The following is a 51018-nucleotide window of genomic DNA, read 5'->3' on the forward strand; positions in this document are numbered from 1 at the left end:
TTTCCCTTCTGTCTTTTCCAGCCACGCCACGCCACCGAGGATACCTGTGACCAAGCGACTTTAAAACGATGGGGGAGTACCCCCCACATAGGTCCTTCGGCGCAGCGGGTTAGACCGCGTCGCGACACTTAACGCGTTACGTCCTTATTCGGCAACGGTTTAGTCCCCGGGGCGGGGAAAGGGGCAGACAACAGGATTTTGCGGGCTTTATTTCGGTTGCGAGTTAATTGCGATGTACCTGCGCGCAGGCATCGGAATACAAAAAACAGAGCGCGGCGTGCTAGCGCCGGGGCTGGGAAGAAATTAAGTGGATTAGTACCTTAATGGCGAGACGGCGGTAAACTGAAATAAATATGGTGCTCACCGGGGACTGGCTGAATGTAATTATGCGGCTAAGCACTTAGTAATTTCCAACGGGAGAAAAAGGACGTGCGGACGGTTGCGTGTCCGTGTGCATGTGTGCATATGTTCCTCGGCTAACCTCGTGGAGATATATCTTGGCGGTTGTAAATCAAATTCGATTTTGTAATAATCGATATCTTACGCAGTTTGGAGCTAATTCGAGAATAAGCCAATTCGCGAGTATAATGAAAAGTAATTTCATTATTTTCGTCACTGGCATCTATATTTTCATTTTGGAAAATATTTTTTAAGTAGAATAGGACAATCACTGGGCTAAAATGTTCGAAAGCTCACATTCGACAAAGTGGTCGGACATAATTTAACACGTTGGCTGCCGTGGGGGTCACCGGTGACCGGCGACGCGACCAATAGCTAAAATACATAATTAGGGTAAACATCGATACTTATAAATTTCTAAATAATACCATCGTTTCTGCAATGCTTTGAAGAAATTAATGCCACGAAGAATGCATAGAACGAGTTTATACAACTAAACTTATCTGCTGTAAATAATATTTCAACATAATATGTATCGCATAATGAGAAATTCATGTTGGCGCCTTGGACAAGTCACGTGAAATTCGCGCGGCAGTCAACGTGTTAAGTATTATAAGTCCGCGTTTACAATTAGTCGGGCAAGTAGTACATGTGCGGAATTGGGCGGACAGTGGTACAAATCTAGCGTTGGTCAGACAGTAATATACAATAAATCTGCTGCTGATTAGACACGGTTTGTAAGGGAGGTTCACTAATCTAAGGACATAACAGTCCAAACTCGCCGAATATTCTCTAACGTAAAACTCTTTAGACTCTCTCTAATGACTCTGTCCTAACGGAACTCTCTTACAGGAACTGCCTTGCCCACGCCCTTGTACCCCTATTTAACTCATTCATTCTATCCTCATCTATGCTCTCTTTCCCACGCATTCTTCGTAGCCCAAACACTCAGTGGGTCACGTACCCCAAACATTTAGACGCATACCTAACTCTCTTCACTCGTAACTGATACTTCCATAAGCATCCCATTCACCCGATTCTTGCGCATGGTCGCTCATCCATCAGCACGCACTCCAGATACTACTCCTATATACATTCTTACAGTTTCACTGGAATAAATTCTCCACTGGTCACAAACGTTTAAGTAGGATAAGTCCACCACTAGACAGGCATATGTGATTACTATATTAACACTAGAATTACCAACCCAGTCAAAATGACTGTTCTCAGAATTTTTCTTTCTGCAACTACTAAAAGCATAATATTTATTTTTCAACTGTAATTCATACCGCTGAAATTACTATTATCCATGCCTGCTATGTTTAGCTATGCTTAAACCCATTAAAGATCGGTAATTCTAGTGTTAATGTGCTATCATTTCAAGGCGTCCAATCCGAAAAGAGATATAACCTACGTCCATTCCTCTTCCAAATTACCAAGAAAGGAAATACCTATGTAATATCTATGTAAAATTCGCATTAGTCGCGTTGATTAATCGGATTAACTCGCAACAGCACGAAATCCGCTATCGTTCCTTCATACACTAGACTACACTGATACACGTGCAGAAAACGAATAGATAGGAAGCAGGAGGGAAAAGTTAAAAGTTATCGAGTATCTGAATCTCGTTACAAGCCAATACGGATACTCCTAGGCAATTATTTTTTATCCCCCTTCTGGCCGATTCCCTTTCCGAATACAATTGAATACGTTCGCCGGGAGAAATAAATTCGCAATCGGGAAGGGAAATGAGCAGCAGAAGGGGCTCTGCACAGCCGAATGGACGAGGAAGCAGAAGACGGGGACAAAAGAAACGGGGGCGAGCCGTTAAAAGTTGAAGACGCGTTTGCGCGGAACTGTTTCATTGTAATGGCCGAAGTTCCCGGCCGCTTCGTTCGCTCTGCCCTTTATTATTTTATATTTCGTGGCAGCGCGGAGATAACAGAAATTATGCGCACGTTCCCAAAGTGAAACAACCGTTAAGCGGCACGACGCGAAACTTTAATTCCGACCACCGATCTCATCTTCGAGAATATCCTGCCGGGTTGGCCGGAGCCTAATTCCGTAGGGATTCGCGTCCCGTCACTAATTTCTTCGACAGGTCAAAGACACGGTGCCGTGGCTGTAACCCCGGCTGGCATCGGGACGTTTCGAAAATTTCGCGGAAGGTACGCTGGAACGAACTCGCAGGAAATTAAGCCGCTAATGAGACCGGTCACAAATGAATCGACGTTAAGACTTCCTTTCCCTCTGTAATTACTTCTTCGTCCCGCTGCCATCGTTTTTTTTTCCACAACTTCGGACTCGTTAAGGTAATACGACGGCAAATTGTTATCGGAGACCAGCTCCTGCCCACGAACGTTTATTTATGCTACCGTCAAGATAAGGAGATTAATATCGACTCGATCCGTGGCTATCGGAATTAGCTTGAATATCGAGCAACGAATTACATCGGTGGACTAAGTGTCCTTTCTTGCATTACATCCCTTTCTTGTCCATTTGGATCGCTTATCTCCTCGGTTATTGGCCCATGAAGAACGTGACTTTCCACTTTTTGTGGAAGACTTGTAACGTATCTGAAATAATTTCGTTTGTCATTAGTATTATATATGACCATTTTTTATTCAGTGACGAGTATATTCGTCCTGAAGAAAGAGTAATTTACTTACAGATGAAATTGAAACATACTAATCTTGGTACAGTTTAGAGTAATAACACTAAGTGTATTTTTAATTGCAGATATTGTTTTCTTTGCGTATCAGTCGAATTTTGAATTCAGTAAATAACACCTATGAGCGAACCTATGAGCAATGGAAGTAAAAATTTTTCGAAAAGATAACTAATATTTTTTCCTTTATGCAGCATAATGCACTTGCTCGGTTTTCGTTGAGTATACTCGACGTGAATTATACGTAATTAAGCAGACGGGTGTAGAAGTTCAAAACTTCTGCGATGAATGTTAAGATACAAAAGACAAACGAGGTTTCCCATTCTTCATTCCCCAAATGGATTTACAAAACTGGATCGTGTTCTTCTACGAGAGAATTGAAAAAGTCAACCGTGGCTGAAGGATTAACCGTGTTACGGAAATTTACATAGCCATTACATTAACCATTTGGTGAACATAAATTAAAAGTGCGCTATCTATATGGAATATCTAACCATTTGAAGTGATTTATTATTTTTTAGAATTTTTCGTCCACTATAGGTAATACAAATAATACATCTGAACGTTGATTAAAATTCTATTATCGGTATGGGACATCTGACAACGGTGATTTATTATTTTCGAAAATTCTAAGATAAGTGATAAACAATAAAAATTAGGTTCATTGGATGACAAAGATTAAAGTTCGAACTAGGTACAAATCAGGTAAAAATTAGATGATACTTTTAGGTATATACTCGGTAAATATCAGAAAATAAAAATTAGATAAGTAACAAACTAGTATAGTAACATACTAATACTATAGTAAATTAGTATAGTAACACATTAATATTATACTAAACTAATATAGTAACATACTAATACTATACTAAACTAATATAGTAACATAGTGACAAGTAATATTGGTTCTGTGTAAACGATACAAAATTCCAAATTAGCAGTGTCGCCGAATGTCATATCGGCGCGTTTCTACGACGCGACCAGTTAGTTAGAGAGGCGGATACGCTGGTACTCCTCCGACATCCGCCTAACACGCACAAGTGCGTTCGACGCACGTGTTACGGACCGGTCGCGAGATACACGCATGCACGATCGTATATAATATAGTGGATCTGCGTCCTCTGTAATGTAATCATGGCTGACACAATTAATCACTGGACCATCCAACCCTGCCGAACCATTAGCGATCGGGACACTTGGTTTCACAGGGGGTTGCGTTTCGCGTCTCCACGCCTCGAAAATGCATTGTATTCGTGCGCAAAATACAGTCACGCAGAGGCACAAACGACACACGAATGCACTTACGCTAACGTTAAACCGTAAAAAGGGAAGAAAAGTGAAAGGCGGAATAACCAGGAAAACGCGACGAGCCTCTCCAGCTGGAATTAATGAGTTGAAAACTGGATGAAGGTCGAAAATAACGAAATGCGCTCCACCTGCTGATTTATTAATATTACTTTACTCGTGTACGTTATAAACTCGTTAAAGAATTTTACTTTCATATACGGTAATAAAAATATAGCGATATATAATAATAAAACTGTAGCAATTTGTACCAGCATGTAGTAATGAAATTATAATACTAACCTAACCACTTGAGCAATTACGTCGTCCAGATACATACGCACACGTCATGATCAAAATCAGTTCACGACGAAAATAACTGAAAATAATAATAAATCTTTTGTATATCTTAATATTTATCTCATATATCCAGATTTGTATTCCATGTTAAATCTGGAGTTGATCCATCACATTATATAGTAATAAAACTGTAGCAATTTGAACTAGTATGTAATAATAAAATTATAATAATAATCTAACCTCTTAAGCAGTTACGTCGTCCTTGTACATACACACGGCATGATCAAAATCAGTTCACAGCGGAAATGACTGAAAATAGTAATAAATCTCTTATATATCTCAATATTTATCTCATATATATAGATTTGTATACCATGTTAAATCTGGAGTTGATTCGTCTCATTAGTCGACTTTTGCTTTATGTATATTCATATCCCAGCCTGTTCTAAACTAAATTCTTTAATACATCCTACTATTTACACGTGTATCGTATCTTACGAAATTAGCGCCACCGTGGAGCAGACTTTTAATTATGAACCACAAGCTCAAATGGTTAATACAGTTTTACTCTCGTGTTACCTTACGAGCAAATGGTAAGTTTTAATGGGAGTAAAGAGATGGTGTATGAAAAATGGTCACATTGTCCATTCGACTCGTCCAACTTTCTCGTTTACAATTTACGTCCGCCTAGCTCAAAATTTCGTAATATCGATCAACTCCCCGTTCGAAAAGTTGATGCTCGTTAGACCGTTTTCGTTGAATTTCAACGCGCAATGCAGCCCCGTGATTAATTGGCGGCGTTGTTTTTCGTTAGTCTATTATATTATGAAGCGATTCATCTACCGACCTTTATCGACGGCTGATTGGCGCGCATATCGCGCAAATCTAGTTCGGAGACGCGTCGCTGCGCTCACGGATCATATTAAACAGAACACAGGGCACGATGCTGAAAGCACGGTCGATCGATGAGCAAAAGGGGAATCGCAGACATCGCGGCAGCGAGCAGCAGGTTTGATTAACTTCACTCGGTCGTGCAAGTTGAAAAACCTTCGATACGATCTTTATCGTGTACCGTAAAGAACTACTACCGCCGGTAATTAATTATACAGAAGAGGAAGTTCACCGAAGTTTTCTCATTTTTCCCATGAAAAGATCCCCTTCTCCCTCCTTCTCTACTTATCTTTCTCTCTTCCCTCTACGAAGTTGAAGCACGATCGTTACTTTTAATAGAGCTTCCAGGGACCAACAACTAAATCTCGACGCGAACTGATCACGACGCACGCGCGCAATCTCTGTTCCAGTATCGAAACTAATTTTCCAACGCAACTACCGGAAGCTAATTTCGTTCTCTTCTTTATATCCTTTTCCATTTTTTTTTTTTTTTTTTTAATCTTGTCACCAGAAGGAGAAGTTTCGAGGGAAGAAATTATATAAACTAACCTCTATCTATCACTTATAACGCACTGTATTACGACAAATATGAACTATCAAAAATTACGTTACCTTCTTTTCCCTCGCTCCGTTTTCGTCGACGTTAATTACGAAGTAATGCACGCAAAGCTGTATACGAGCACGAAAATGGCAAGAGTTAAGTACCGGCATAGACGAGACGTACTCTGCTAGTAGAAACGGGGAACAGGATATGGCCCATTGGCTATGTAGCGAGAAAAGACTGGATGGTAAGGAAGAGGGGGACAATAATACGGGGATCCTTGGAAAACGGCCAAAGTGTCAGCCATAATATCATAGTCGTTATGCAGAACATCCCAGACGTACGTTGTGCGAATGAGCATTTTATTCTCTGACCCTGTGCACGTGTGTGCACACCTCTCTTTTACACAATCAAACACGCCGCGAGCTATCGCTTCTCACGAAGCGATGGAGCTGGATCGTGCGCCACCATCTTCGATTCCCTCTTCATCGACCGCTGCCTACTTCACCCATGAGCGTCTCTCCTTACCCTCCGTGTAAAGTTGATATGAACAATATCGTGTCGCCGGAGTTTATTCTGTAATTGCCCTCGCCCTGGAAATTTTGGTAAGATCACTGTTATCAGCGTGGCACTTTTTGTTGTATGAATAAACAAAACATGTAACAAAGCGATAAAAATGGAACGTCGAAAGCACGACATACATGCAAGTACTGTGAGAATGGAGTGAAAAGAAGAAAGGACAAGGAGTCGTGGTATGGTCGAAGCATACGAAGCTTCAAGAAAGTCGGTATTATCATAATAATGGCTGAAGCCATCATCCTTTCCACGTCTACTCCCCAGCTCCCCCATAGCTGGCACAGCCCGTTTCTCCAGGATCCTTTCTCTCCTCGAGAGTGCTTCAGGAAGCGGAGTCTAATAGCGGCCGCGTTTTGTACATTTACAAATTTAAAATGATAATTTTCCCGTGGGTGTGGCAAGCCTTCAGATCATTTGCGCCCTTTCACCGTCGGATCTCTTATTTTCCTTCTTTAAGCTGTACTACAAACTAACCACACAATAGGTCGATTACGCGACTGGCAAAAAAGCCACGACGGGATACTTTCACTGGACGTTTGTCAGATGTCGCTCACAAATGCGTGTTTCTCCCACCCCGATTACGATCAACGCGTTACTGCTCCACAGGGATAATGCGAATCGCATGCTTTTTATACGTTCTCGTAGATAAGAGGAAAATGAAAGAAGGGAAATTGAAAATTTATCGCATGCAGTCATACTAAATAACAAGGAAATATTCAGGTATATAACGCAGTACTAATTAATTTAATATATCACTGCAGGTAAAGTAAATAATTTTATATTTACCAGCAATTCCCAGTCAGTATCATTCACGAGAACTAGAATTCCTGGTCGCCTATGTGCATAAAATATATATTCAATGAAACTGTATATGTACTATGTTCATATATATGTAATTATATAAACAATGCAATTTAATGAATGAATTTTCTAAATTATGTAAACATATTACAATAATCAAATAAATTTTACATATCGATAAAAGTAATTAATACCATTTTTAAATAACCAAAAAGAGTATTTTAATAAAATTAAACTAATACATAAATTTTTAACATTAACCCCTTACCTTACGATTGAAGTTCCAATGATGCGTGCCATAATCAACAACACAGTCGGTCATACGTTGAGCCATTCTTGCCAAGAATAACTCGTAACCGAGATAGAAAGACATCGACGAAAATTAACCACGAACCTGACCCATTTTGTTTATGTTGATCCTACTTACAGACCACGGCACTCGCTCGTCACATTCTTGCTTGGCTTTATTTTTCCTTACCACGAATCTCACACGATATTATAGGTGAAGAGGTTAACGTATATTTCTTTAACTATTAAGAATCATTCGGTAAATCAAACCAACTTTGAACATTAAATAAATCTAATAGAATACGAAAATGAATAGTGTAATTAAATTAAATCTACAATCATTCACAAGAAAATGAAAAAATCTATACTTTTGGTAAGTAAAAATGGTATATATGCATATGTAAATACACGTCAGGATTACATCGTAATTCGTCCATTCTTTCAATAAACTGAATTGTGCTGCCCTCTCGCGTAGAACTACAGAAGTCACACGTCGCCATCTTAGTTTTACATACCAGTAGAATTGGCAAGTGCGATTAACACAATAATACCGTATTGTGTTTGTAGTGCGACACGCGTGTCACAGAGAAACTGCACGTGCCGAACAGAGGATCAAGTCGGGCAATATTCTGAATTATTGTTTGGAATGTTTATAGAACTGATATACAATTATGATATGATTTCATAACTTACACGGTGTCTTTTTGTATAAAAAGTTCCGGTCGTTCTTTTAAGAGGTTATCCCTTATCCAGAAAAGTAGCTTTTCTATAGTCCCTAGAAGATTTCACGAAACAAATAAAGATTTCATACGAAGGGAAATTTATAAAACTTACAATCATCTCCAGGTAAGCTCACTTCGTGCTTTTTTTTCTTGTCAAAGAGTAATTCTGCCCCACCTCTGAAATCATTTAACGAATAATTTAGTATACCTATACTGTTATCACCACAGGAAGAGTTAGGTTAGATTTTGTATTACCCAAATTCAATGGTCACAGAAATTCTACTACTTTCAGTAGACATACTTTTCTAATTTTTTTTTAAATTATATCACTTTACAATATTGTTAGCTAGTGTCATTTAATTATAAAGAAATATCGTTCACTGCGCATAGAAACAACGTAAATGACATTACAGTTCGATTCCACGTTCCTTCGATTTAACTGGCCAGTAGTGTATATGCGACATGTGACAAACACTAGTTTTCAAATTTTAATTTTATTTGAAGCATGCTTCGAAATATTCTGATTTTTATTTTTATTTTTTTCTAATTTACAAAAGCATACAAAGCTTTGCAGTTGATAAAGTTATATTATTATATATTAAGAAATTAAATGGAATAATTATTTTGATCAATGGAAAAATTGTCATGGGTACATTAAAATTAATATTATTAATAATCCGTATTAATGATTAGTACGACCTAACAATAAGTTAGATTTGATGTAAAAAAGAAATGTAGAACAAGTACCCTATAGATGCAATGCAAGATACATCCCTGTGTATTTGCGGGTCATTAGTCTCACAATAATTATGTTTAATTGCGATGCAAAGGTTGTGTTATATATGATTAACTAGTTTATAGAAAGATAAAGTTTTTCTAATAAGAGTAGTATTAAAAAATGTAATTGTTGCAAAACTAATATACAATAAAAGAAGTTTATCTGATAAAAATGTAAAATTCACGAATGGAGTGAAATGCAGGTGCTATCAGCGGCAGCTGTAATGGCGGTCATTGGAAAAGTGCGATCGCAGACGTTAAATGTCTAAAAAACAAAGTAGCATATATTCAGTACGTGTTCGCGTTGTTTTAAACTCTTTATGCTCGTATAATCCTACATAATCGTAATAGATTTTTCGTGTTTAGTCTCAACTTCCAAAATGTCGGAAGAAAACGAACATACTTCGGAAGAAACCGAAGCAGAAATGAATGCGGAAAATCATAATAAAGAACAATCGAAAAGTGACACAAGCATGTTAAACAATGAAACGGAACAACCTATGTTGGAAGACGAAGAAATGCCAACATATATCAGTGTATCTAGTCCATCAAGGCGCGAAAATCCAGATGTCAATAATACAAAACAAGATAGAGCCCCCCCAATAGAAGAAGATCACAGTCGAAGTCCTTATTCTAGCGACGATCAAGGAGGATATAGTATCTATGTATTGTCTTCTGGTGAAGAGAGTAATCATCCATACAATGATGAGGAAGATGAATATCCAGATAGCGATGGTAAGTAAACAACATATAAATATCATTTAATAACGAATCAATACTTGACATATTCATTTGCATTGCAATCTATGTATGTAGATATGGATGAAATGGATCTTGAAAATGAACATGAAAATGCAATGGTAGAGGATGAGGAAGACGAAGATGATGATGATGATGATGATGGAAATCCTTTGAAACTGCATAATGATGATGATGAGGATAATGACACAGAATATGACCAAGAATGTTTTGATAGAGCATCAGACGATTTTGTTTTAAACAACAGATTAAAACAACATCATAAAGAAAGAAGTTTATCGTTACAAGATTTAAACATTTCAAACAATAGTGCTCACTCACCATATAATAAGAAAAGGCATAGGTTAAATATTTTTAGACATAATTATTTTGGTATTCAACAAAATGCAATGTTATATCCTGTTACACAAAAAAAGCAAACGATACCATTTAAGTATCAACACGTGGAAAGCAAAGTAAAACAGTACATAAGAGGTATAAAGGAACAAACCAGAAAATCAATGGAAAAGCGTATTAAAGAGCAAGGGTTTATATTGAATAAAAATCAGGAAGAGAATAAAAGTAAGAAATATTTTTGTTAAATTATAATTTGAATATTCACATTTGCAAGATATGTCGTAATTTTGATTATAGTTGTCAGAAATGAAATAAACAATAGGATATTTTTCCATGTAAAAGTATATATTTTTCTATGACAATATATGCGTAACCAAGAATTTTTTTGCTTATAGGCAGTGACACAGGGAAATTAAAAACGAGAGTTGCAAATAAAACCATTAAAGATTATGCAGAGAAAGCTATTCAGGATTTACAACGAGAAGAAACTGAAGGTGAAAATTTAGTTTATAATACAGGAAATTTAATAGAAAATGGAGAAAATAATAAAACTTCTAACAGAGTAAGTGAAAACCAATATAAACATGTTCGAAAGGATACAGAATATAATGATGTACAAAATGAAAAATGTGTGCAAAATTCTGAGGATAAATTGGAAAAACGAAATGGTTCTGTAGATGTTAGTACACATCATATCGAATATCAAAATGCTTTAGATAGAAATATAAGATTTTCTAGTATAAATCAATCTTCTCTAGTTAATGGTCATCAGTCAACACCCACATTTATTAATTTGCGTACATTGAGCTATGATGAATACATACATGGTACTTCTAATACAGGACAAAGAGAAGAATTACCTGAACAAAGACAAGAAAAAACGAACGAAAGTGAAGCATATAATGATACAGAAATGATTAGTGCACAAGAAATTGATAACAGCAACACTAGCTGCCCTTTGAAAATTGCAAGTGTTAAAAGTATCCGTGTAATGCAAGATGAATCAGAGAATTTGAATTTTGCAAAGATTAATGCAACTGAAAAAGTGACTGCCGATAATACTGAAGTAATTGAACTGAAGACACAACTTAACCAAAAAGATGCACAATTCCATAACTTACGAGATGCCTATCAGAAAGTATTATCAGAAAATATAAAAATGAAACAAGAATTAGATGTTTTAAGAAAATCTTTAGCAAACTATGAAAATAAAAGCAAACCGAGTGAAACGAAAATTGCAGCTGTACAAACTGATGTGGTTATTGAATCTTCTTCTTCTAATCAAGATACAGCAACTTCAGGAGAAATAAATAAAATATCCACTAGTAGTATTGTATCTACAGCAAGTTCTAGTGATAAATGGGTAGACAGTGCTTATAGTCCAGCTATATCTCTTAAACCACCCGATTTGACACCAATTCTTAGTTCGGATGATAGCATTGTACTCACCAATAGTACTACACCAAGAAAAATAGCACATCCGTTATCTCGAACATTTATTACTTCATCTCGAATTTTGCAAACACTTTCGAACATAACACGAGGTAAAGCCAAAATTGAAAGTCCTTTAGCAAGAAATAGCAAAAAACGAACAAATGAAAATTCCACAGATCAGTTACAAAATTTAGAATGCAATTCTTCAAACCATGCATCAAGTTCCAAAAAAAGAAAAGCAACAGAAATGCTTGGTGCTCCTACTTTTATTCAACCTTTTAAAATACCTCACACAATTGTAGAATCTGAAAGAAAAAATAATAGTGATGCAACTGATGTAGAATTTAGATATTCTGAGGAACAAACAATGTCAAAACCAGAAGAAGAGGGAAATATGTCAGCTAATAAAGATATTAATGATACTACGTCTGTGGAAAATAAAATTGAAGAAATAGATGATCAAGAAGACAGTGTAAAATGTTTCATATACAGAGAAGATGAAAAAAGTAAAAACAGAAGTTTTTTAATTCAAGCAGAAGAACCAACAAAGGATAAATTAGATAATGACAAAAATGATATTCAAGAATGTGGCCCATATTTGTTGGGTAATCTTGAAGTAAGGATGTCTGAAATAAATGGAACAATTAGTGTTTGGGGTAAAGAAATAGACCACGAATTAACCAGCGATAATGAAGACGATATGGAAATATCTGTAAAATCATCTGAAAAAAATATGTCTCAGTTTTGGCAAAATACATCGCAAACCAGATTTAACGGAAGTCCACTTATATGTTCAACTAACAAAAAGCAAAAAATTCCATCCCGATTGAACAGATCTAGCATTTCTCAATGTTGTCATTCTTTATCATTGAATTCAATAAAATCACCTTGTTTGGTAGATGATGCAAGTAATAAAAGACGTATGAGTAATGTTTTCAGTCCAAATACTGGTATTCCTTCTTGTGAAAACTGTGATTCTTCAAAATGTTATAAGGAATGGTCAAAATGTAAAGATGCTTCAAGTTCACAAGAAAAATTACATTCCTGTTGTACACATCATATCGAAATCATAGGTAAAGGGTGTAATTGTGGTTCACATCACGAGAAACAAAAAAGTGATGTTAGTCCTAAGTTTTATAAAGATAAGATTCATAGTAAAGGAATTCGAAGGAATTCTTGCAAAAATATGCCTACATCAGAAGAATCAAAGAATCATTTACATGAAAATGGTACGAATGCCACTGCCGAAATCAGCGAGGTAACTTGCAAATATCATACGTGTCGATGTTCGTTACAAAATATGGTTGATAACAATCCACATTCAAAGTGTTGTAATACTGTTAATGATGCTTCTTATACATGTAAATCATGTTCGAACAACAGTATAAATAATCACGAAAATTCTGGTAAACATACATATAGCCATAGTCTTTCAAATGAAGATGAAGAAGAACCTCTAATTCCACTTAAACGATCTAATGAAACACTTGAAGTAAGGACAATGAAACTTTAAATATAAACGCAATTTTTAAAAATTGATGAATAATTTTATATCCATGTAACATTTCTTATTCTGTATATAGACGAGACAACGAAGAATAAGTGGTAAAAGGGTACGTGGAATCCTTATGGATCTTTTAAGAGGATGTGGAGATTGTCGTAACAATAGTACTACTAGTTTAAGTAAGCCTGTGTTTCAACAGAAAGGTTCACCCTACATGGTAAATGGTCCTCCACAAATTAAGATTTCTCCTTCTACTATACCTGAGCCTACATGCTCTACTTCTACGCAATGCAATGATAGGTAACTATACTTGATGTTATCATAAAAAAATATGATACATATAATATGGTGTTTTCTCTATTTATAGGTGTTGTCATGCATATGCACATCGAATTGAGTCTCAACTTGAAGAATTTCGAATGGAAATGGAGAGAGTGCGATCGCGCTCGGACGCAATTTTAGATATGCTCAATATGCTTCACTCTGTGGATATGAACTAATGAAACATATATGACTCTAAACTAAGTGCTTTTTCCTTGTACAGATCACTATTTTAATTTCCTTAAGTCGAAATTTGCATTATCATCCAAATTTCTTATTTACCTCTTCTACTTCATTGCATATAAGGAATACGTGATCAATTTATTAAAATAAAATATATAAATACAAAAAAAAGATGCTACATTGTACCAGATATGTCATTTGTACTATAATGATTCAATTTTTGCGACATTGATGAATGTAATGATTGACGTATTTTATGAGTTTTATATCGTATAAATATTTACTGTTTTTTAATAGATTTAATTTATCCATAACTTGATAAATATATTTACGTACAGAAACTAGAAAATTTTTGTTACATTCTAGGACGTAGATATTTCACATGTAATTTAACTTAATAGTAAATTAGTGAGACGACATTCGGCTCATTAAAATTACAGCTCCATCAATAAAATATTAATTAATTTCCTATTAATAATTGCAGTCGCAGGAATCGAATCCTGTCCCAGCCTCCCCAGGTAAAACACCAGGTGGCATCTCTCCTTGTCCTTTAAAGATATTACTGTAAGATGTCTTCAGATAATTTACGTGACCTTGTAGTGACCTTATTCGACCTTGAGCCTGCTCGAACGCCTCATTTAAATTATTTATCTGACCTTGCATTTTTTGTCTAATCTGTAAGTAATGAAAGAATAGATGAGCAATCACTAATATTTAAATAGATAATAGAGTTACATTTTTTTTAACAATGTTATACCTCATCTCTATCTTTCTGTGCAGCTCTTGCAGTAGCTCTACATTGAGCTAATTGTCTTTCCATTTCTCCAATTTGACCTTGCATCGACCTTCTTACAGTTTCACATCTTTCTTTCGTTCTTGCTACTTGTCTTGCAGAATCCTCTCGAACCTTTAGGTATTTTATTAAAATTATCATATGTTTTGCAACAAAATATGCAACAATATACCTGTTCGAGCATTGCCGTTAATTGTGTAACTTCGTGCATTTTTTCATCGATGCGTTTCTGCAATTGCGCTTCGTGTTCTTCAAATCTTGCCAGCGTATTTTTCATACGTTCATTCTCGTGTCTTAGCTCGGTGTTTTTTCTTTCTAATTCATCGAATCGTCCCGTACCGTGACCTCTTTCATCCTGTAAAGCATACGAAGTTTATAAATCTATAATTTTCTAAAGCAGATTAAGATATCCATTTTAGAACAAAATGTGAAAATACGAACTTGAATTGCTTGATGTTCGCTACGCAACACGTCCAATTGATTTTGCAGAGTCTGAATCTTATCTTTGCAGCCTATAACCTCCCGAGAAAGGTCCTCACAGTTACGTTCTGCAACCAAACGCATCTGTTGTGCTTCTTGTAGCTTGACTTGCGTTTGTTTTAGAATATCTGGCAAAGGTGCAAGTTCTGCGAGTTTCTCTTGGAATTGATTCTATTGAAAAATTAATAAAATGTACATATTTAACAATCTTATACATACAATTATTCACGTACTTTAACTCGCCCTATTTCCAAAGTCACATTTTCATTCATCCGTGCGTTATCCATCTCCATTAAGTCAAGTTGCCGTCGTTGTTCTTCCACTTGTTGCTGTGCCTATTTTTTCATCATTATTTATATATATATAATATATTATTATCGAAAACATGAGATAAATAAAAACCTGTAAATATTTATTTCGATAATCTTCCAACTGAGCGGCTTGATCTTGAATCAAGGATCGCAATTCTTCAAGTTCATCCTGAGCTTCTCGAAAGCGTTGCTTAAAAACAATTAGGGTTTGCTCTTGTTCCACCATTTGTTCCTTAAAACCTATCATTAAATTAATTATATCGTGGCAAAATAAATTCAAATTGAAGGGTATTTCAGATAATCACCTTCATATTTATCCTTCTCAGCCTCCATTGCCTTCAAACGTTCTTGAGCATCTATTAGTTTGATTTCCAATTTTTCTTTCTCTTCGATTGCTTCACGCGATTGCTGTTTCAGCTTGTCAGCATCTGTTCTTAAACACGAAACCTCGCATAATTTGTTTTTGTAATCATCTTGTAGACGTGCATATTGTTCACGTAGATCACGTAACTGTTGCTGAGGACACGTGCTAGCGCCCTTTTATTAAACAGCTACTTTAGTCTGTGTTAAATCTTTCTCTGACGTTCAATCTTACCATAGGAGCATTTATACAAGGACCAGTACAGGTAGAAGAAGGAGCAGGTGCCATCTGCATACGACGAAAAATGATCTTATATGATTTGTACAAGTAAATCACACTTAATACAAAAAAAATATCTGAAACTTTTATGAAAATATATTTATTTCGTTCAAAATTTCTTTCTGACATTTTGACAATTTTATAGACATAAATCTTCAGATTCTATCGCCACAATCTTTACAATCAAATGAATCGAAATTTTGAATGGATACCTTAGGAAAAGGTATAGGAGGTGGTTGTATAACTGGTATAGGTGGTACGTAAGGAGTTGCGCTTGTAGTTTGATGATTCAAAGGCGGAGCAGGACAGCAACCACAAGGTGCACAAGGGCCGGTACATTTGAGTAACTTGCGTTGTTGTTCCAGTTGCTGACGTTCTCGTTGAACATTAGCAAGCTCTATTTGCATATTACGTACTTCACATTCCATGCTGCCCAGTTGTTGCTCCTACAAAAATTATGAAAAAGTCAGCATAGAGATTAGATTAAATTAGAGCTGATTGTATTTTGAAGATGTACTAGCTGTTTGGTACTGTTCCCATAAGCCGTAAGTTTGTTCTCCAATTCAGCGGGACACGTCCCCCTTGGCGGAGGTGGTGGTCCAGTGCATGGCGTTTTAACTGTGGCAGGACTTCGACAACACATGTCGATTTGCGAAGAAGCACTACTTGTATTGCAAACACCCGTTATCGATGCGCCACCCGCGAGTCTTGGTGAATCTATAAATATTAATGTTCAATTGATATTTAATTTCCGATGAATAAAATGCTTTATTATTCTGTAGTAAACATAGCTCACCTCCGCTAGGTGAATACGTGTGACTATCTGATCTCACTAAAACGTATCGATTCTTTTTTAGTATCAACTTAAAGGAAATTAAAAGAGACGTTAAAAACTTTGTTAAAATATACCGCATATGGTATTTGTTGTTGGTGATAAAGCATCAGCAAATTGGGTTTGAAAACAACACTTGCACCGACAGTAATCGTCGTCTTGCTGTAAGGTAGTCGTGTATGAAATTGAACGTAGTGGAGATGGGCTTGAAATTTCAGAGGAAATTCCACCTGGACAGGTGTAACAACAAGGACTAGTGATTCGTTGATTCAGGCAAGCTAACTGACGTGTCAACTCCGCATTTTCCTTCACAACTATTCTCATTTCAGCCTGTAGTCCGCATACCTTCCTCTGTAAACTTTCAACGGCAGTATCCTTTTCTAGCAATGCTTCTTCTAATTTATATCTAATACGTCAATGAATTAATTTTTATAACAAAAATAAGATCACATGGTTTGTGTCGACATATTTTCATTAACGACAATCTGTGCAATCGTCGTTAGGGAAACTGATTTGTTTTCACCTACTTTTTTAAATCGATTCTCTATTTTTTTTTTTTTTCTTTTTTTTTGCTGTATTAGAAAACGATAATCGAACAAAATCAACAGTTATACAAAATGAAGTTATGCCACGAAACTTACTTTCCACCTTCAAGCTGTGCATTTTCTATTACCAATTTTTCCTGCATGGTTAATGACTCTGTCAATTTTCCAGTCAAATTTTGAAGACATCTGTCTTTTCCTTTCTTTTTACTGTCTGCCACTACGATCTTTGGGATTTCATCTTCGGTATATCCACATACGATTACTCTCGGGAGCCTAGTTAAATTAATCGTGCAATATTAAATAATATATTCTCAAGAAGTAACGTTATAACATACTTGTCTTCTGGATATTCTATTTGTGGCAAGTCAAAACGTTCTTTAAGCTTTTCTAATTCCATATCTGTCTTTTTATCTACCATGTCTACTTTATCCTTTACTTCGACGTCTTCTTCTTCTTCGGTAATGACCTACGATTTATTTTCTCCATACACTTTCCCGCGCTATTTATTTTTGTTGTTCAATAAAAAATACCTACTGCGCTGGGTTTCATAAACGGCTGCATATCAAACATCTTAGCAAAGGTAGTACTCGAGAAATCAGTCAATCCCAATAGTCGCTGTAACTTCCGTGTTATCTGCTCGAATTCTGACAGCTTCCTCATCACTTCATCCTGCTTCTGTTGAATCGTCAACGTGTCTTCATTCGTTAAATCTTTTTTCTATAATATAAGGCAACTTCTTTAAAATATCAGCATCTCAAATCACGAATTTCGATTTTCTCTGTTTGAAATTTCGAAATTTTTTAGCTTAGTCTCCCAGAATTATTACAATTGAAAGCATAGCAATTTCTTGTTTTAGCTGTTCAATTTCTTTTGAAAGTTGTACACAACGCTGGTCCGCTTTCTTCATTTCCATCATTACTGCGCTATCGGTTAAAGGAGACGAACTCAATATCGATTCCTGTCGACCATCAGGTTTTATCGGCACGCCTGAAAAACGTATAATTTTGTTAAGTATCCGCAAATTTTTTAAAACATTTTATTGTATTATTTTCGATTTATTCATTAATTTACGATGTTACACCTTCACCGACACCAGGGGGGAGGGGATATAATGGAGGTCGATCTTCCTCTTCTACCAACTCCGTATCTTCGATTTTCATTTCCGACTTTTCTTCTTCCTTTTCTTCCTCCTCTTCTCCTTCTTCTCCTTCTCCTTCTCCTTCTCCTTCTTTCATTGCTGTTTCAGGTTCATCTGGTAAAGTTTCTTCAACAACTTCAACAAGAACCTCTTCTACAACTTCCACATCTTGATCAGCCATGCTTCATAAGTAATAATTTTAATAATAATCAGTATTAATAAATAACTGAACGCTAATAAAATATAATTTGAAAATAAAATATATTTTCCATACTTTGATAATTCTTTTTCCTCTTGTCTTGAATTTTCAATCTCTTGTAATTTTAATGGTTGAAAATCAGACTCCTGTTTAATTTCCTCCGGTCTATCGTTATAGTCACTTGCTTCGTAAGTCTAGCAAAATTATTTTGAATTAATTTATAACAATCTATTTATTTTCCAAACATAATATGTTACCAAATGTGCTAAGAAATTGCTTATTGATCAGTTGCATAATTTAAATACAAATAATACCAAAATCACACCCGTTCGAGAATGTGTGGTTCAAGGTCCACTTGCTGTAAAAATAGTGAACGTACGAGGCTTTTAGGATTCTTAGAATTTCGTGATTTAAAAGGTAACACATGCCCTTCTTGATGATACTCGACTGCTAACGTGCATATGTCCGGTAAATTTAAAGGCTTTTTAAGATCGAACAAAGATTCTAGTGAACCGAAAACATCTCTTTTCAAGGGCTCCCTGTATTCCGCACTCTTTTTCTGTACTTTCGGACTACACCTTTTCAAACGCTTTAATTCATGGAAACTTTTGATCTTAACAGGAAAACCATCGAATTCGCGAACATGAAGAGGTGTCGGTGAATTTCTTGGGGAACGAGATGAATTCCACGAACACGGTCTCCGCTTCTAAATTAATTAAATTGTATCTCTCGAATATTATATTTTAATATAATTTTTTAAATACGTAAACTATTGTAATACAGTTCCTTTTGCAAAAAAATATTTCACTCAAAAACAATCTGTCATAGTTGAATTTAATTAGTATATTAAAATTTTACCCAACATTTTACCTTCATTATTTTACCTTCGATACGACACCGTTGCTTCGCTTATTAGTACAAGGTGTTTACAGTACTATCGCAAATCCAGAAATAATCCTTTCCTCTCGATTATTCACTGAAGGAACGTTATCGCTATCAAATTGCGTTGAACGATTTCTCGACTTTTATTTCCAAATTATCTCTTTTTTTATGTAATTTTTATAGGTCCAAAACTGAAATATATGATATATTAACGTAGCAACCAATAGATGAATTTATTGAAATTAAAATAAGATTTTAAAAAACTTTCTCAAAATATGGCACTTACTCGGGAGGACCTTCAATTTCTTCAAATACGAATGTGGAACATACGTCTTTTATTTTTATACTATATAGTTACATACTTGAATTTATCAACTGTATCCTAAACATATTTGTATACTTGTGAATTAAATAACCTTTAAAAATATGCTTCTACCTTTAAACGTTATATAGCAATACTAATTTGGATAAATAATGTAGAATAGAAATATTATTAATTCAATATTCACGCTAAAGGAAATAAAAGGTTTCAATTAACAATATGAAAACAATTGTCGGCGTCATGAATATAAGATACAGGTTGTTATTTATTAGACATTTAACTATTTGAAATAATAAAAATAACGGCAAAGTTGTATAATAATTACTCTAAAGTGAAAGTAAATAATGTGTGTTTTTATTAATATAATTACGGTATATTACACAATTTAGTACCTAATAAAAATTGGGGTACTTTCACGAGCATAGGTGGAAACGTTTACGAAACAATGTCAGATTAAGATGCACCAAATTTTTAAAAACAATTTACTATTTAACAGTGAGTAATATGTTTCTACCTTATCTGGTAAATATTAATTTAGGACAACATATTCATTCACAAAAAGGTCATCAATTTCCGTTATGTACAAATGTATTTATTGCCGTATTTGATTTATTATGTTTATTCACAAAGATCATACGTACATTCTGGTTTATGAAAAATTCTAGTGACTTAAAATACAATATACATTCATAAGGCTTATACATAAATAATTTAATTTGTATTTTCATGAAATGGAGGTTATGGATTACAGTAAGTGTTTACAAGTAGAACACAATGTTTAGGAGTATAATTTTTTTTTAAATAAAAATATTTACATATATGATTTAATTCAAAATAAGTAAAACATATTTAAATTTGTGATATTATAAAGAATGTAAACATTATAAATCACTTTTTATGTTATAAATCAAAGGATAAAAGTTAGTTACAGATGTAAACCTTTATATTCAAGAAAATTTCTAATAGTTAAATATAATTGAGATAATTTGTTTCAATTTTAATAAAATATTGTAGCAGCAGAGACAGCACAAATGGAAAATAGATTAGAAAATCATTCTGAAGAAATTGATAATGATAATGCTGACAATTTAGAAAGTGAGGCCCAAATAGAAGATTCAGGTGAGTTTATTTTAAGTTTTATATTCATTATATTAGATACTATAGAGCAGAAAAATAATGTTGCATATAATATTTTAGAAGATAATAATGAGAATGAATCAAAGGCAAAAAAAGCAAAAGAAACAACATTAGATGAATCTGAGGTTGATTCTGATCAATCTTGCCCAATATGCATGGATTTATGGACTAGTTCAGGGGATCATCGCTTGTGCTGTTTACGATGTGGACATTTGTTTGGACATAGTTGTATTTTAAGATGGTTACAAAATTCTTGTACTAGTGCAAACCGTCGTTGTCCACAATGTAATAGGAAAGCTGCTGTAAAAGATATCAGGATGTTGTATGCCAAGAAATTGACATCAATAGATACCACAGAATTGGATAAATTAAAAGAACAATTACATAGTGTTACTTCTGAAAAAAATCATATAGAAATGGAACTTTCAAAATACAATCTTAGACAAAAATTATTTGAACAACAAATTACTAGCATGAAAAATCGGATATTCGAACTTGAAAATCAACAATCAAAAATAGATATTCATACACACCAAAATATTTCTAAGCATATGATTAAAAAATTCCATCTAGAGCGATCTATAGAAATATGTAAAGATGGTGGTTGTCGTGTATTAGATTACAACCCATGGTTTGGATTTTTAGTTGTATCGCAGAAGTCATCAAGTACATTATTTTCGGGATATGGCATTAAAAAAATTGACTCAGATAAATTCCAACCACGTCAATTTATTTTTTTACATAACCAGGTTATAAGGGATGTTACATTTAATACAACCCAGCAGTCACTGTTACTTAGTGTTGGTTTTGACAAATGTGCGAAATTAATGGATATTCAGAATCACATTGTTATGCACACTTATCAAATAGACTTTCCATTATGGAGTTGCTGCTGGTCAGGTAACAATTCAAACATGTTTTTTGTAGGTGCACAGAATGGATCTATAACACAATTTGATATTAGACAAACTTCTGGTGCTATAGAAACTATAGACAATCCAGGTGATAGATCACCGGTCGTTTCTCTAGCGACAGTACCTTGTAATCCCGGTAGCGGTATCAGTCGGGGTGGATTTATAGCATGTCGATTAAATACATGTTATGCTTATGAACAAAAAGACTCTAAATATATACCAAAACAAATATTTCTTGAAGGACCATTTGTATCTGTATGTTATGATGAAAAAAACAATCATACTTTAATATCTTCCCGACCAAATGCTAGACAACCTTATGCACGGCACATAGTATGTACTATAGAAAAAGGCAATGATGAATCAACAATTTGTAATGTGGTACATACATTTCACGCTGGTAATTCTCAACAGTTATTGTCTCGACCATGTTACATAAATATTGAAAATGATACATTAGTTGCTGCACATCAAGAATCTATTAGTAGTATATCATTATGGAGCACATCTACTGGAAAACAAGTAAATAGTCTACCTGTTTCTGATCCTGTAGTAGATTTGTGTGCAGTCGACATTAATAGTAATTTATTTTTGGCCACACTTTCTTCAAAAAAAGTTAGAATTTATAATCATGGATAATTGTTATAGAAGTAAATAGAAATATCTTTCAACTATACATTATAAATTTATACTGTAATAGATATATAATATGATTGCCAATATTGTGCTTCTTCACTAAGTTTAAAAGATATTTTTTGCATAAAATGATATCACAAAAATAAGTGAACAATACAAAATGTGAACTATTATAAATGATGCATAAATTTTCTTACTAATGACAATGTGGATGTTTTTACATAACTTAAATTACCAAAAACGAACATTTATTATATAAATATATTTTTCTACTAATTTAAAACTGTTTCAATGATTATTCTAAACACTATTCTGCAGCAGAATAATAATATTAAAAATAAGTATATATTTATACATTAAATAATATAATTAATAATGGTACAGCACATTTATTGATCTTAAAGTTATCAATATTGTAAAATAAAGAAATTTTTGTACATATATTCCTACTACCTTTTTTAAAGAAAATTATTTATTAATATTCATGAATTATTAAATTACATATAGATTTTGTAACTAATTACTTTTATAAATTAACTCATTTGTATTTAATTTTTAAATTTTGCGATTCTAAATCAAACCAAATAATATTATAAACTATTAGTACACCTCTAACACAGCCTCCATATAAATTACTAAAAAATGTAAAAAAAAAAGTTAAGAACTCCTATTTCAGCACTGCCTGGAACACAATATTGCTTAAATATATATGCGAAGAAAAATTTGATTCAATTTGTAGAGGATAACATGTATAATGTTACACCAGTAATTTTTTTGAACAAGTTTCAAATATATTCTACATGAACTGCTATTTTATTAGTGATTTAAGAGTAATTAATTTCTTAAATTATTTATAAACCTGCAATTTTGCACAAATAACATAACCATATAAATTTTATTAAATATTTTTAATATAATATTGTTTTTCTTGAAATTTCATAAGCTGGAAGTGTCAACGCTATTTGGAAGTATCAATGCCATACTCTAATACTTTTTCATTATTGATTTTCAACTTATGCTTATTTAAAAACTGAATTTATTTTATAACATTATTATTAATGATTTAATAAATGCAATTTTTTAACGTGGAATGTACATCTCCAGCTTCGAGTACAGAATACTACGCATACGTAAAAAAATATTTATAAATGACATTGTAAATTATGAATCACTGAAACATAACCCATCACCAAAAATGTACAGAATTTAAATATCAATAGTATAGCATTTATGTTTACGATTCTTTTTACAAATTCCATTTAGCACTAACAAGTTGGTGTATATTTCAATAATGTACAATCAGATCTAATTAAGATAAACCTCTTTGTGGCTTGAAAAAATCTACAAGAAGCTAATAATAAAAATATAAACTAATTATGGTTTTCATTTTAATGTAATAAAGCATACAGAGTAGATATTGATTTATAAAAACGAAACAGAATATTTACTAAGTACTATTCCATGCAAAAATATTTTCATTGGAAAGTGAAGAAATATAGCATTTAAATACAATTCCATGAAGTGAAAGGAACGCCCAATAAAAAATTTAGAAGTATACAATAATTTGTACAAAGAGATTTAATAAATGTTTAATATATGGAACTACCTTTTTCTGTTAAAACAAAAAAGATAATAAATGCATTATGACTTAAATAACATTTTTAAACTTTTAATAAACATAAGATAATGAATGACATACTTCTCATACAGTTTTTTAAAATGTGGCTATCAAGTTGGACTTAACAGATTTTATTAATTACTGTTTCTTCATGCCTATTTTACACGTTAAATAAATGAGTATTATTTAAGATTATTAAAATGAATTTTCTGTAAATTTCTTTGCCATTGAAATATTGTCGTTACAGGTGCTGAATTTGATTATGAAACTGCTATGGTATCAGTAATTGGGCATGGTGTTACAGAAGTTTTGTAATGACAAAATGAGCAGTGCTTTTATATGACATATTAACTATACAGTTATCACTAACTGAAAAGCTTCTCAGTGGCACGTTCCAAATCCCAATTGTATGAAGATAAAGCAACTCTTGCATTATGTTCCTCAATTCCCATATCTGTTAATCGCCTTATTTTGTCATCTAAATCAGGCATTTTTGCTGGACCTATAATTTATGAATGTTTATGTAAAAAATACAATTAATATATGTTATAGTTGTAATTGTTCATTATGCACTTACCACCTGCATATACATATGTCCAATGTTTAGCAGTTTGACGAAACATTTCTGGATGCTCTTTATATTGCCTAGCCACTACTGCATCTTGTGGATCATCTGGTTCTGCTGCAGACAGTAAAGCTTGTAATGATAGCAATACTGTACGCAAGGTCATAGCCGCAGCCCTAAAAGTTTATATTTAAAATATGAAATAATTTTTAAAATATAAAGAACTCTATGTTACTCTATGTAATGCTTTTATATAATAAAGTTACATACCATTGATCTTTCAATATATCTAAACAAATAGCACCTGTTACTGAAGATATATTAGGATGCCATATTTTTGTTATGAATCGCACCTATAAAAACATTGTATACTTAATAAAATAATAAAATGACAAAGAATACATATTATTATGTACACTTATCTGGGACATCCATATATTTTCAGAAAAAAGTAACTTAATATAAAATAATGATATGAAGCTTTTAAACGTAAAATATTTCTAATTAATTTAATTTTAGAATATTTTAAAATACACAGGCTTGAAAAATAGTTGCACAAAATAACAAATTATTAACATAAATTTAAAAAAGGGAACATAAAAATGCTTTGTCATGCTTTAGGTTATATTGACGTCTCTTAATTTCAAATAGCACAAAATTGATACTTTATCATTAAGATACATTAATCATATTGACTTACAAAGTGCTTACTTTAGGAGGATTGAAGGGATATGTCTCGGGAACATTAATCTCGAGCACAAAATTACCTCCCTCATATGGTGTATCTGGTGGACCCGCAATCTCACCTTTCAATTCAGTAAAACTATCGTTTACTAATTCAACTTTAATCGCACATTTTGCAACCTACAACAGAATTTAAGCAAATTATTAAAAAATATAAATATTTTCATAATCAATTTATATTACCTTTAAAGCTTTTTTAATAGCTACATACTTACATGAGTGAAAGTAGCTACAATTTGCATGAAACAAAATTAATCTTACATTTTTAACATCTATAAACAAATGAACAATAAAAATACAAAAATCAATAACATGAAAATATAAGTGTGAGTTATTACATAGCAAATGTCTATTATGCATTAATGCTTAAAATACAAGTTATATAATTTTGAATACAAATTATAATATATATAATTCTGTTTTTAGATAGCAGTGTTATATAGAATATGACATTGTAATGAAACACATTTAACTTTTTTCAAAAATATGTGCATAATGTGACCAATGACCTATTGACATTAACATCTGATATTAAAATGATGTAATATCATATTGATAATTTACCATACTGTCACAATATAAAGATTTAGACATTCTGGTGAAATCTGTTTCTTTATAAATGTAATGTGGAAATGATAGACGAAAACAGATATTTTGTGCATATAGAATGGATTTTCTAAAACAACACAATAGCAAGCGGGAATGTCAATGCTTACAGAAATTAAAAGCAAGTGGTATGTATTATTTCAACAAAAATTTCATTGAAAAAAACATGTGTCAATGACCAATCCTATATTTAAGAGTAAAACAAAAATGCATTATTCTACATAATTAAAATTATATTTTAATTTATTAAAATATATCTGGAAGTGCAGACAATTTATGGCGAATTATTTTTTTTCTGTATTAAAAATATTTAGCGGTAATATTTTTTAATACAACAAAATAGAAGCATTTAATTGGAGAATTTAAATGAGTTTAAATGCTGATGACAGTTAAGAATACCATACAACAGGTGCCTACGCTTTGTTCGCGGTGATTTTATCAACCAATGAATCGCGGCACATTTTTGTCACGCCACACATGAAATTTCTTTGGAACAATATAACATAACTCTATGATGGTGTTAAGTAATTTTAGTATTTGTATCTTGAGTGAAACAAATCATACTTTTCAAAATTATACAAAACTATTATTTACTCACTTCTTCGCTTCTTATAACCTCTTTAAATTCGCGTTGGATTCTCAGTGCCGCGATGTTCGCCATAGCTTCCGAATCGGTGAGACAGTCAGTACACTGTCATCGTCATTCAAATAGATTAACGAAGTTTGCTGAATGCGTCAACGTGCACAAACCTTTAAGGTAATAGTACTTGAGTTTACTCTCTCTTTCTACTTAGAAAAAAGATAGTTCTAACTCGTGTTCTATACTAAAATCTCCGCTCACGGATACATCCAATTTATCATTCAATCACCGCCGGCGCCACATTGATGAGAAAAGTTGACTGTCACCCGCTCGTATTCACCCTTTTGAATTTTGTCTACGTTCACGTCGTTCGTCTTTATGGCGCCAATTTATAAATTAGAAGAGGATACAAATCTTTATAACAACTAAATTATTTATGATTTATTTGTATTTTCAATAAAACATATGAAAATGTTTAAAATCTACACGAAAACAAAAGTTCTTTGAAAATATGATAATTTTATTATTTAGGTTACAATTTAGAATGTGATAAATTTAAATTTTATAGTGAACTAAATAAATTATTAATTTATTTTGAATTATACATCATATAAAAGTATAATTAAAATTTTAGAATTAGTTTAAGATATATAATTTATTTATGTTATGAAACTAGATAATATTTCTTTTGAATAGACGGTTAGATTGCGGCAATCATAACAAATCATTAACAAATCATCGATAAGATTTTTAAAAGCGTTATAATTTTCATTGCACAACAAAGTAAATTTAATGCCTTAGCCTATTATTTTGATAGTAGAAAAAAATAAACGATAAGAAATGCATTTACGCGGTTATATCCAACGCTCAATAGGCGGAGCATAATATTTACATCACATCCGGTTTTGAAAGCGTTCTTTGATTGGATAGTCTCTTTGTGATTTCTGTTTTAGTGATGCCTGTGTCGCAGCCAGTGCGTGCCAAGAGTTTGTTACATGCAAACTTAGAAAATTCTCGCGGGCGACTTTTGCAAAGCAGAATGCCAAACATCAAAGTCTTCAGTGGTACATCGCATCCAGATTTGGCTCAGCGTATTGTCGACAGACTCGGTATTGACATTGGAAAAGTTGTCACAAAGAAATTTAGTAACCTCGAAACATGGTAATGGTTGCATTCACCACATTGACCACGTTATTGTCATTGCTTTAAACTAAGGTTCTGACCACGTGTCATCTAAAATTCCACTTAAATTTTGTTCTTCTCATTTATTTTTTAAAAAGCGAAACATTTTTAATATTCTTGTTTTACCATTTTCGTATTCGCATTAAATTATCATCCCTATCACACAAACAACCCCGTCGTGCAAGGCCGGTTTTCTAGTATAATATCAAGCCGCGACGTTTAAGTTGAAGGTCAACTAGTACAATTATTAATATACATTCTAATAAATTTTGACATTAATACATTTGTACAAATACTGATACGTAATTACGATATATTTGAATTTTTAAGTATATGATAAATATATTTTATGTTATTGTTATTGTTTGTTCATATTCAGTTTTATCACAGAGTAAAATATGAAATACCAAATAAATTAACAAAGTAAGAAAATAAGTAAAGTATAAAATAATTTCAAATACGAAAAACTAAAGATATTGACAAAAATAAATAAAATATATAAATGTGCATATATCACTTAGCAACTTCTATATGTATAGAATTTTTTACTTTAACTTGTTACTATATTAAAATAAGGCATAAACAGGTATTTCTAAATGCATAAGTTGAACAATACTTTGATTTTATATTTATATAGTTTTTACTATTATTTTAAATTTATTTTTTAAATTAAATTAATCATTTTTTATATATTATTCTGTGTAGAATATATATCAATAACTTTATAGTAATTACATTTGTTTTCTTTATATTCTTATTAGTGTGGAAATAGGAGAATCAGTTCGTGGAGAAGATGTGTACATTGTACAAAGTGGAAGTGGAGAAGTAAATGATAACTTGATGGAGTTACTGATTATGATCAATGCATGTAAAATTGCCTCTGCATCTCGAGTAACTGCTGTAATTCCTTGTTTTCCATATGCAAGACAAGATAAGAAGGATAAGGTAGGATGCATTGATAAGATAATATGTTTCTTTCATTTTTTCCTATTACAATATTATTTATAGAAATTTAGTAAAACACTAGGAATTAATAGTATTTTCAGAGAATCAATAAAGCTTAATTTGTTTAGATTCTTTGTATACAGTTTTATCACTGGTGATGGTATATCTTGTAATATATACATATATGTGTTTTTTGTTACCATATATTACAAATATATTTGAAGCTTAATTGGAAGCTTATTCCTAAATATTTTGATTGTTTAAGTCATATATGATGTGTGATAGTAAATTCAATTAATATTGTGTTATGATATTTGTTGTTTTATTGTTTTTAAGTACCAGGTGTTTATACTTACCTCTAATTATTTATTTGCACATATGTGTGTTTTCATTGTTTGTTACTTCTAAAAATATAATAGCTTAATTGTATTATTATAATTTAATAGAGTCAATTAATTTTTATTAGTTTAAGCAAGTCATAAATTGAATACAAAATACTTATATAACAAAATAACTCATAGAATCTATATTTTGTTAAGTTTAATACTTCATATACATAAGTCATCTTGCTGATATATGTCAATAATTAACATTATTGTATATTATAATATTGCTTTGAATATGCAACTAAAATAGATATCTATGTAGGAAAAGGATGTTATATTTACCACTTTTATAAAGTAATATAATATATAAATTTTTAATTTAATCTTTAATAATATAATCTTGTAATCTTATATATGCCCATATATTTTTACAGTTGAATATTTGTTATATGCTTATTTCTCTCAAGCAAACATCTCTGATGCAATAATTACATTATGTACATATTTCAAATAATTTATCTGATAAGTTGTAGTTTTAATCAAAATTGTTTACTTCAGTCTTCTGTAATCAAAGAATATGTACCCCACAATAAGGAAAATATGATTTGTCAAAGAAGAAGTTAAATTTTTGTTATATGATATCTTCACAGGGTGGTGATGGAGGTGACAACACAAATTCTAAGAATCAAATTGTCATGAAGTCAAACGAGTGGAAATTCAGGGTAACATGTAGCGGTCCTTTTTTTACTCTATTTACTGTTTAACAGCTTTGCAACAGACCAGTGGAGTAATATCACTTTTGGAACGCAAAACATCAGTTTTCATCATCATACAAGATATGCTTATAATATTTTGGCTTACATCATTGAGATGTACCAAATGGTACACTCATTTTGCAAGATTTCATTATTTTTTGTTTTATATTTTCCTCCTCGACAGTCATAACTAACCTCCATTAGAATTAATATATAATTTTAATACATACTACAAAGAAATAATGTAAATTTACAATGTACACTCTAAATATCTTATATGTCTTATTTAAATACTCACTACATATAAATATATATACAAAATTTCACCTTTGAGAAAATGGGGCACAAGAATAAAAGCAATATAATACAACATGCATGCAAAAAATCAAGGATACATATCATATTAAAAAGTATTAATCATTCATCTTATGCATTTTATGGGGTAGCTTGAAAGATTAAAATACACATTCCAGGAAATAATGATACATCTATTGTATGATACAAATATTTAGATGTCACATTCAATTTGCATGAATTAATTTTTCAAAAATACTAATACTAATTAGTACATGTGCATATATGATTTTCATGCAGCACTTTATTTTACAAGGTGAGACATAATTGAAATAAAACTTCGCATAATTTTGTAATAAATAATTAACAAAGTTGTAAACAACAAATACATTATAAGTGAAGCATATTGCGTTTAGCAATTATCAGAAGGTTATCAAAAGACAGATAACCCACATGAATATTGCAAAATTAATATCAGAATTCATCGAGGGGGGCCTTCCATGCGTTCACAGTATGATATTTACCATCATTGTCTATTAAATGCAGTTTATTTTATTAAATTTCTTATTTAAAAAATTGATTAATATTTTTTTTTTTTAAATTTCAGTAATTGCCTACCATAACATTTTAAAGAAATAAACACAACAAATATACTTTAATAAAAATTTAATTAAAATAATAATATAATTATCATTGCAATTAAAATTTAGTCTTTAATAAATAATCTTAGTTAAAATGAAAAAATACATTATTAATAAAATAATTTTGTCAAAGATTAATTTTTCTTTATACATAAATTTCTGAATAGTTGGGTATTTTCAGGATTTTGTGTCCGACCTTTTTACAGTGAGTACAAGAACAAGATTGTAACGTTTGTCGAGTGTAACGTTTGTAATTATAACTCGATAAACATTTCGATTTATAATATAATTTTTAGTTTCTTACAAAATTTTCTTTATAGGACTAACAAGACTTATAATTATTGCTACATAGCACAATGGTATCCCCATGAATGAGTGAGTGAATGAATTATTTGACCAGAGCATATTTATACCTGAGTGAGAGGGCAAAGTATTAATATAATAGCATTCTACATACATTTATAATAATCTACATATACGTTATGGGGTACACACTTGTATGTTAAATGGGTACTAATTATTATGTTGTTAAAAATGTTGTTGTCCAAATGTACTAATCAAAAAATGCCCATCTTATTAACGAAATAGCGCTTTAGCAAGAGGAAACTGTGATTGTGTTGTTTTGGCAATAGAGTGTTATGCCAATAAAATAATTTGCCAACAAATATTCTTCTTCTTAAGATATTAATAATAATTAGCTTTATAAAATTTATATTTATTATAGATAATTTTATTAAAATAATTTAATTATTTTTCTGAGCACAATGCATTTATGTTTATTTAAGGAATTTCACTGTGTTTATTATTAGAAACTCAATAGTACATTAATGTGTTTATTATGTATAGTTACTTTATTTTATTTTTTTGTAATGTCTTTAAGTATTTTTATACAAAATTAAAAAATCATAATGCACTGTGTTCTGTATTGTAATTTATAAGTTTGAATTTTGCTTTACTTACATTTTCTTTTTGAGTCTAACTGGGGTGCATTTGCAACATACTGGTTTTGAATTTTTTTTATATATACACACATAAAATGTATTTTTTATGAATATTTCAATGTATAGCCATTGTATTCATATTTTGTCCCCTCAAAAAAATTAAATAATTAAGTTCTGTTGTATAACATATATCTTTTACAAAAAGTTACATTTTAATTGTATACTCTTTTATTTGTTCACCTTATTTGTTAACAGCTTTCCAAAATGTCTAAAAAAAAATTTTAATAGCAATTTTTTTCAAATTGCAGGGTATTTCCAGTTGCAAATGGACTTGAATGACTCATGTAGTTTCGTGAAATTAAAATTTGTGATTGTTTTTCTTTTTTAGAGTCGTGCACCTATTTCAGCTAAACTAGTAGCAAATATGCTGTCAGTAGCTGGAGCTGATCACATTATTACAATGGACTTACATGCTAGTCAAATACAAGGATTTTTTGACATTCCAGTTGACAATTTATTTGCTGAACCAGCTGTTTTGAAATGGATTAAAGAGAACATTATTGAATGGCGTAACAGTATCATTGTTTCTCCAGATGCTGGTGGTGCCAAAAGGTAATTCAGAAATAATATAAATCTAAAGTAAGTATATCTAAGGAAATCATCTTAACAGGGTAACATCTATCGCTGATCGATTAAATGTTGAATTTGCTCTTATACATAAAGAAAGGAAAAAGGCAAATGAGGTTGCTAGTATGGTATTAGTTGGAGATGTAAAAGACAGAGTTGCTATTCTAGTAGATGATATGGCTGACACTTGTGGCACTATTTGTCATGCAGCAGAAAAACTTTTGGAAGCTGGAGCAATCAAAGTATATGCAATTTTAACACATGGCATTTTTAGTGGCCCAGCAATTAGTAGAATTAATAATGCTTCTTTTGAAGCTGTGGTAGTAACAAATACCATTCCTCAGGATGGCCATATGAAGGACTGCCCAAAGATACAGGTAAATGAATGTTATAATTTATAATATATATTTTGAAATATATTATAAGTTATAAATTAATTTATATATTGTTTTCTTCTTTTGTGGTTTAGTGTATTGATGTATCAATGATGTTTGCTGAGGCTGTAAGGCGGACTCACAATGGTGAATCTGTATCGTACCTGTTTTCAAATGTACCGTATTAGATACAAATCTGCCTGACAATGTACTCTTTCAACCAATATAGGAAGAATGTAATCTTTTTACATCCGTTTATTGTTATCTTTAGTTTAGTTTGAACTAATTTGCATACAGAAACAAATTTGGGATAAGGACTAATATCCCATTTTTAATTTCAAAACCATATATATCCTTTTCTTCGATAGACGTTTATAGAATATGAGACATTAGATAAATGAAAAGTATTGTACTTTCCATTTTGAAAGAAAAATAAGGTAACAAGTAATAGTTACAAAAAGAAGCTTCAGAATGAAATTATTTGTAAACAATTAAATTTTCGCTAGGTTGCTATTGAATATGCAGAATACATCGTTGCTCCATTTAGAACATAGCTACTATACTGTATAATTTAAATTGTATGATTTGTTGTTGCGGTGTGAAATGACACTATAATTATCCTAACAGTTGTATGAGACTGGAGATAAAAAGTATTGTAACAGCTGCAAGTAAACATTTATGCGATATAACTACGACTATCATAGAGGCATAATATCATTTTTTACAGTCAAATGTAAAAATTTGCATGTATGTACAATTTTTTAACTGATAATACAACGCGTCAAAATAATTAATTTTTTACAACTCTGGTATAATATGTGGTACATTCTAATACGTTTGCGTACTATATTGTGTGCTACAATAGAAAAATAATGTCAAAAAGACATTGTATCTTTTTCTGACTATCTTTTACTACTACCGTTTTTAAAAGAAGGAGTAAGTCGATGTTTATATGAACGTAATTCTATTACCGGAAATAATTATATCCTCATTTAACAGAGGAACTTAACTTTACAGTTAGCTTTGGACCAATATATGAAAATATAAGTCAATATAACTACAGTGTTGTTTACGTGCAAATTTTTTCTTAATTCGCTAAGAAGTGCTACCTGTGAATGGATTGGATATTATAATAAATATTTAAAAAAAAATGCAATTTTAACCTTTTATTATTATAATAAAAAAATGATGTACATGAACATTTTACATTAGTATGAATAATTTCAATGTTGCAATCAACCATATTATGATTAAGTGTTTATAAATATTTTCTTTTTCCTTTAAAAGTTATATTGTGTATAAAATGTAATCTTCATTAGTTAAATATCAAGTTAAGTTCTGTTTAATTTCTGTTATTAATTAGCACATATTGACCTATGGTCTGTGTTATAATACTCAAATATTATTATACGCTATGACTAATAAATATTGTTCATTATACTATAATTAAACATGTAGATAGTCGATTGTAAAGAAATTATTCATGACATATTTAATAACTACAATACCAAAAATTTTGTTGATATAATTAAGATTTTATATACACTGCAACATGACAGAATTGTTTAACTTAATTTGTAATTCATTTTATAGTATTATATGGACTAAAATTAAACCGTGAATCTTTCATATTAAAAAGTACATAAGATCCCCATAATTTGTTTCAACATACATTTGTGAAACAATTTCTTAAAATAATACAAACTGATACTTTATCTAAGTACAAAATTGTTCTATTTACATGTCATCTTGTATAAATAAAGATATTATAATTATAATATTTTTATATTTATAAAACATATTTCGACATTTTTATAATATTTTGAAATGAAAAGTATCATTTTAAAATCTTAATCTTTTTTACATTTGCCCTGCAATTTTCATTCTTTTTAAATAAGATTGTAAAAAATCATAACTAATAGCAAAACTTATACAAATTTATAGATAAATAAATTAAAATTTGTACAATTTGACATGCTTGTATATAAGAAATATAATGTCATTTATTACTATATATTTCATTTTTTATGATTTACAATGACCAGATGGTAATGTTATATCAAAAACTACAGGTGGATTACTTGGTAAATAATTTAAATCACATGTTGATGCATTTACATATATTATTTTCCCATCAGATGAAATACCATATCCTATAAGATGATGAATATGTAACTCACATGAAAAATAAGAAAAATAAATTAAAAAAAATATAAAAAGGAATGTTGTTTCTAACATACCTTCATGTATATGGCCAAAAACATGATACTTTGGTTTAACTCGATTTTGAACTGTAGAAAGTAATTCAACACATCCAGCTCTTACACCACTGCAACATAAATCACCATGTCCTACAGGAGGTGTATGGGTTACAAGAATATCTGTATCAGATGGTATCATTTCCCACTTTGAAAGGCATGCTTCTCCACGAGGTACATTAAATGCCCATTTACAAAATTCTGGTTGCCTAAAATACAAGGAAGGAATTTGGTAGGAAAATATGCTATATGAAATACTTATGAAATAGAAATAGAAATAGAAATAGAAATATTTACCATGGAGTGCCATATATTTTTATTCCATGTATTATAATTTCTGAATCTTCTAAATACGTACAATTTGTCAAATAATCTTTAACATTAGTAGTCTGTATTGCTTCTGCAAGAGTATCTTTAGACATACCTAAAGTAGGTATATCATCAAGAATACTGGTCCCTGTATGTTTCTGACGATTACCACTAGTTTGTAAAGAAAAGGGATGAGTAAATGTAGGATCAAAACTAAGTTCATGATTACCAGCTATAACAATTTTATTTTTATGTGGCAAATTACCTACAATACAATATTTATCAATACATATTTATAAAAGAAGCCATGAAAAATGAACATTTCTGTTTTAAATTACCAATCCAATTGTTAAATTCTATGACTTCTTGTAAATTACCACACTTTGTAAAATCACCAGCATGTATAAAGACATCTCCCATAGGTATATCGAATTTTATGAATGGTGTTAATGAATGAGTATCACTCATGCAAACAATGCGAAGCTACAAATTAATTAAACGATAAAATAAACTGTTTTCAGTTCTCAATATTATAGTATTATACAAATTTCTGTACTGATAATTTTAGGTTAGATTTAATGAATGTTTATAGTAGAAAATATGACAGTTAATCTAAATATTTCACCTTATCATTCGGTGCCTCAGTTATTGGTAATTTAGTATTTATTTTAATAACTTTTTGTTGCTGTGACAATTCACGCCAAGCTGCTGTAGGATTATTCGTCAATGGATGAATCTCTATCTTCATGCTGGAGAAATTATGATGATCACTTGTCAATGTTAATAGTTATATAGAAAAAATGAAATTACCACACATGATACAGAGTTACTTTTCTATATACATTAATTTAATTTTATATTGTATTTTTCACATAAAAATATTAACAACTTGGCTGACAAAGGGCTGACAAACTCTACATGGACTGAGAGATTTATTTTGCTTCCTTATTACAACTTAACAAATTATATTTTGTTTCATATTACACAATATTTAATGTAGCGTGTTACTCACTAGCTAATTAAATAAATGTTTATTAAATTATTAATTAATTTAAATTTATTGACACAACTTTCAAATTTTTCTGAAAATATTTAAATGTCAAGAAATGACAAAAATTTTCGCGCCTATTCGTATACAATTTAATAATATATTTTAATACATTATTTAATTTAAATATATAATTTAATAATATATTAGTACTTGAATAGTGTTATTAATAATTAGTGTTATCAAAATTTAATTTCAAATGAAACAAAATAATCTCGTATATAATATGCTAATTATGATTGCGAAAAATATTTCTTTTAAAACTATATATTTACTAAGGAAAAAGGTGTAATTTTATTATAATTACCTCAATATTTAACAATATTTATATTTAAATTTACAATTTTATTTTCGATGTACAAATATTAATTTAATTTACAAAAATTAATTTTAAAGTAATCATGCAAAGTATTTATTTTTAATTTTTTGCATATCATGGTGTATGATAATATTAATGGCAAATAAAAACGAGATAACTGTGTGCACATTCTTATCTGTATAGTACTACTTAAATAGTGATTTAATAATGCGATAACTTTGATGTACTTTGTTCTATGTTATTATCATATTAATGAACGCTAGTTAATAGTTTACAATCGGTCTATTTTATGAAAATAAATAATTCATTTTGTAAAAATTGCAACTAAAGTAAAGTTATTTATAAAGATAGTCAATTTTTAACATATTCAAAAATAACGGTGCTATTAAAAACTTTAAATTGAAAAATTTTCTGCAGTTAAAAGTAGAAACAAATAAACATCAAAATGTTTTCACAATCGGTAAGTACTGAAACTTTGTGGAAAAGATAAAAATATCATATATAATGTAAAAATATAGCCTTCACTATTATAAAGTCTACTATCTATTCAAATTTTGTTTTATTAATCCATTAAAAATGCTTATAATATACCATATGCCTGTTAGATATTGAAAAATATAAAAATCAGTCATTATCAAAAAGTAATGAGAACATTTTCATCAAAATCTGATTATGCTACAGGATATAACTTTGGTTAGTATAACAAATATACTATAAATATGTTCATATGTGTAAAGATAAAAATACTTTTTATTATATGTTCAAAAATTGCTTTAGAACTAAATGACACACAAAGAGAAATGCAAGAATTGGCACGGAAATTTACAAAGGAAGAAATTATTCCAACAGCTGCTGAATATGATAAAAGTGGAAAGTACCCATGGGATATTGTTAAAAAAGCATGGAGTTTAGGCTTATTGAACAAACATGTTCCTCAACATTGTGGTATAATTACATACTTATATAACTTAAGAAAAGAGATATTTTGAAGGATAAATTATACTCATATATAAACTATTATTATAGGAGGAATGGACGTTGGTACTTTTGAAGGCTGTTTAGTTGGTGAAGAATTTGCTTATGGTTGTACAGGAATATCAACTGCATTAGAAGGATCAGGATTAGGTGTAAGTATTTCTTTTCTTCAGTATTTTCTTATTTATATAAAATTATATATATCTAAAACTTTTTTGTAGCAAGCACCTGTAGTTGCATTTGGGACAAAAGAACAACAAAAGAAGTATCTTGGTAGGCTCATTGAAGAGCCACTTGTTGCTGTAAGATAATCAGTTTTATTATTTATATTTTGTAGCAATTCAGTATATTTACAACATAAAAATCATAGGCCTATTGTGTTACTGAACCTGGAGCTGGATCAGATGTAGCAGGTATTAAAACAAAAGCTGTAAAAAAGGGAAATGAGTGGATCATTAATGGAACAAAAATGTGGATAACCAATGGAGGTGTTGCTAATTGGTATGTTGAATTTATTATCAACTTATTTATTATTAAATTATTTTAGTATTCGCTATACAAAAATTTCATATGTATAGGTACTTTCTATTAGCGAGGACAAATCCTGATCCAAAAGCTCCACCTGGCAAAGCTTTCACAGCCTTTATTGTTGATAGGGAGTCTGAGGGCTTAACACCTGGTCGAAAAGTAAATTTTTTTATTTATAAAATATTGTTAAATTTAGTATTAAATTACTTTATCTTCTAAATTAAAGTAAATTTGCTTTGTGGTACAACAGGAAATAAATATGGGTCAAAGAGCTTCTGATACTCGAATGATAACATTTGAAGAAGTTCGAGTTCCAGAAGAAAATGTTTTAGGCAAGGAGGGTGAAGGATTTAAGATTGCTATGAAAACCTTTGATAAGACTAGACCAATGGTATAATCAGAAAAATATTAAGATCTTTTAATACCAAGTATACAACTATAACATTTAAATATTGTTTCTTAACTTTTTTTTATAGGTAGCAGCCTCATCTGTTGGTTTAGCTCAAAGGGCGTTTGATGAAGCTATAAAATATGCGATAGAACGTAAAGCCTTTAATAAAATAATAGCAGAACATCAAGCTGTAGCATTTATGCTCTCAGATATGATTATTGGTGTTGAGACAGCTAGACTTGCATGGATGAAGGCAGCATGGGCTGCAGATCACGGCCTTCCATCAGCTACAACTCTTGCTAGCATTGCAAAATGTTATGGTGGTGATGTGGCTAACAAATGTGCAACAGATGCTGTTCAAGTACATAATTATTGTACAAAATATTTATTTTCCGTAGAAAGTGGAATTAATCATTTTACATACGAAATTCTTTACAGATTTTTGGTGGTGCTGGATTCAATTCCGAATATCCTGTAGAAAAATTGATGCGAGATGCAAAAATTTATCAAATTTACGAAGGTACTGCGCAAATTCAGAGACTTATAATTTCACGTAATCTTCTGAATGAAGCGATGCAAAAGAACGTGTAATTTTTGTAATAAAAGATTTTTAAATTTTTGATAAGTATATGTGAATCACTTTTAATGGTATAGGTAATTGTTTTCTATATTATTATCGTTAGTATGCATATTGATACGAGTTCAATACGAGTTTCGTATTTGTTTCTCGAGTTTATCTAACATATACATAAAATATATATTTTGTAACATTTTGTATGATTATTATACATTATACTTGTTTATTATTAAACACAAAGATTTCGTATTTTATTAATTTCACGTTATTATTTTTGAACATACATTTTATTATAGAGAAATATAACGCAGAAGAAACACGATGATTTTACATTTCATATTTCGCGCTAGTCAATGTTAGATAGCGCTGCAAACGTTGTTCGAAAGCGTTAGTCAAGTGTATTGTACAATGAAAAGGGATTACATCGCATTATGTCCGTCAGGTCATAGTTTTTACACGGTTATATTTGGTGAAGTCGTGCGTGGCGAGTTATGCAACATTTGGTGTAAAAGCGCCCCATAATAAGACGTCCAGATATTGTGACACCTGACCTACTTAGACGGTATCGTCGTATTTAAGACAGTGGTAAATTGATAACATTTATAACATGAAAAACGCATTTGACAGCCTTTCAATTTGCAGATTCTAACTGCCTGTAAACACGAGAGAACTAGGAAATCTTTCGGAAATTGCGTCTTTCCGTGATACATTATTGGAACACAGTGCCGTGTCTAGTAAATCCTGGTACCCACATAAGACCTTACTCTATACGTTCCGTCTTTCAAACTACTTTCCCTTTTGTTATTGTTCAATGTGATATAATTAAAAGTAAACAGTCAGAAGATTATTTCAGTGTTGGAAACTTCATATTATAAACGTAAAGATGTATTTGTTCGAGCGTTTCCTACATTATGTGGTATTTACGAGATCAGTATAGTTAATATTTTCCCTTTCGTTATCCACTGCCGTGCCTATGAATCGAAAAATTGGGCGCAAATCAGATGGTTTCGCAGTTTATCCTTATAAGACAAGCATATAATGAAAATAGACATTTATTCATTATAATTTTAAAACAAGCGAATCATTTTCTTTATTCGTGAATATTCAAACTCATAATTTCATAACACATAATTAATCAGTAGTTGTTTCTAAATATTCCGTTGAAAATGATAATCACAGACTTTTTAAAATATTTCGTTATTAACAATACGATGAAATGAAATAAAATTTCCAAAAGTCATCCTTTTTTTTAGTGATGTAAAAATTGTCCAGGTATTGAATATTTAAAATTGATCAAAGTAGTGCTAATTAATGCATAAATCATAAAACAAAAGTATATCTGCAAAGATCTTTATTTCATTTCTTTAAACTTTAGTCCCACAAATATAACATATATAAATTCGAATCGTTCGTTTTAATCTATTATCTACTATTAATCGAATAAAAGTATCGTGCCCTACAGCACTGTAGCTCGGGAAAAGGTTTTACAAAGCGACATTAATAGATGTTGTATAGCAATGGCAAGAATTGTAAGGTGGGTAACGAAAAGCGTGATTTCGGCGCGCGGTTCCGATAAAGCTAACCGGTGGCGGGTACCGGCACTGAGCACACGGCCCTGGAACTCGTGCTGTCAGAGCGCAACGGTGCGCCGGACGCTCGCTTGACTAAGGGAGTGCCCGTCCCGATGCAAAGTGTAAGTGAAGTGGCCTACAGACCTACATTTGTCTAACGTTCGATTTTTTTCGAGCCGGCGGACAGGAGGTTAATAATCCGCGCGGGGCTCATTTTTCCGCGGGCGTGTGTGATGTCGCTGTTGTGTGATATACTGATGTTTGGTTGAAAGAGACGGTGTAGTTTCGGTACGCTCAGACGGCGCTGGCCGGCGCGGGGAGCGTAGTAGTAAAAAGAGAGGAGGACAGCAAGAGCGTGCGCACACGAGGAGGAAGAGAGAAGGACAGAGAGGGAACACATACAGATAGGAGCAAAGGAGAGAGAGAAAGAAGGAACAAGAGTGAGCGCGCGCTTCTATTGGCTAGACGGAGAGAAAGAAAACGAGACAGACAGATAGATAGACGGGGGTAAGAAAGAGAGCGAGGGCACGTAAGAGAGTGTAGGTGTTTCGAGAGAAGTGCGTGCGCTCGAGGACGACGTGCAGGAGGAGGGACCCCCGTCTGTCTGTCTGCTGGAATGCACGAGGGCCGAATGGCTACGGGGACAGGGGAAGGTGGGGGCCACACGGCCCTCGAGAACACCACCGCGACGGCCCTTACGGAATCATCGTCGTCCTCCTCCTCCTCGGTACCAAATATCCTAACTGAAAACAACACCGCGACTAATTTGCCTTTGGCGGGACCTCAACAACAGAACCTTCATCAGGTACAACAGCAACAGGCTCAACAACAACAGCAACAACAGCAGCAAACGCACTCACGGCCACGGGTCAACTTGGTCACCGATCTGCCAGCGAACGATACATCAGGTAACCTCAACTACTCATTTCTATGCTCTCGAGTTCTTTGTTGCCGCAGTATACCGCTTACCAAACTCCCTTCTTCTTTCTCCTGCTACTTTGCCTTCTCTGTGCTTCACTCTCACTCTTTGCCGTTTCTCTTTCTCGCTTTCGCTTTCAACTGTCTCCCTCTCACTCCGTGCGTGCAGTCTTTCGTCCTTTTCATCTTTCCTTTTCTCGTCAACGTTTCCACGTTGCTTGGTATTCTCTCTCTCTCGCTCAGTCGCTCTTTCTCATTCTTTCCCTCTCTCCCACTCTCTTTTTTTCTCTATTATTCGCCTGCTTGTACTCGCTTCGCTCATTCGCTCGTTCGACTCGGTCCACCTCTGAAGTTACAGGTACACACGATCTTCATTCTTCCTCGTTGTGCGTCGTGACAAAGCGTCAACGTTTTTAAATAATAAAATTGTTCCATACTTCACCTCACGATAACTTTCCTGCGCTTGCCCACAAGTAGCCATTGTATTAAGAACGGTTAGTAATAGAAAAATCAGTGGCGAGATTTTATCATGACTCGTCACGTTAACTAAAACGCATAACGATAAAACGAATCTCGTTCATCGATTCGCGTTTAACGAATCTATCTACCGTTAACTTTATTAGATTGAAATTATTCGCAAAGCTGTCGAGTCCAATTGTACACACCGTTTAAATTACCCGCCACACGGAACAAAGTCAAAGGAACAATATTCCATATGGAACGGGTTTGACTAAAAAGTTCCTAGACACATTGATAGTAAGAAAAACTGTAGCAAAAAGCCCTAGGGTTAAAAAAGGCAAGCAAATATCTTAGCAACGATAGTTTATATCGGAAGAACGCGATAAGACACATAAAACGTCCGGAATCAGATAATACCTTAGGGCGTGCGCGTATTTCTTGGCGGGCGATAAAATTTTAGCTGGCCGGTACGGAATCGGGGGTTGTGCGCAGCCTATGCGATTCCTCGAACGCCACTCGTGGCTGTCGCGCGCAACAGGCGTTTCGCAGCGAATTCCGCAGTAGCGAGGATGCAAACGAGCCGTGTACCCGGTCGCTGCCACATCTCGACGCCTCAGATTTAGAACAGACAGCCTTCGAGCGTTTCTTTATGAACTCGTTGAGTCGACCCTTTGCGGACAAAACAGCAGCGGTTCGATGAAACGGGACACGCTTGCCTTTATTTGCATTCGCGATATCACCCTCTGCGCCCCACCCCATATTTACCGCTACTGGTGTACATTCGCGCGCCGCGTCGCGGAAGGTTATGAAACGAATTTTTCGGAAACAATGGCTCCGTTACTGTTATTCTTTTACGACAGGACGTTTCGTTCTCCTTTTTCTCTCGTTCGTGTTCTCTCTTCGTGTAACTTACGCTTCTCCAAGAAGAACATTTTGCGGCTCGCAGTTCGCATAAGAGGACTGGGTAGGTTAGTCGAACAGCTAAGACGTTTTTTCTTGCACTATTAGACGCACGCGAATCCGTGTCAAAGTGCCTCGGCTGGCAAGAATATCTAATTACTCGGTAAACAAGTAAGTCGTTTTGCCACGAGGGCAGCCGCCTCGTTCGAGCGCGAAAAAGCTTCTCTCTTTCTCTCGGCTGGTTTCGTCGGCGGTCGTCACATCTCGGGTCTCGGTGGTACGCAGCAGTATTGGGCGAAACCGAAGATAGAAAGGCGCGCGCGGGAGAGCTTTTAATTTCCTTAACCGTGACACACGGGTATCGATTCGGGTAAGGGTGGGTCAAAAAGGAGAACCCGCGTATAACGACTCCAATTTCCCGCCGCTTGCCGATAAACATGTCAAGTATGAATATTCATGGCTCTCGCCAGCGTTAATGCAGATAATTAGCTGCATTGTGGCATCGCGCGATTACGCGGGTTCGTTACAAAGATACAGGCTGCTCCTCATCCGCGTCAAGGGCAATTCGCGCTACATTTTCTCTGCTCGCGATCACCCGTTCTATTTCGTTTGTCTCTCGTTCGTTTTTCTTTCTTTTTCTTCCTTTTTTTCGCCATTTTTTCCCGCCTTCTCGTTGTTTGTTCTTTGTTACTGTCTGCTTTAGCCGCGTTTACAATTAGCGCTCCCGTTTCAAATTGCTACTGGTGCTCGCGCAGCCGGTGTTAAACCCACTCGAGCGTGGCGATTCGTCCGCGATACAGGGCCGAATCACGGAGCACCAGAAAAGAATAGGTTAGAATAGTAGAAGCGGTCAAAATCGCGTCGGAGAAATCTATATGGAACTTTATCTTCCTTTACATAAATTTTCATAACCATCATTGGGAAACTCGTAATACAGAACATATATCTTTGGCCTCCGTTTCGATTTACTCAATCTTCGATTACCCAATTCCATTTCGTCCCACCGATTTCACGGAATCTTTGCGCAGGAAGAAGAGAAATAAAAGAGAGAGAGGAAAAAGCAATTATCAAAGCGAATTTCGATCTCCTCCCCTTTCCGATTTTCAAGTGTGACATGATCATCTGTAACTTGTCTCACGACACGCGATATCGTTGCAAAATTAACGGTGCACCAGATAACATAGGAAATGACATGAAAGTATCATCCGGAAGCATCGTTCCGAGGCGGCTGCGGAGATTCGATAATTCTTTCCTTCGATTTTCAACCAACTTTTCGACCGAGACTAATCGCCACCTCGTTGAGTTCCGATCGGGTAATCGAGGAACAGGTTAACGTCGATTAAAAATGGGTCTGTGTTATGGGAGAGACACGTTCCAGCGAAACTGGTTACATCACTTACGACGCTTCGACACCGGTGAAAGCACACGGCGGACGGTGCCATTCTAGAAATGCGTCTGTACGATTTCAAAGGTCGGAAAAACGCGTCGCGAGCCGCGTCCTCTTTCGACGCTCGCGTTTCGCGCGGCCAGACCGCGACGCACACGTGCACGCACACTTGGTCGCGCGTTCTCGGTACTTTTACTTTTACTTTCATCCGGACCCTGACGACACGCTCGGTGTACCCTCAGCCTTCGCGGCTGGAAATTTCTCTCTCTATAAACAGACTCATCGCGGCCCTCGGCCTCGTCAAACAGCAGTTCTAAAATCTTCCAAACTCGAGTTTTATTTCTCGCTTTCGAAAACCATCTCGGCCGCCAAGTTTCGACCCGAACGTTACGCTGCTCCTCCGTAGTTCTCCCTTTCTCCACCGGCCAGAGGCGTGCTCGTCGAGCGTACCATCCTCGCCTGCTGCCACAGAAGGGATAATTTTCGTAGCTTTATAATGATCGTATTTCACTTGGAACAATGCATTCGGGGAGAAATATGGGGGAAATATTGCGAGTGGCGTTTACAATCGTCGCGTTGCTTCTTCTCACTGTGCAAAGGGAGTACAGGTGAAATATTAGGCCCGTAAATGTCTGTCGGGACTTTTACTTCGACCGTCCCAAAGTGCATTGCGAGTAGAGGGCGCAACTTTCTCGGATTTTCGTAAGCGTGGCGGCGCGTGGCCGGCACGAATTCATCGCTCGAATAGTTGGTCCCTGGTCGAGTGGTCGACGAAGGGGGACTCTCTTTGGGTGATGTATACACCCCTGTCGACAATGAGTGCACGTCAACATCTACCTGCTGCGCGGCGAGATCCACTTGTTAGTTGTCTCTCAGGGGTTGGGTCCTTGCTGTTTGCGCACAGTAAATCACGATTATCCGCTCGGTCAGGGGCACGAGGCCGGACCCACGGGGCACAGGTGCGAACTTTATCGCCCGGGACCCTGCATTCGAACAGAGTCGGTTTTATTTTCGGACAGGTCGAAAATGATTTTTGAAAAGTCCGTGAGTGGGGGAAGATGTGCACGGGGCAGAGTGCAAAGCTTGCAAACAGAGTGCAGCACACGCGGTACCTGAAGACGAGTGGAATTTAAATGTGATACTATTCCAAAAAAGTTGCTCAGTATTCATGAATATTCAAGGCTGTGTCTCCGATACATCGTTTAACCTACTTTACATATTCTTTAGGTACTACCCTTTTTGCGATCGCCTCGTGCATTCTGTCGAGCTATGCTGTGTTTCGTAACCTCGATGATTTTTCACATGTTCGATCGATTGTTTCCCGATGGATCGAAACGTTCAACTGCTTTGACTCTCGGCGTACCAAGACGGCGTGACCCGAGGTTCTTCGTCGAGTTGTCTTTGATCTAATCCCCGAAGGACTGTGTTTTATATTTATTCTCACACATTGGCTCGTGTCGTTTTATTTCTTTCATAACGTTCCCAGGCGAACTTCGCGAGAGTGTCACCGAGGATCGCGAGTTTCGTTTGGCAGAAATGTTTATTCAGCGCGTAAGTCCCATTACGCAACTTACAACAACCGAAACACACTCGACCACCGGTTCTAAGAAATATTTAATAAGTCATTCCTATTTATTCAGGCACGGATACTCGTCGTTTCAATTATCGAAATAAGCATAAATGCAAAGAAATTCGTAAGGTATCAATAACTCGCGGCACTTAACACAGTCCTTCAATTTCCTTCGAGAAAATTATATCCTCCGATTGTCTTCCCTTGCTTATTCACAGGTAACCGAGTGAAAATTAACGATACCCGAGAATCGTTGGTAGGCATGGAGGTGTTGGCCAAGGGTCGAAAATGAAACATTTCCAAACACAAGAACGTACGTCATCCTCTTCTCTTCTCTCCTCTCCTCTCGTATCTCTTTCAAAAGGCGACAGACTTGCTCAATCGTTCTTAGCCTCGCTTTCCTTTTCCAATATCGCCGGGTAACATCGGAAGTAATCGCGTAACAATGGACACGCGACCCTTTTCACTTTCTTCGCTTAGACTTCAGGGTCTTTTCACTCCCCGTGACGTTCTAGTCGGATATTCCTAGTTTGTTTATTGCCAGCCCGACCAAGGGTGCACACGGATCTCCTCCCATTGCTCGTTGTTCTCATTGTGCAATCGTTGACACTGTTGCCCCAACTCTCACCGGGAGCGAGGAGAATCCGCTTTCGTCGCTTTTCCACGGGAATTTATGGCTCGTCCGTCGTCTTACCTGTTGCTAATGGAAAGCCGGGTAATTACCCTTTCGGCTACCTGCGGAAATCTCGCGAACAAGGGATCAATCGTCGGCCGGTGCCCGAAAAGGTGTCGATTAACGTTGCTATTCTATGCCCGATTATTTATGATAATTTATTATTTACGATAACAAATTATTTAGGGTAATAAGCGCCATACCGAGAGGTGGGAAGAGTGAGTCATTAGCGGGCTTTGTTGATCGAGAGGAAAATATGTACAGAGGGACGAACCTTGTTGAGACTGTATAATTCGCGAAGCCTCGAATCAACATTTGTTTTCTCTGCGATCCCGTGCAATCAGATAACGACCTTACGTTTCAGGCATTCCGCTTCGAGGTTCTGCAACGGTGCTTATCAGAACTCGTTGTTTCTCCGGAAACCGGATCTCGGTGATCGATTTTTTGGTTATGTCGAAATTTCACCGCGGGAAATTCTAATTACGAAATTGAATTAACCCTTTTAGTGCCGAACAATGATGTATCATCGATCGCAACACTTGTTGGAAGTGTCAGTGAGGATACATCGTTGCGTGCACGATGGCGCCTAATTATTCGCATCGCGGAGAACTGTCTCAAAATGAATTTATAAAACGTTATAAATGGTTCAATTTCGTTACAAGACAATTGAAAATATTTTTTATGGATTTAGGTTCTTGTTATATACTGTGCTACACCGATCACTCGTTTTGGAGCAGATCCTCCTGACGCTTGCCATGCATCGTGGCATTATCCTGTAGTCTCGTGATCCGATATCAGTTATTTTGTTATAAATGATTAAAAATGCAATATCTGTACTTCGTACTAGGGGATCTACATAAAGCTACGATCGAACGATGATTTTTCTTTGGTGCAAATATCGTTTCTACGAAGAGAATCGATTTTCTCATTTTCGTACTGTTTTCTATTTATTTTTCGTACGATTTTCAACAAATATTTAAATATAATTGGTATTACTGTATTCTCCCTTTATTTCGTAATATGCTACTTTTTGAATTTTGTAAATATCATTCTTACTTTGGTTTTTATGAGTTTTGTCCCTAAACCTTAGTAAATTCGTCAGATTGTATTTTTCGCATAGGTACGACACTTTTGCTCGGCACTAAAAGGATTAACCCTTTGCAGTCGACAATTTTTTGGTAAGAGTTCAAGAATTTGCTATTATAAAGCTAACGATTGCAAAGGGTTACACTTTTGGAATTTTGCAAAATTTTCACGATAACCAATCGATGTTGTGTTAAATAAATTTCTATTTCACGTCCTATGGAGTTTATCGACTCGACAAATAAACGGCACACGTATCCCTAAAAATATTTAAAAAAAAGATATTTTATTACGCAAGCGTATTATCGGAACGTTTCGGTTTTTGAGGTTAGAAAAATTTCCAATCGCGTTATTGCATTGTTAAAAAAATAGAGTTACACTGTTACAGCACTGTTTTCGTGTTAGATATACGTCGACAATTTCGTACCGATACTCTCTGCAATTTTCCTCGAGGAAGAAGGGAAGAAACGAGGGTAGGCCATTCGTCGTTACTCTTCGCAATGGCGGTGCTGATTTCGCTGGTCGTCACTTTTTACGTATACCAATTCGGTAGCATTTACCGGTGTGTGTTTCGTCGTGTGCACGTTGCTCTACTGTTATACGTACACTCCCACGCCGCGTTAAGACGATGGGTCGTTTCTCCTCCACGGCGGTCGCTATTGAATCGCTTGACCCACTTTGATAAACTCGCATTGGAATAACTCAATAACACCAAGTCGAGCCAACAACAATAATTATTATTCAACGTTCCCAGCGGGCTACGGCACCGGTGTGGATACGTTGGCGAATTTATCGGCGCGAACCTCCATCCCCCTGCCTTTCGCGCCACCTTTTACCCTTTCGCATCGTAATCGCGCCACGAGTCAATTCCGGTGACATCGGTTTGGATATAAATTTAGTGCGACACTTCCTTTTCGAGCAGCTCGTATTTTTAAATCGCATAAAATTATATAAATGCGCGGGAAAGGTTGTAAAAATAATATGATAACCTATATGTGCGAGATAATTATAATAAATTTATATTTGGTGCAAGATATTAAAAAAAAATAGAGGAGTATTACGATATAAATTTTATCCCTCGATGATCGTTTGTAGTGTGAAAATTATTGTATCGCTGAACGCATATCGTTGGAAATATTCTAGCTCGCATTCTCGGTGAATTAGTAACGGCTATTATTCCGTTATTACCGATTTATTGAGAGTACATATAATTGCATGTAACGCGCTTGCATAATTGCATTGTACTTGCAAATTCAAAGCAAGGTGCATTTGAATGCGCGCACGAGTCGTGTCTACGCGGAGTGACTTCGAAAAGTAGACCATATATGTGTATCTCGCATCGCCAAATTGCGTCTCCTAACTCGTGGCGCCCTCCCCTACAGTATCAACGTCTAAAAGCTTGCCCAAAGGATCACATATAAGAATTGCTATCCGTTCTACCGGGCGCATGCGCGCGACATTCAAAGCGGCCGTGGTGTTAAAATGTTTAGCATCGCGGAAACGTTCGATTTATTCAGCCATGCGCATTGAATAGAGCAGCGTAATCGTTTCAAAAGAACGGAACGAGCTTTGTTAATTTTTTACTCGTATCGGTATCGTTTCTCAGATTTACGATCACTCGACACGCAAACCGGGAACGTTCTCCCGTTTCTTTGATCGGTTTTCCAGATCGCATTGATATTTCTTTGTCGCGGAATTTTTTCGCGTAGAAGCAATTCAGTATTCGCGAATTTACGCGTTTTTACGACTCGTCGATAAAATCCTGTCTGCCTAATAGCCGTTAAAGAATATCGAATCGATCTGGTACAGTGGACGCCGACATAACTCAAGTTTTCGCTGGTAATCCTTCAAGGTCATGACCTAATTCTTCGAGAAAATTCATTTACTCGTTGCGCGATACTTTGGCGTCAGCTTAATTTTCAAACGTAATTAAGGATCATCGATTCGAGCGGAAGAGGCGCGCTCGCACCTTCTATAATTCTCGCGATCGCCGCGCCACGGCGTTAGTTTCGATCAGCCGCTAAATTTAGCGCTCGGGTAATATTTCTCTGGAACTTGTGCGTGAAAAATTTCGTCGAGGAATGTAATAATGACAGGAAGTACTTCGTTCCTTTCCCTTGAGCGAACAGCGAAGAAAAGAAGAAACGATTCATCTTACCGGTATGCTCTCGCGTTACACGGCTCTCGTGATCGGAGCATCGAAATCGAAAGTCTTATCGCGGATCGCAAGACGCTAGGTATCGGTGTTTCCATCGAACACCGCGCCATGGCGCTGACCGCGTCTATCACCGAAATTGCCTCTCTCTTTTATGCCATATAATTCCCCACCCCCTTCCTTTCTCTGTTTTAATTCGACAACCCGACCACGAGCCCATGCGTCCGGCTGTTCGGTCCTTCGTTCATTTGCTCGCTCGCTCGCTCGCTCGCTCGTTCGTACGTTTCTCGTGCCAGTTATGATGAATTCGATTGGGTAATACCGACGCGCCGCGGCGAGGCACGAGAAGTGACGCCACGGGACACGGTCTGTGGTTTTTAATACGCGTCCTACTTTCTGCTATCTTTCCCGGCGTCCGTGCGAGAGAGCAAGCGAGCGCGGCCGAGCGAGCGAGCTAGCGCGATCGCGCGTGCATCATCCGTCCCCTCGCCCCCTGTGTTGCCACCGTCCTGTCACTCTCCCTATCACTCTCTCGCTCCTTTCCGTTAAACCGTGTAGTGCTCGCTACACGTTTGCAACCGAAGAAGCATGATGTGATTGGCGCGTGTCAGGACTTCCCTCTCTCCCCTGCCCTTCCGCATCCTCCTTCCTTCTCTCGCGCCCCATGGCTCTGCCACGTTTACGACGTATTCGCGCCTCTATTTCTCCCTTCTCCCTGTCACCCACCCACCCTCTTTTTCTCTCTACCGTGATCACGACGCCCTCGGGAGGAACCACGAGCTACTAGTACCGCGATATTAACGAACCGCACGGAATCGACGGATGGATGGAAGCGCGCGAGCACAGGGGAAGCGAGACGAACGCATCGAGGCCGCGGGGCGTAAGAGGTAGACGGAGAGCGAGAGCGCGAGATAACGCGCGACGCGCGCGGCACGGCGAGTTGCACAGCTAGAAGGACTGAAATTGAAAGTGGTCGTCCCACTGGCCCACTGACCTGATTACCCACTGACAATGACACGAATCCTTGCCTCCCACCGGGCTCACCCTTCCCCACTATCCCTTCCTCCCTCCCCCTCCCTCCACCCT

At 34.5% G+C, this 51018-nt stretch overlaps 8 protein-coding genes across 12 annotated transcripts; 4 read left to right on the top strand and 4 right to left on the bottom strand.

Moving 5' to 3' along the window:
* Positions 1-6431: 6431 nt before the first annotated feature.
* Positions 6432-8881, bottom strand: Urm1 (Ubiquitin-related modifier 1). Its single transcript, XM_017908386.1, has 5 exons — positions 8726-8881; positions 8583-8647; positions 8442-8523; positions 7446-7494; positions 6432-6676 (listed from the first exon to the last, which is right to left on the bottom strand). The coding sequence occupies exons 1-5, from the start codon at positions 8767-8769 to the stop codon at positions 6608-6610; spliced, it is 309 nt and encodes a 102-aa protein (XP_017763875.1). The 5' UTR covers positions 8770-8881; the 3' UTR covers positions 6432-6607.
* Positions 8535-13865, top strand: LOC108553479 (kinesin-related protein 4). Of its 2 annotated transcripts, none has more exons than XM_017908385.1 (6): positions 8535-8594; positions 9614-9982; positions 10064-10567; positions 10738-13268; positions 13360-13580; positions 13648-13865. In XM_017908385.1, the coding sequence occupies exons 2-6, from the start codon at positions 9628-9630 to the stop codon at positions 13778-13780; spliced, it is 3744 nt and encodes a 1247-aa protein (XP_017763874.1). In that variant the 5' UTR covers positions 8535-8594; positions 9614-9627; the 3' UTR covers positions 13781-13865. The 2 variants fall into 2 exon arrangements, with proteins under 2 accessions (XP_017763874.1, XP_017763873.1); XM_017908384.1 differs by lacking the exon at positions 8535-8594 and adding an exon at positions 9438-9538.
* A 385-nt stretch (positions 13866-14250) lies between these two features.
* LOC108553459 (uncharacterized) lies at positions 14251-19598 on the bottom strand. Its single transcript, XM_017908356.1, has 20 exons — positions 19593-19598; positions 19048-19428; positions 18798-18916; positions 18467-18705; positions 18212-18372; positions 17920-18102; positions 17721-17851; positions 17482-17658; positions 16918-17246; positions 16805-16840; positions 16526-16725; positions 16221-16454; positions 15964-16017; positions 15674-15905; positions 15460-15608; positions 15291-15392; positions 15019-15228; positions 14750-14932; positions 14542-14691; positions 14251-14459 (listed from the first exon to the last, which is right to left on the bottom strand). The coding sequence occupies exons 1-20, from the start codon at positions 19596-19598 to the stop codon at positions 14256-14258; spliced, it is 3480 nt and encodes a 1159-aa protein (XP_017763845.1). The 3' UTR covers positions 14251-14255.
* A 585-nt stretch (positions 19599-20183) lies between these two features.
* On the top strand, positions 20184-22616 carry Rfwd3 (ring finger and WD repeat domain 3). Of its 2 annotated transcripts, none has more exons than XM_017908370.1 (3): positions 20184-20421; positions 20941-21045; positions 21124-22616. In XM_017908370.1, the coding sequence occupies exons 1-3, from the start codon at positions 20385-20387 to the stop codon at positions 22614-22616; spliced, it is 1635 nt and encodes a 544-aa protein (XP_017763859.1). In that variant the 5' UTR covers positions 20184-20384. The 2 variants fall into 2 exon arrangements, with proteins under 2 accessions (XP_017763859.1, XP_017763860.1); XM_017908371.1 differs by lacking the exon at positions 20184-20421 and adding an exon at positions 20658-20676 and having other exon boundaries at positions 20944-21045.
* A 1725-nt stretch (positions 22617-24341) lies between these two features.
* Ubc4 (ubiquitin conjugating enzyme 4) lies at positions 24342-27010 on the bottom strand. Of its 2 annotated transcripts, none has more exons than XM_017908362.1 (5): positions 26745-27010; positions 25508-25660; positions 25067-25149; positions 24809-24972; positions 24342-24733 (listed from the first exon to the last, which is right to left on the bottom strand). In XM_017908362.1, the coding sequence occupies exons 1-5, from the start codon at positions 26805-26807 to the stop codon at positions 24597-24599; spliced, it is 600 nt and encodes a 199-aa protein (XP_017763851.1). In that variant the 5' UTR covers positions 26808-27010; the 3' UTR covers positions 24342-24596. The 2 variants fall into 2 exon arrangements, with proteins under 2 accessions (XP_017763851.1, XP_017763852.1); XM_017908363.1 differs by lacking the exon at positions 26745-27010 and adding an exon at positions 25756-25841.
* On the top strand, positions 26882-33026 carry Prps (phosphoribosyl pyrophosphate synthetase). Of its 2 annotated transcripts, XM_017908361.1 has the most exons (7): positions 26882-26903; positions 27680-27887; positions 28670-28853; positions 29830-29901; positions 32199-32422; positions 32481-32814; positions 32907-33026. In XM_017908361.1, the coding sequence occupies exons 2-7, from the start codon at positions 27682-27684 to the stop codon at positions 32997-32999; spliced, it is 1113 nt and encodes a 370-aa protein (XP_017763850.1). In that variant the 5' UTR covers positions 26882-26903; positions 27680-27681; the 3' UTR covers positions 33000-33026. The 2 variants fall into 2 exon arrangements, with proteins under 2 accessions (XP_017763850.1, XP_017763848.1); XM_017908359.1 differs by lacking the exon at positions 29830-29901.
* Positions 33027-34836: 1810 nt separating this feature from the next.
* Positions 34837-36291, bottom strand: LOC108553470 (metallophosphoesterase domain-containing protein 1). Its single transcript, XM_017908373.1, has 5 exons — positions 36004-36291; positions 35717-35861; positions 35367-35643; positions 35052-35278; positions 34837-34964 (listed from the first exon to the last, which is right to left on the bottom strand). Exons 1-5 carry the CDS (start codon positions 36124-36126, stop codon positions 34837-34839), a joined length of 900 nt encoding a protein of 299 aa, XP_017763862.1. The 5' UTR covers positions 36127-36291.
* An 814-nt stretch (positions 36292-37105) lies between these two features.
* On the top strand, positions 37106-39230 carry Mcad (Medium-chain acyl-CoA dehydrogenase). The gene is made up of 10 exons (XM_017908366.1): positions 37106-37205; positions 37351-37438; positions 37523-37690; positions 37772-37872; positions 37942-38022; positions 38091-38221; positions 38299-38407; positions 38499-38639; positions 38725-39000; positions 39078-39230. Exons 1-10 carry the CDS (start codon positions 37191-37193, stop codon positions 39228-39230), a joined length of 1263 nt encoding a protein of 420 aa, XP_017763855.1. The 5' UTR covers positions 37106-37190.
* Positions 39231-51018: the final 11788 nt, after the last annotated feature.

This window comes from Eufriesea mexicana, unplaced genomic scaffold, assembly GCF_001483705.2.
Source record: "Eufriesea mexicana isolate 0111107269 unplaced genomic scaffold, ASM148370v2 scaffold10591, whole genome shotgun sequence".
In the NCBI taxonomy this organism is placed as follows: Eukaryota; Metazoa; Arthropoda; class Insecta; order Hymenoptera; family Apidae; genus Eufriesea; species Eufriesea mexicana.

Coding starts and splice junctions, on each gene's coding strand:
- Rfwd3 (XM_017908370.1), top strand. CDS start 20,385: ATGCACCAAATTTTTAAAAACAATTTACTATTTAACA. Junction 20,422..20,940: donor AAACAATTTACTATTTAACA/GTGAGTAATATG, acceptor AAAATATTGTAG/CAGCAGAGACAGCACAAATG. Junction 21,046..21,123: donor GGCCCAAATAGAAGATTCAG/GTGAGTTTATTT, acceptor ATAATATTTTAG/AAGATAATAATGAGAATGAA.
- Mcad (XM_017908366.1), top strand. Junction 37,439..37,522: donor TGCTACAGGATATAACTTTG/GTTAGTATAACA, acceptor AAATTGCTTTAG/AACTAAATGACACACAAAGA. Junction 38,222..38,298: donor AATGGAGGTGTTGCTAATTG/GTATGTTGAATT, acceptor TCATATGTATAG/GTACTTTCTATTAGCGAGGA.
- Ubc4 (XM_017908362.1), bottom strand. CDS start 26,807: ATGGCGAACATCGCGGCACTGAGAATCCAACGCGAATTTAAAGAGGTT. Junction 24,973..25,066: donor GATATATTGAAAGATCAATG/GTATGTAACTTT, acceptor ATAAACTTTTAG/GGCTGCGGCTATGACCTTGC. Junction 24,734..24,808: donor GACATATGTATATGCAGGTG/GTAAGTGCATAA, acceptor CATAAATTATAG/GTCCAGCAAAAATGCCTGAT.
- LOC108553479 (XM_017908385.1), top strand. CDS start 9,628: ATGTCGGAAGAAAACGAACATACTTCGGAAGAAACCGAAGCAGAAATG. Junction 9,983..10,063: donor TGAATATCCAGATAGCGATG/GTAAGTAAACAA, acceptor CTATGTATGTAG/ATATGGATGAAATGGATCTT. Junction 10,568..10,737: donor AAATCAGGAAGAGAATAAAA/GTAAGAAATATT, acceptor TTTTGCTTATAG/GCAGTGACACAGGGAAATTA.
- LOC108553459 (XM_017908356.1), bottom strand. Junction 17,852..17,919: donor CGTTTATGAAACCCAGCGCA/GTAGGTATTTTT, acceptor AATAAATCGTAG/GTCATTACCGAAGAAGAAGA. Junction 14,692..14,749: donor TAACGGCAATGCTCGAACAG/GTATATTGTTGC, acceptor AAATACCTAAAG/GTTCGAGAGGATTCTGCAAG.
- Prps (XM_017908361.1), top strand. CDS start 27,682: ATGCCTGTGTCGCAGCCAGTGCGTGCCAAGAGTTTGTTACATGCAAAC. Junction 32,423..32,480: donor GATGCTGGTGGTGCCAAAAG/GTAATTCAGAAA, acceptor TCATCTTAACAG/GGTAACATCTATCGCTGATC. Junction 32,815..32,906: donor AGGACTGCCCAAAGATACAG/GTAAATGAATGT, acceptor TTTGTGGTTTAG/TGTATTGATGTATCAATGAT.
- Urm1 (XM_017908386.1), bottom strand. CDS start 8,769: ATGTCTACTGAAAGTAGTAGAATTTCTGTGACCATTGAATTTGG. Junction 8,524..8,582: donor GAGCTTACCTGGAGATGATT/GTAAGTTTTATA, acceptor GAAATCTTCTAG/GGACTATAGAAAAGCTACTT. Junction 6,677..7,445: donor ATACTGACTGGGAATTGCTG/GTAAATATAAAA, acceptor CAAAATTTCCAG/GGCGAGGGCAATTACAGAAT.
- LOC108553470 (XM_017908373.1), bottom strand. CDS start 36,126: ATGAAGATAGAGATTCATCCATTGACGAATAATCCTACAGCAGCTTGG. Junction 35,862..36,003: donor CTGAGGCACCGAATGATAAG/GTGAAATATTTA, acceptor ATTAATTTGTAG/CTTCGCATTGTTTGCATGAG. Junction 35,279..35,366: donor AAAATATATGGCACTCCATG/GTAAATATTTCT, acceptor CTTGTATTTTAG/GCAACCAGAATTTTGTAAAT.